This window comes from Panthera pardus, unplaced genomic scaffold (assembly GCF_024362965.1).
Source record: "Panthera pardus isolate Hobbes unplaced genomic scaffold, ASM2436296v1 HiC_scaffold_12, whole genome shotgun sequence".
In the NCBI taxonomy this organism is placed as follows: domain Eukaryota; kingdom Metazoa; phylum Chordata; class Mammalia; order Carnivora; family Felidae; genus Panthera; species Panthera pardus.
This window is the reverse complement of record NW_026526677.1, coordinates 52,849,014-52,900,886: the sequence shown is the minus strand read 5'-3', so window position 1 is coordinate 52,900,886 and position 51,873 is coordinate 52,849,014. Positions and strand designations below refer to the sequence as shown.

Here is a 51,873-nt window from a genome sequence, read left to right as displayed (position 1 = left end):
GAATCTAGCATGCTTCCACAGCCAGAGGGCACTCCCAGGCAGAGTCCCAGGTGTCTGCAGAACAGTTTTGTCATGTAATGAAAGTGCAGGGCACCGACCATATCTGCATTAGTTTACCCCTGTGCTTGTCAGATATTCCCATTCCCTATGCAAGTTAGCTCTGTCCTGCCACTGGTTCTTCTAGATAATGTCTGTTACAATTTCTAAAGAGGGATTTAAGATATTCCTGCTACTGCAGTTGGTCCAGAAACTGTAAATCATGTACTTCATCTCCCTCCTTTACCAGTCATTCTAGATATCTCTCACATACAATCAAAGTTTCTAGAAGTCATGACTTCTAGCTGCCTGGTTGTCATTGCCCCCTCTTCTCTGACACATGCTCTGAGGTGGGCATTAATGTGAACTGTGAAGATCTGAATGCTTTGTGCCAAATCCCATTAGGGTATTCATATACTTTTTGCCTCTGATTTTCAAATATTACTAATCCACTCTTTATACCAAGTCGATGACCAGACGTACTGCTCAGAGCACTGTCTCCATCTTTGCAGTTAACCCATGATTGAGGCTGCAATGAGGTAACAGTCCATTTCTACCTTGCACATCATGAGCTAACTCATTCATTCATACACCCAAGCTTCTCCCTCCCCTTTTATCTAATTAAAGGGAGCTTTCTTGAAGCCACAGGTGTTAGGAGAGGGAAGGACATTCATGTAAATTAGATAAGCCAAATAAGCCCTGAGACAGGAGCTAACGTAATTTGTGCCCTCTGTAGTTGCTCTAGGCAACTCCAAAAATACTATTCTCTTAATAGAATGGATTGCTGCTCTGCCTGTACAAGTTGATTATTTCTTGCCTCAGACAGTTGGAGCTGTGTTTTGGATTGTGACTAGCTCTCTGAAGAACTCTTTGCTGCAAACTTTATGGGTTTATCCTGGGACCCTTATATTATGACTTGTCAGAGTCCACATAGATTCTTTATCTACCATTAATACCATTGTATCTCCCAAACACAACTGTATCTCCAAAATCCTATGGTCTGAGAAGTGGGGCTGCTTGAACTTCAGCCTAAATGTGCTGCAGAGTTCTGTCTTGCTCTAGGCCGCAGTAAAAATTGTGAGCCTTCAAAAAAAAATTGTTAACCTTCAATGTCACCTGTTGAACAGATCATGGATCATATCAGAATTCTCAATGGTGTTACATGTTGTCTCCAATATCCAAAAAGGTTTCTTTCTTAGTGATAAGAGGTGAAAGATACAATAGTTTGTTCCTATAGATGACGGTGATGTCTGAGCATGCTTCTAACCAATGGAAATGTAAAAACATCCTGACTAAGGCAACCTCCTGAATCTTTTTGGCATTTCTCTTCTACCCTGTCATGTGCATGTGTCTTATCAGATAATCTAGGGTTCTTGACATTTTCTGTGTAACCAAACTGATTAATATGATGTTGTCCATATAGTGGATCAGTGAGATTGGAGTATCAAAATGCTCCAGGTTCTATAGAGCGATGGAAGGGATAAATGAACAGAAGCAAGATCCATCTATATTCTGCGTACAAGATCCATTTTAGACCTAAAGACACATGCAGACTGAAAGTAAAGGGATGGAAAACATTTATCATGCAAATGGAAGTGGAAAGAAAGCCAGGGAGCAATACTTATACCAGACAAAATACACTTTAAAACAATGATTGTAACAAAAGACAAAGAAGAACACTATATAATCATAAAGGGAACAATCCAACAATTACAACAATTACAATTACATATATTTATGGCTCCAAGATGGGGGCAATCAAATACAAAAAGCAGGTATTAACAAACATAAAGGAGGTAATCCATACTTCCATAAAGGAAGTAATCCTAATTGCATAAAGGATGCAATCCTTTGTGATGCAGCAAAAGTTGTTCTAAGAGGGAAGTTTATAGCAATACAGGCCTATCTTAGGAAGCAAGAAAAATGTCAAATGAACAACCTAACCTTACACTTAAAATTGCTTGAAAAAGAACAAACAAAATCCACAACCAGTAGAGGGAAGGAAATAATAAAGATTAGAAGAGAAACAAACAAAAGAGAAACCAAAAATAAAACAATATAATAAATCAATGAAACCAGGAGCTGGTGCTATGAAAAGATCAACAAAATTGATAAAACTTTAGTTAGATTCATCAGACAAAAGAGAGATAGGAGTAGGGAGGAATGGAAGGACGGAGAGAGAACACAAAATCAGAAATGAAAGAGGAGATATAACCAACATCACAGAAATATAAAGGATTATAAGAGAATATTATGAACAACTATATGCCAACAAATTGTACAACATGAAGAAATAGATGAATTCCTAGAAAATATCCAGAAGCTGAATTAGGAAGAAACAAAAAATTTGAATAGAACGATTCTCAGCAATGAAATTAAATCAGTAATAAAAAATTCCCAACAAACAAAAGTCCAGGATCAAATGCCTTCAGAGGTGAATTCTCCCAAACATTTAAAGAGTTACTGCCTATTCTCCTCAAATTTTTCCAAAAAAAAAGAAAAGGAAGAAAAGCTTCCAAGTGTATTCTATGAGGCCAGCATTACTCTGATACCAAAACCAGAAAAAGACACTACAAAAAGAAGAAGAAGAAGAAGAAGAAGAAGAAGAAGAACAACAACAACAACAACAACAACAACAACAACTACAGGCCAATATCTGTGATGAACATGAACACAAATATCCTCAACAAACTACTAGTAAACAGAATCCAACAATAAATTTAAAAAATCATTCACCATAATCAACTGACATTTATTACTGGGATGCAAGAGTGGTACGGTATTTGTAAGGCAATCAATGTGATGAATCACATCAATAAGAGAAAGGATAAAGAAGATATGATTATTTCAACAGATGTAGAAAAAGCATTTGACAAAGTATGACATCCATTCGTGAAAAAAACCCAACACAGTAGGTGTAGAGGGAACATACTTCTAGATGATAAAGTCCATAAATGAAAAATCCACAGTTAACATCATAAAAAAATGGTGAAAAATTAAGAACTTTTCTCCTAAGATCAGGAACAAGACAAGGGTGTTCACTCTTGCCACTTTTTGCTCAACATGATTATGCAAGTCCTAGCCACAGCAGTCAGACCAGAAAAAAAAATAAAAGGCATCCAAATTGGGAAGGAAGAAGTAAAACATTCACTGTTTGCATATGGCATGGTAATATCAAAATAACACCAGCATTCTTAACAGAACTACAACAAACAATCCTAAAATTTGTATGGAACCACAAAAGACTTCAAATAGCCAAAGTAATGTTGAAAAAGAAAACCAAAGCTGGAGGCATCACAATTCTGTACTTTAAGCTGTATAACACAGCTGTAGCAATCAAGACAGTATGGTATTGTAAAAAAAGAAAAAAACAGACACAGAGATTAATGGAATAGAGTAGAGACCCAGAAATGGACCCACAAATATAGGGTCAGCTAATCTTTGACAAAGCAGGAAAGAGTATCCAATGGAAAAGAGACAGTATCTTCAACAAATGGTGCTGGGAAAACTGGACACTGACATGCAGAAGAATGAAACTGGACCATTTTCTTACATCATACACAAAAATAAATTCACCTAAAGGTGAGACAAGAAACCACCAAAATCCCACAGGAGAAAACAGGCAGCAACCTCTTTGACTTCGGCTGTAGCAACTTCTTATTGACATGTCTCCAGAGGCAAGGGAAACAAAACCAAAATGAACTATTGGGACCTCATCAAGATAAAAAGCTTCTGCACAGTGAAGGAAACAATCAACAAAAGTAAATGACAACTGACGGAATGGGAGAAGACATTTGCAAATGGCATATCTGATAAAGAGTTAGTATCCAAAATCTGTAAAGAATTTACCAAACTCAACACCCAAGAAAGAAATAATCCAATGACAAAATGGGCAGAAGACATGAATAGACATTTTTCCAAAGAAGATATCCAGATGGCTAACAGACCCATGAAAAAATACTCAACATCACTCATCATCAAGGAACTACAAATCAAAACCACAATAAGTTACCTCACACCTGTCAGAATGGCTGAAATGAACAAAACAAGGAACAACAAGTTTAGTGGGAGTGTGAAGAAAAGAGAACCCTTTTGCACTGTTGGTGGGAATGCAAACTAGGGTAGCCACTCTGGAAATCGGCATAGAGGCTCATTAAAAATTAAAATAGTACTATCCTAAGACCCAGCAATTGCACTACTAGGTATTTATCCAAAAGATACAAAAATACTGATTCGAAGGGGCACATGCACCCCAATGTTTATAGCAGCAATATCAACTATAGCCCAAGTGTCCATTGAATGGTGAATGGATAAGGAAGATGTAACTACACACACACACACACACACACACACACACACACACACACTGGAATACTACTCAGTGATGAAAAAGAATGATATCTTGCCATTTGCAACAATGGCAATGGATGGAACTAGAGGGTATTATGCTAAGCTACATAAGTCAGTCAGAGAAAGACAGATATATGATTCACTCATATGTGGACTTTGAGAAACAAAACATATAACAGAGAGGAAGGGAAGGAAAATAAGATAAAAATAGAGAGGAAAGTAAACCATAAGAGACTCTTTTTTTGTTTGTTTTAAGTTTATTTATTTTGAGAGACAGAGAGCAAGCTGGAGAGGAGCAGAGAGTGAGAGAGAGAATCTCAAGCAGGCTCTGTGCTGTCAGCACAGAACCTGACTCGGGGCTCAATCCCACAAATCGGGAGATCATACTTGAACCAAAATCAAGAGTTGGACGCTCAACCAACTGAGCCACCCAGGCGCCCCTAGAGACTCTTAAATACTGGGAACAAACTGAGGGTTGTTGGAGGGGTGGTGGGTGGGGGATGGTCTAAATAAGTGAAGGGAATTAAGGAGGGCACTTTTTGGGATGAGCACTGGGTGTCATTTGTAAGAGATGAATCACTAGGTTCTACTCCTGAAGCCAAGACTACACTGTATGTTAACTAACTTGAATTTAAATTAAAAAAATAAAAAGAAAACCCAAAGGACTCTACCAAAAAACTACTAAAACTGATAAATGAATTCAGTAAAGTCAAAGGATAAAAATCAATTTATGTATAGAAATCATTGCATTTCTATATACTAATAATGAAGTAGCAGAAAGAGAAATTAAGAAAACAATCTAATTTATAATTGCACCCAAAATAATAATATAGCTAATAATAAACAAGGAGGTAAAAGACCTGTACTTTGAAAATGATAAAACATTTATGAAAGAAGTTAAAGATGACACAAACAAATGGAAAAATATTCCATGCTCATGGATTGGGAAAACAAATATTATTAAAATGTTCATTCTACCCAAAGTAATCTACAGATTTAAAGCAATTCCTGTCAAAATACCAGTAACATTTTTTTTTCAGAACTAGAACAAATAAATCTAAAATTTGTATGGAACCACGAAAGACCCCGAATACACAAAGCAATCTTAAAAATGAGAACAAAACTGGAAGTATCAGAATCCTAGATATACAGATATACTACAAAACTGTAATAAACAAAACAGCATGGCACTGGCACAAAAATAGACATAGATCCATAAAAGAATATAAAGATCCCAAAAATAAACCCGCAACTACATGGTCAATTAATCTATGATAAAGGAGGCAAGTATATGTAAAGGGAAAAAGACAGTCACTTTAACAAATAGTGTTGGGAAAACTGGACAACTACATCCAAAAGAGTGAGACTGGATCACTTTCTTACACCACAGACATAAATAAACTCAAAATAGATTAAAGACCTAAATGTGACACCTGAAATCATAAAAATTCTAGAAGAGAGCACAAGCAATAATTTGTCTACATCAGCAGTAGTAAAATTTTTCTATATTGTCTTCTAAAGCACAAGAAACAAAAGCAAAAATAAACTCTGGAGACTACATCAAAATAAAAAGCTTTTGCATAGCAAAGGAAATAATGAACATAACTAACAGACAACCTACTGAACGGGGGAAGATATTTGGAAATGAAACACCTGAGAAGGGGCTAATACCCAAAATATATAAAGAAATTATACAATTCAACACCACAAAAAAAAATTAATCCAATTAAAAGATGAGAAGAAGGCTTTAACAGACATTTCACCAAAAAATATATAAAAATGGCCAAGAAGAAATTGAAAAGTTGGACAACATCACTGATCATCAGGAAAATGCAAAACAAAACCACAATGAGATATCAACTAACACCTGTCACAATGGCTAAAATCCAGAACACAAGAAAGAAGTTTTGGTGAGGATATGGAGAAAAATGAATTATCTTGTATTGTTGGTAGGAATGCAAACTGTGCAGGCACTGTGAAAAAAGTATGGAGTTTTCTCAAAAAATTAAAAATAGGATTACCATATGACCAAGTAATTCCACCACTGGGTATTTACCCAAAGAATATGAAAACACTAATCTGAAAATATATGAGCGCCAGTATGTTTATGCAGCATTATTTACCATAACCAAATTATGGAACCACCCCAAGTGTCCATTGATAGAAGAATGACCAAGGAAGATGTGGTATACATATAGGATGGAATATTTTCAATCATAAAGAAGAATGAGATCTTGCCTTTTACAAAAACATGGATGGATCTACAAAGTATAATGCTAAGTGAAGTAAGTCAGTCAGAGAAAGCCAAATACCAAATGATTTTACTCAAATGTGGAGTTTAAGAAACAAAACAAATAAAGAAAAAAGGAACGGACAAAATTAGACTCTTAAATATTGAAGACAGACTGGTGGTTACCAGAGGGGAGGTGAGTGTGAAATGGGTGAAATAAGTGAAAGGAATTAAAAGTACACATAGCGTAATGATCACTGAGTAATGTATAGAATTGTTGAATCACTATATTGTACACCTGACTAATATAACTCTGCATGTTAATTAAACTGGAATTTAAAAATAAATGAATACACATAAAAACAAAAGAAATTCATTTAAAAATATTTTTTAAAAAATCATTTAAAACAATGTTCTAGGTTCTTGTGGTCTATATTGTGACAAAAAGCAAAATGGTTAATGTAGCCTAGAGAAAGTCCTTGACTGTATACTGCTGCCTACACCAGTTCAATAGAAACTGCTCTTGGCATATTTTCTGCATGGGAATTAACTGAGAAGAACACATCAGCCAGAATAATATCTGCATAGTAAATTGCTAGAGACTTTGTCAGCTTTAGTGCAGATGCCATATTTGACACAACAATTGTACTGAAACTATAACTTGGTAAAATTTACTTTTGTCCACCCTTATCCGCTGTGAACTCTGGTTTATGCAGGGACTATCCTAGTGAATTTAAATGGATATGTGTTTGTGGACCACCACTCTATACCTTTTCAAGTCTCTGTACTATTACAGCACAGGATGCAGTTTGGGTTCTGACTCACTAAATTGATCATAATAAGGGGAGTTGTTCTTTTTTGGTTCAGGGGAAATACAGGATGCACTGATGAGTAAGTTATTGCTGTGCACAACTAGGCTCAGTCCCATTGGGAATTCATGAGAGATATTAAAAAACAATATTCTATTTTTGTGTTTTAATATCTAACAAAATTCCCAGAACACAAAGTGTGCCTAGAAACTCTCCAATTAATATGATACAATGTTCAGATAATATGTTTTAAACATTTTAAATTATTATGGGATCATGTATTATAATCCTTATAATTCTTCAGTCATTAACAGAGCTATGTTTGCACACCATAAAGTATGATACCCTAGATCCAAAAGATAAATGTCCAAAGCACAAATACAACGGGGGGGAGAATTTAGAAGCCCCTTAAATCTAATCAGATTCATTGCTAATCACTGCACAATGAGAAACCCATGCAAAATCCCAATCCTCTTGCAATGCACATTTCTTTTTTTTTTTTTTCAATATATGAAATTTATTGTCAAATTGGTTTCCATACAACACCGAGTGCTCATCCCAAAAGGTGCCCTCCTCAATACCCATCACCCACCCTCCCCTCCCTCCCACCCCCCATCAACCCTCAGTTTGTTCTCAGTTTTTAACAGTCTCTTATGCTTTGGCACTCTCCCACTCTAACCTCTTTTTTTTTTTTTTCCCTTCCCCTCCTCCATGGGTTTCTGTTAAGTTTCTCAGGATCCACATAAGAGTGAAAACATATGGTATCTGTCTTTCTCTGTATGGCTTATTTCACTTAGCATCACACTCTCCAGTTCCACCCACGTTGCTACAAAGGGCCATATTTCATTCTTTCTCATTGCCATGTAGTACTCCATTGTGTATATAAACCACAATTTCTTTATCCATTCATCAGTTGATGGACATTTAGGCTCTTTCTGTAATTTGGCTATTGTTGAGAGTGCTGCTATAAACATTGGGGTACAAGTGCCCCTATGCATCAGTACTCCTGTATCCTTTGGGTAAATTCCTAGCAATGCTATTGCTGGGTGATAGGGTAGGTCTATTTTTAATTTTCTGAGGAACCTCCACACTGCTTTCCAGAGTGGCTGCACCAATTTGGCAATGCACATTTCAAAAGACCGCCCAATTTCAGACCAAATTATAGACCACAAGCAACTTTTCATCATTCAGGACTGAAATTTCACCCCTATGTCTTTGTCTCCAAAATGCTCCCTTCGATAAAAATAAGAATAAAAATATATTGCATATTACACAACTACCCCAAAATATCCAGAGTTGTATAGTCAAGAACACAAAGACATGGCATATTAATAGCTGTATATTCAAGAATAAAATTCTCACTAAGCTACCTGTCCAAGAAATCCCAGTATTTTGTCAAAATAGGATAATGTGCATGGTGGAAAGGCAAAGGGATCAAGGATATTGTTAAAGTAAAAGTGAGAGAAAGGGAAACATACAATGAAACTTCAGTTTTATTAAAGAAGACACAATATCCAATAGCTATGAATTCCAGCCCACTCACCCATTGTTGATTCAAAACTCATCCTATATTAGGAATGCAGAGATCTTGTCCTTATTAGCACACTTTCTTCAGTAATCTCTGGATGCCTTGCTTGATCTCCTGGGTTCGCACTCCATACACAACGGGGTTGAGGGCTGAGAAGATGATATGGTGGAGGACGTTGAGCAAGACTGGAACATCAGGGGAGACCTTCTTCTTCACCACATGAGTGAGCACGAAGACCAGAAGGATGGTGCTGAAGAAGAAGATAAGGATGAAGTGGGAGCCACATGTGCTCAGGGCCTTGGCCACAGCACCCTCTGCCTTCAGTCTCAGCACAGCTCGCAATATGAGGGTATAGGAGAGGAAGATGAGGATGAGGTCAGATCCTAGCAGTGTCCAGCCTACAGCAAACTGGTAGATGCGACTAATGGTGACATCATTACAAGAGAGCCTGGAGACAAACATATTGGCACAGATGCAGTTGTCAATGACATTTGTCCCACAATAATGGAGTTGGGATGATAGAATGGGGATAGGCATTGTAACAATACTATTCCTGGCCAAAATAAAAATGGAAGCCTTGGCTACAAATTGGTCAGTGATGATGGATGGGTACCTCAGTGGGTGGCAGATGGCCACATAGCGGTCATAGGCCATGACCATGAATGTGCAGGATTCCATAGCAAAGAACCAATTCATGATGTACATCTGGAGGAAGCAGGCATAGAAACTGATGGACTTGAGGTCAAACCAGAAGATGGCCAGGACCTTGGGGATGACAGTGAGGCAGACAACAATGTCCAGCAGGGAAAGGATACTGAGCAGGTAGTACATGGGCTCATGCAGAGAGACCTCTAGCCAGATGGTAATCAGGAGAACACTATTGGCCCCCATGGCCAGAAGGAAGAGAAGGCTGAGGGGCAGGGACAACCAGAACTTCCAGCTGGGGGACCTGACAAAACAATTCAGGAGGAAGTCTGAAACCTCAGAGGAGATGGTGCCATTTTGGTATATTGTCATATTTTGTCATATATATTTCTGCACCTTTCTTTCAGTGATCTGTAAAATTAGGATAAAAATTAGATACTGACTTAAGGCACATGAATTTAGAACAATTTGCTTTAGTTAGGTGAAACTCGTGAGTCCTAGCTGGTCATCCAGAGCCATGTGAATTCATCTGTTTATCCTTTGTGCCATGCTCCAGAGCCACTCCTATCACTAAACAGTATAGAAGACTGAGGTAATACGGTTTGTTTGATTTGTTCAAGGTTTATTTTTAATAGAATTGTAATATGTTTGCAGAAACCAAAGAGGAGAAAATTACTTAGAAAACTATTTTTTGAAAGTTTTTTCCCCAATTTGTCAATTCAACTGTAACCATTTACACAGATAAGGAAACAGAACCTGGCACAAATAGGGACACAGATAAATGTCCCTGAGTCTCATGTCACCCCCATTCTGAGTTTTCAGCTATAGGTTGTTTTAATTACAGATTTAAAAGATGATGCCCTGGGGTGCCTGGGTGGCTCAGTTAGTTAAGCTTCCAGCTATTAATTTCTGCTCAGGCCATGATCTCACAGTTCTGTGTTGACAGCATGGAGCTTTCTTGGGATTGTCTCCTTCCCTCTCTCTGCCTCTCTTCTGATTATATGCTTTCTCTCTCAAAATAAATAAATAAAAACTTAAAAAAAGATGATGCCTTGTAAATAAAGTTAATCTTCATTATCTCTAAACAGTCATTTAATGAGGGAGGTGTGGATCCTGCCAAAAAAATTGCTTTTCTCCTTTCTATATATCCTCATATTTGTACGATTCTTAACTTTGGGAAGAAACAATCTTAAGAGGAGAAGGAGCAATTCCACATAGCTTTGTGAGACCGATATCTGCCATCAGACAAGGTGAAAATTTGATTGTTCTGGTTGCAATAGTGTGAGGGTGATGAAGTCTTATCTTTAAAGTTTTTGCATCCCGTTTCTATTTTATTTTTCCATTATTAGTATAATGATCCAGGTACACATTCCTCTGTTTCCAAGCCCAGTTCGATGTTGCCATGTTCTCTAACATTTGACGTCCTCCCCTGGCATTCTGTTAGGTGCTAGGGTCACAATGTTGAAAAAGAAACTGTCCCTTTCTCAAGGAAGCAAACTAAGATCATTCAGGAAACAATGGGTAAAAATAAGAACAAATGACAGGTCTTGCACAAATAATTAGGAGAATGTAGAGGAGACTGAGTACCTCTGACATGGGACATAGGCTGGCGAAAATTAATTTAAATGAAGTGAGGTGGTTCTCTCCTTTACATTATAGGTGAAGGGTTCTAAGGTGCTTGTCCCCCTGAATTGTGAACAAGATTTGAAAGATGACTGAAGGCTGGTCAAAGGTGAGGATCGGGTCTTTGTGGGGTACTTCAAATCATGCAGTCCATTGTAGCTAAATCTATCTACATGCACCAAGGCCTCTGTTAAACCATTACTTTATGGGTTTAGAAACACTTTTTCATTGGGAGTTTAAATACTTCCCTACTTATTACTCTTGAGGTTCACTATAGAAGATAAATTACATATTGATTTGGAATTTCTAGAATTCCTACGGCTTCATCCCATTGAATTATTCAGCATCCAATGAGATATGTTATAATATCACATTACCAACAAGGAAAATATACCTCACAATTGTATTCACTCATTACTGAATTACACTGATCTTCTTGCTTAATACAGTGGGTTGGGTTGGAGTAATTTCTAGGATTTCTCTGCATCTCATGAATAATTATAATGATAATGTGTTTGCCCCATCAATTCTATAAAAAGAAAACACAAACTTCACCAGTGATACAATGAATAGTTTTGACAACAGAATCTGATGGAGGAGCAATAGTTTGGCATAGGGGTTAGAGTAGCAAGGAAGAGAGTTTTATTAAATCATGAACTCAGATCAGAACAATGTTTTCATACTTCTATGATGAGGAAGTATTAGGAAAGCTGAGGGCAAAGCAAAAGTTAACACCACCCTCCCCCACCCCATGGGGGGGGGCGGCGACAGTGAGATATGTGTGACATTGCTCAGGCACTCCTGGCTGCCCAAGAACAAAGGAAAGGGGAAAACAAATGGTTAACTGATAGAGACCACAGTCATGCAGAATATGAGTCTCCATCAGTTCACATAAATCATAGTAAATTATAAGAAAAAGGCAATCTTGTCAACAACCTAATCTCCAGAAACCTATAGATTTAGTTTCCCAGAGCCCCAATATCACCCTCCCTTCCACAATGATGTGGGGAACAAAAGCAAGAAGGAAATGGTAGGTATAGTTAAATTCCTTTATAACCTGCAGCCCATTGACAAATACTTGAAGCAAATACAGTGTAGCATTTCTCCATTAACTCCCTACTGACTTAATGTTAATGCCTGACTAGAGAGAAAACAACCTTAGCTTTACAATAGCAAGGCCTCAGGTATCTTTAACATATGAAAGTCCTTTTGTAGGCCTCCCTTTTGCCTTTACCTCCCCCAACTCCATGGTATATAACTGGTTACTCTCACAACCCAGTACAGCTCTTTCTGCCCATGGGTCCTGTCCCTGTGATTTAATAAAATTATGATAGGGAAATATAGAATAAAATTGGCAGACAGGGAAAGATGAGGACCTGAGGTCCCTGGATGGGGAAAAACACATATTTTGGAATGATGCTGGGAGTGTCTGACCACAGTAAACCCTCTTGGGTGTAAGGTTCCTCTTAAGAATGCAACAGATGCCGCTATTCCCCCTCAGGTTCCCCTCAGGAATTTGACAAAAGACCTGATGAAAAGTGAGTAGTAGACCATAAAACATATGACCCACAAGGAAAGGTATGGCCATAGACCACCCCTCATGTAAAAGAAATGAGCCAATCAAAAAGGAATGAGTTGACATTTAGAGTTACCCAGCCAATAAGGGTCGGACCTGAGAAGAAACAAAGGTGGGAGGGAGGTGGTGACCAAAACCTTATAAAACAAAGACCCTTGCCTACAGTCACAGGCATTCACTTTCAAATACCTCCTCTCTATAAAGAGAGCTTTCATTCTATTCCTACTTTCTTATATTACTCTAATAAAGTTTTGCCTGCTGCTCATTTTGTGTCTACCTCTTCATTCTTTGAAGCTGCGAGACAAGAAACTCTAGGTGTTGAGGTAAAAAAAAAATCATAAAACAAAATCACCTTTTTGCACCAAACACATCTCAAGAATTCTTTCTTGGCCATCAGCTCCAGACCCCCACGACTCCAAAACCCCATCACTTTAGAAACACTCGTTTTCCTGGAGCGGCTCAAATAGTATTTTTGTTTCCAGATATGATTTTCTATTCCCCAGCTGCAGGCTGCTGTTAAACTCTCCCCATCAGGAGACCCTGTTAGTGTCTGGGGCTTGCTCTCAGAGCGGGAAGGAATGGCATTCCCTTCCAGGGCTCTTCTCTTTACTCCTGATCCTCTGCTTCCCTAAGCAAGGGTTTGTGCAGCTGGCACCTGCCAGGCATGGCTCCCACATGATATGTAGAAGAGATTTAGATGGCTTCCAATTCTTGTTCTCTTTCTAGCAGAATACATTAGTAGTGACTTTGGCAATTTTGGGATGAATTTTAAACATATTTCATATGTGACTCATAACATTCTGAAGTAGGTAGGTTAAGTACACCATTTTAACAATTTATCTTTTGAAATGGACAACTGAGACTCAGTGATATTATCTGTATTTCCAGCTTAATTAGCAGTGTCTGGATGTGGAAGAAATAAAAGTTAGGTCCAAACCACTGACTATATGAATATACCTGTGTCCTGTGTCACCACAGTGATACAGAAACGCATATCGTATCTGGCATTTTGTTTTATGTTTCTAGGTTTCTCTTACCTCCACCCCCATGCACATAAAATCCTTGGGCCATTTTCCAGAAATCTGGAATGTCCCTTGTTTTTGCACTTACAACTCTGACTCCTGCTTTCACTGCTCAGATTACAATTTTCTTCTTGTTTCCTTTTACTTTGTGTCCATTATTATTATTATTATTATTATTATGTATTAATTACTAATTATAAGGACCACCTAACTCCAGAAACTCAGAAGTTGAGACATCTCTCCAAAATATTGTTTAGGACGTTACTGAGTGCAACCAGTAATAGATACCTCAATGATCTTCTGGGCATAGTTTTCTGTTTTTACAGCATAGCTTTTAGAAATTCTTTAGATGAAGCTTAATCTGAGGAACTACTTTCTTACTCCCACTGACCCCAAATTGTGGTCTCTGTCTTTAACCTCTAATGTTACTTAGATTAAATTTAATTTCTCCTCCATGATTCAAGCATTTGTGTGCTGATTCTTTGCCTTAACGCCCCTTCAGTATGTTCAGCTGAAAACTCCAAATCATCTAAATTAAGCTGCAGATGATCACTCTTCAGGCTTTCCACCCCACCCCTATTCATCTCCTATGGACAAACTCCTGCATCTCTGAATCTGGCACCACTCAGTAAAAGATCAGAAAAGGCAACAGAAGGGCAAAAAGGAAGGTCCCAGAACACAGGTTCTTACATTTGCTTCCTGACCTGAGACAGGATGAAATCTCTACAACCTGGTTTGCAGACTGCTTCAGCAGTACTGACTCAGGAATGGAATGGAGCACAAATCTGTACTGAAAAGAAAGGTGTCCCCCATGTTCTGATTAATTTTGGAATAGCTGCCTCTCAGGGGCCCTCTATCCAGACTCACTTACAGAGGATGTGAGCAAGGGTCTGGATCCACTGATATTGGAGTTCTGGTTAGTTCCTGAACTATCTGGGTGTAGTTATAACTCCAGGGCCTCAGGGACTTTTCCCTCTGGGAACTACTCCATCCCTACTTTATTGTGCCTAAAAAGCCCTCTTGGGACAAACAGGCAGGAAGGAGAAGAAAATGATTTTCTTTCTCTCTAAAAGCAAGGAGCTCTGGTAATCCAGCCCAACATTGTGTGTTCTGTGGACAGTTAATCTCCTGGGTATAGGGGTCTTACATTCATCCATCCATGTTCACAGTCATTTGCACATGCATACTCGATGCCCTCCATGGGTCCAATAAGCTCACTCATAAGTTCTCATGGGCTTCCAACAGACCGTTGTTAGATAGGTACCTCCCAAACCATGCTATTGAATGGATTGGTATTAATTTGTCATGACTTTTATGATGGCATCATGATAATGATGGTAGAGTAACTTGAAAAATATATTCCTGAGAAAATGCAACGTGCTTTTCTTAAAGAAAATCCTATCATGTTTTTTGCTGTACTGAAAGACTTTTCAAATGTGATGTATATACACCTATATACTAGAAAGAATGATTTGTTTATTTTATTTTTCATTTTGAGCCTCATGTGAAATATTCATATGCCTCAAATTATGGGAGCAAGCATCATCAGTTCCTTTTTTTTCTTTCTTTCTTTTTCATTATTTTTAAAAGTTGATTGTAGTTGACACAGAATGTTGCATTAGTCAGTTGTACAACATAGTGATTCAACAAATGTATACAGTTATGCTATGTTCACCATTGGTAGCTACCATCTGTCACCACATAACACAATTACAATACCACTGACTCTGTTCCCTGTGTTGTGGCATCAGCATCAGTTTCTTTAAAGGCCTTCTTTTGTTCTATTTTTATTTCTCTGTCTCCTGCATATCTCAACTTTGCTCCTATTCCTCTTCTCTTTAGAAAAGTGAAAGCCCCCGTGTTCTTATTGTTTTTTTTAATGTTTACTTATTTTTGAGACAGAGACAGAGACAGAGCACAAGCAAGGGAGGGGCAGAGAGAGAAGTAGACACAGAATCTGAAACAGGCTCCAGGCTCCTAGCTGTCAGCACAGAGCCCAATGTGGAGCTCGAACTCATGAACCGTGAGATCATGACCTAGGCAGAAGTCTGATGGTCAACCAACTGAGTCACCCAGGCGCCCCAAAGCTCCAGTGTTCTTAAAATGTGTCTTTTCAATTAATTTTAGATATGCTTATGTAGCTACATGTTCATGAGGATTATTTGGATATTGAATTTTATAAATAATATTGGATAATAAATCTGATGTTATTCTTTGTTTTCACTCAATACTAAATCTTAAACAACTGTCCATGTTGTTCTGCATAAGTCATTCTTTTTCATTGCTTATTCATTTCAATTCCCATTATGTGCATTTTTTATATAAGTAGTCAACACCTGAATGACCTATAATTACTGCTAACGTCAATATCTTTGCATACTTCTTTTATAGTCCTAAAATAGGTATATGTGTAGGAGTGGGTTTTTTTAGTTATAAAGTAAAAACATTTAATTCCACTAGGAATTACCAAATTTGTCTCCAAAATACTTATAAAATCTCACTAGAAATTTCTATAGTTTAATTCTTCTATAGTTTAATTCTTCACATTCCTTACACCAATTGATGGTATTTTTTTAATGCTTGGTGGATATAAAATTGTATCTCATTATTTTAATATGATTTTCTCCTGATAACTCAGCATTGTTCGTATACTGTTTAACCGTTTGTGATTTTCATGCTGTGAATTATATTTTGACATCATTTGCCTGCTTTTTCTATTAATTTTGTTTTTCTTGCATATTTTTGCAAAATCTCCATGCATAATTTAAATCTTAGAGCCCCCTTTTCACTAGATATTGCTAGTATCTCCTCTATTATGTATCTGTGAATTTTAGTGTAAACTTTCCATTATTCAATGGAAAATCTTCAATTTGAACAACTCAAACTCTGTTTTACTATGAACAGATTTTCTGTGGGGATCCTATTTAGGGAACATTTCACAAGATCACAAAGGTGCTTTTGTTTGTTTCATTTGTTTTAATTGTTTTTTTTAACTGAGTGGTTATTTTTCATAATAATTTATTCATTTATTTATTTGTTTACTGTTTCAAGTTTTTATTTAAATTCTAGTTAGTTAACATATAAATTAATATCGGCTTTAGGAGTAGATTTAGGGATTCATCACTTACATAAGAACACCCAGTGCTCATCACAAGTGCCCTCAATACCCATCACCCATTTAATCCATCTTCCCACCCACTTCCCCTCCAGCAATGTTCAGTTTGTTTTCTATAGTTAAGATACTGTATTATGATTTATCTCTCTCTCTTTTTCTTTGTCCCTATGTTCATCTGTTTCATTTATTACATCCCACATATGAGTGAAATCATATGGCATTTTTCTCCAACTGACTTATTTTGCTTAGCAATACTTTCTAGCTCCATCCTTGTTACAGAAGGAAAGATTTCATTCTTTTTGATGGCTGAATAATATTCTATTGTGTACATATACTACTTCTTCTTTATCCATTTATCAGTCAATGGATATTTGGTCTCCTTACATAATTTGGCTACTGTTGATATTGCTGTTATAAACATCAGGGTGCTGGTGTCTCTTCAAATCAGTGTTTTGAATCCTTTGGGTAAATAACTAGTAGTGTAATTGCTGTCTTGTAGGGTAGTTCTATTTTTAACCTTTTGAGGAATCTCCATACCGTTTTCTAGAATGACTTCACCAGTTTGCATTCCCACCAAGAGTGTAAGAGCATTCCCCTTTCTCCATATCCAGGTCAATATTTGTTGTTTTCTGAATTGTTAATTTTAGTCATTCTGACAAGTGCTAGGTGGTATCTCATTGTAGTTTTGATTTGTATTTCCCTGATGATGCGTGATGGTGAGCATCTTTTTATGTGTCTGTTGGCCATCTGTATGTCTTCTTTGAAAAAAAATGTCTTTTCATGTCTTCTGCTCATTTCTTAAGTGGATTATTTTGAAGGCGATGAGTTTTATAATTTCTTTATAGATTTTGGATACTAACCCTTTATCAGATATGTCTTTTGCAAATATCTTCTCCCATTCCATAGGCTGCCTTGTAGTTTTGTTGATTGTTTCCTTCACTGTGCACAGAAACACTTTTATCTTGGTGAAATTCTGAGAGTTCATTCTTGTTTTTGTTTCTCTTGCCTCCAGAGATGTATCTAGCAAGAAGTTGCTATGGCTGATGTCAAAGAGTTTGCTGTCTGTGTTCTCCTCTAGGATTTTGATGGTTTCCTTTCTCACATGTAGGTATTGCATCCATTTTGAATTTATTTTTGTTTATGGTACAAGAAAGTGGGCCAGTTTCTTTCTTTTGTATGTTTCTGTGCAATTTTCCCAATGAATTTTTTTAAAAGACTGTCTTTTTTCCAATGTATATTACTCCCTGCTTTATCAAAGATTACTTGACCATATAGTTGTGGGTCCATTTCTGGGCTTTCCATTCTGTTCCATTGATCTGTGTGTCCTTTTCTGCCAGCACCATACTGTCTTGATGCCTACAGCTTTGAAATATAGCTTAAAGTTTGGAATTGTGATGCCTCCAGCCTTGCTTTTCTTTTTCAAAATTGCTTTGGCTATTCAGAGTCTTTTCTGGTTCCATACAAATTTTAGGATTGTTTGTTCTACGTCTGTGAAAAATTGCTGGTGGCATTTTGATAAGGATTACATCAAATGTGTAGTTTGCTTCAGGTAGTGTAGACATTTTCAATAATATTTGTTCTTCCAATCCATGAGCAGGGAATGTTTTCCCATATCTTTGTGTCCTCTTTAATTTCTTTCTTTCTTTTTTAAATTTTAACTTGTTTTATTTTGTTTTATTTTTTAATTTACATCAAAATTAGTTAGCATATTGTGCAATAATGATACCAGGAGTAGATTCCTTTGTGCTTCTTACCCATTTAGCCCATCCCCCCCCACAATCCCTCCAGCAACCCTCAGTTTGTTCTCCATATTTATGAGTCTCTTCTGTTTTGTCCCCCTCCCTGTTTTTATATTATTTTTGTTTCCCTTCCCTTATGTTCATCTGTTTTTTCTCTTAAAGTCCTCATAAGAGTGAAGTCATATGATTTTTGTCTTTCTGTGACTAATTTCAATTAGCATAATACCCTCCAGTTCCACCCACGTAGTTGCACATGGCAAGATTTCATTCTTTTTGATTGCCGGGGAATACTCCATTGTGTGTGTGTGTGTGTATGTGTGTGTGTGTGTGTGTGTGTGTGTGTGTATACCACAACTGCTTTATCCATTCATCCATCAATGGACATTTTGGCTCTTTCCATACTTTGGCTATTGTTGATAGTGCTGCTATAAACATGGGGGTGCATGTGTCCCTTTGAATCAGCACACCTGTATCCCGTGGATAAATGCCTAGTAGTGCAATTGCTGGGTCGTAGTGTAGTTCTATTTTTAGTTTTTTGAGGAACCTCCATACTGTTTTCCAGAAGGGCTGCACCAGCTTGCATTCTTATTCAATTTCTTTCTTAAATGTTCTATAGTTTTCAGAGTACAGAACTTTTACCTCTTTGGCTGGGTTTATTCCTAGATATCTTATGGCTTTTGGTTCAATTGTAAATGGGGTTTGATTTCTCTTTGTGTTGCTTCATTATTGGTGTATAGAAACGCAACAGATTTCTGTACGTTGATTTTGTATCCTGGGACTTTGCTGAATTCATGTATCAATTCTAGCAATGTTTTGGTGGAGTCTTCAGGGTTTTCTACATAGAGCATCATGTCATCTGCAAAGAGTGAAATTTTGACTTATTCCTTGCTTATTTGGATGCTTTTTATTTATTTTTGTTGTCTGATTGTTGTAAGTAGGACTTCCAGTACTATGTTAGATGACAATGGTAAGAATGGACATCCCTGTCTTGTTCCTGACTATAGGTGGAAAGCTGTTTTTCCCCATTAAGTATGGTATTAGCTGTGGGTCTTTCATACATGGCCTTTATGATGATATATGTTCCTTCTATCCCTACTTTATTGAAGGTTTTTATCAAGAATTGATGTTGCACTCTGTCAAAATTTTTTTTCTGCATCTATTGACAGGACCATATGGTTCTTATCCTTTATTTTATTAATGTGGTGTATCAGACTGATTGATTGATGAATACTGAACCACCCCTGTGGTCCAAGAATAAATCTCACTTGCTCATGATTAATAATTCTTTTAATGTAATGTCGTATTTAAATTGTTAGTATCTTGTTGAGAATTTTTGAATCCATGTTCAGCAGGGATATTGGCCTGTAATTTTCCCTTATAATGGGGTCTTTGGTTCTGGAATAAAGGTAATGCTGGCCTCATAGAATGAATTTGGAAGTTTTCTTTCCATTTCTTTTTGTTTGTTTGTTTGTAGCAGTTTCAGAAGAATAGGTATTAACTCTTCTTTAATTGTTGGCAGAATTCCCTTGGGAAGCCATCTGGCCCTGGACTTTTGTTTTGGGGGAGATTTTTGATTACTCATTCAATTTCTCCACTGGTTATTAGTCTGTTCAAGTTTTCAGTTTCTTCCTGTTTCAGTTTTGGTCGTTTATATGTTTCTAAGAATTGTTTGATTTCTTCCAGATTATCCAATTTGCTGGCATATAATTTTCAATAATATTCTCTTATAATTTATTGTATTTCTGTCGTGTTGGTTGTGATCTCTCCTCTCTCATTTGTGATTTTATTTATTTGGGTAATTTCTCTTTTCTTTTTGATAAGTCTGCCTAGGGGGTTATCAATTTTACTAATTCTTTCAGAGAACCACCTCCTGGTTTAATTGATCTGTTCTACTGTTTTTTATTTGTTTGTTTCTATATCATTATGGCTGGTCTAATCTTTATTATTTCCCTTCTTTTGTTGGCTTTAGACTTAATTTGCTGTTCTTTTTCTAGCTCTAGCTCTAAGGTTAGGTTGTGTATTTGAGACTTTTCTTGCTTCTTGAGTAGTGCTATATTGCTGCCCACCTCCCACTTATGACTGCTTTTGGTGCATCTCAAAGATTTTGGATCATCATGTTTTCATTATTATTTGTTTCTATGTATTTTTTATTTCTCCTTTAAGGTCCTGGTTGTCCACACATTGTTTAATATCATGTTTAACCTCCATACTTCTGTGGTCTTTCCAAACGTTTTTTTTGTCATTGACATCAAGTTTCATAGTGCTGTGTGTGGTCTTTCAGACCACATGCTTTAATATGCATATTATTATCTCAATCTTTTTGTATTTGTTGAGGCCTGATATGTGAACTGGTATGTGATCTATTCTAGAGAATGTCCTGTGTGCACTCAAAAAGAATGAATATTCTGCTGCTTTAGGATGAAATGTTCAGAATATGTGTTAATTCCATCTGGTCTAGTGTGTCATTCAAAGCCATTGTTTCCTTGTTGTTTTCTGCTTAGATGATCTGTCCACTGATGTCAATGTTAAATCCCCCTACTATTATTGTGTTATTATCAATGAGTTCCTTTATATATGTTAATTGTTTTACATATCTGGGTGTTCCAAGTTGGGCATAATTATTTACAATTGTTAGGCCTTCCTATTGGATAGACCCTTCTATTATGATATGGTGCCTTTCTTCAACTCTTGTTACAGTCTTTGGTTTAAAAAAACTTATTTGTATGATATAAGTATTTTACTCCAGTAATGTGGTTTGTGTAAGCAAGTTAGGGAGCCAGTGTTGGTGCCTTGCTACTTCCTGTAGGTGGCTCTGTGTTTATGTTGGGAGTTAGGGGAGGAAAATAGTGCCAGCCAGCTCCTTTATCCTGGAGAGGAGACTCTGTGAATGTGCCATATCTGGGATGCCCTGAGAACAGCAAATACTCTGAATACTCTCCCTCTGTGTGTACTCCAGGCGTTCTTCAAATCATTATTTGCACGCTGTCTGCCCCTGGGTTATTTGCTTTTCTTCTCTCCAGGAGCAAGGCAATGCCTTCTGCGATCCATCCCAGCTAAGCCCACTGACCTTTAAAAACTCCATGTTTTAATCCCACCGTTTGCAAGAATTGAGCCCATCTCATTTCCTCAATCACTATATGTTAACTAACTAGAATTTAAATCAAAACTTAAAAAAAAAGAAATAAATGAAATAGAGACTAAAAAACTAATAGGTGAGATCACTGAAACCAAGAGTTCATTGTTTGATAAGAGAAACAAAATTGATAAACCTTTAGGCAGACTCACCAAGAAAAAAAGAGGAAGGACCCAAATAAGTAAAATCAGAATGAAAGAGAAGTGACAACTGATACCACAGAAATACAAAAATATATATATTACAACAAAAAATACATGTCAACAATTGGACAACCTAGAAGAAATGGATAAATTTCTAGAAAGATGCACTCTTTCAAAACTGAATCAAGTAGAAATAGAAAATAAGAAAAAGAAGAAATATAGAATCTAAATAGACCAATCGCCAGGAATGAAATTGAGTCAGTAGTCAAAAGACTACCAAAAAATAAAAGTACAGGACCAGATGGATTCACAGGTGAATTATACTAAACATTTAAAGAGTTAATACTTCTTATTCTCACATTTTTCTGAAAAATAGAAGCAGAAGGAAAGCATCCAAGTATATTCTATGAAGCCAGCATTATCCTGATACCAAAACCAGGTAAAGACACTTACAAAACAAGAGAACTAAATGACAGTATCTTTAATGAACATAGATGCAAGAATCCTGAACAAAATACTAGCAAATCAAATCCAACAATACATTAAAAAAAATCATTCCCTATAGCCAAGTAGGATTTACTTCCAGGATGCAAGGTTGGTTCAAAAATTGTAAATTAATCAACATGATATATCACATCAATAAAAGAAAGGATAAAAACCACATGATCATTTCAATAATACAGAAAAAGCATTTAACAAATTGCAACATCCATTCATGGTAAACCCCCTCACAAAGTAGGTTTGGAAGGAGCATACTTCATCATAATAAAGGCATTATATGAAAAACCCACAGTGAACATCATATTCTGTGAAGAAAAATGGAGAGCTTTTCCCCTAAGGTCAGGAACAAGACAAGATGTCCACTCTTGCCACTTTTATTCATCATAGTGCTACAAGCATTCAGACAAGGAAAAGAAATTAAAGGTATCCAAATTGTGAAGGAAGAAGTAAAACTTTCACTATCTGCAGATGACATGATATTATATATTAATAACCAGAAAGACTCCACTAAAATAGTACTAGAAGTTATAAATGAATTCAGGAAACTCATAGGATACATAATCAGTATATGGAAATCTGTCACATTTCTACACTCGAGTAATAAAGAAGCAGAAAAAGAAATTAAGAAAACAATCTCATTTACAATTGTACCCAAAATAATAAGACATGTAGGAATAAACTTAACCAAGGAGGTGAAAGACCTATTCTCTGAAAACGATAAAACATGATGAAAGAAATTGAAGATGAGGAAAAAAATGGAATGGTATTCCATGCTCATGGAATTAGAGAGCAAATATTGTTAAAATGTCCATTCTATCCAAAGCAATCTATAGATTTAATGCTATCCTTATCAAAATACCAACACCATATTTCTCAGAACTAGAACAAAGAATCCTAAAATCTCAGTAGAACTACAAAAGACCCCAAATACACAAAGCAATCTTGAAAAGAACAATACTGGAGGTATCAGAATCTCACATTCACAGATATACTACAAAGCTGTAGTAATCAAAACAGTTTGGCCCTGGCACAAAAATAGACATATTGAACAATGTGACAGAAGAGAGACCAGAAATAAACCCACACACAATTACATGGCCAATTATCTATTTAAAAAGAGGAAAGTATATGCAAAGGGGAAAATACAGTCTCTTCAACAAATGGTGTTGGGAAAACTGGACAGCTACATCCAAAAAAGGGAAACTGTACCACTTTCTTACACCATACATAAGAAACCCAAAATGAATAAAAGATCTAAATGTGAGACCTAAAACCGTAGTATTCACAAGTATAGTATTTTTCTAGATATGTTTCTAAGGCAAAGTAAACAAAAACAAAAATAAACTCTTGGGACTACATCAAAATAAAAAACTTCTTCACCAGCAAAGGAAATAATGAGCAAAACTAAAAAAACAACCTACCGAATTGGAGAAAATACTAGCAAATGATATTTCTAAGAAGGGGTTAATATCCAAATATCTAAAGAACCTATACAGCTGAACACCAAAAAACAAAAACAAAAACAAAAAAAGCCCTCAAATAATCCAATTAAAAATGGCAGAAGACATGAACAGACATTTCTCCAAAAAAGACATAAAAATGGCCAAGAGGCAATTGAAAAGATGCTCAATATTTTGAGCTCACTTATCATCAGGAAAATGCAAATCAAAACCACAATGAGATATCACCTCACAGTTGTCACAATGGCTAAAATCCAAAACGCAAGAAACAGTAACTGTTGGTAAGGATGAGGAGAAAAAGAAATCACTTGTAATGTTAGTGGGAATGCAAACTGGTGCAGGCACTGTGGGAAACAGTATAGAAGTTTCTCAAAAAATTAAAAATAGAATTACAATATGACAAAGTAATTCTATTGCTGGGTAGTTGCCCAAAGAGTATGAAGACACTAATCTGAAAAGATATGTGTACCATTCTGTTTATTGCAGCATTATTTACAATAGCCAAATCATGTAAGTAGCTCAAGTGTTCATTGCTAGAAGAATGGATTAAGATGTGTTGTACACATAGAATGGAATATTATTCAGTCATAAAAAGAATGAGATCTTGCCATTTACAACAAGATGGATGGATGTAGAGTTCATATTGCTAAGTGAAGTAAGTCAGTCAGAGACAGACAAATCCCATATATTTTCACTTATATGTAGAATTTAAGAAGCAATAACGAAGAGAGACAAAAATAAATAAATAAAACCCTCAGAACAATATGAAGAACAAACTGGTGGTTACCAGAGATGAGGTGGGTGGGTGGGGGAATGCATGAAATAGGTAAAGGGGATTAAAAGTACACTTATCATGATGATCACTGAGTAATATATAGAATTATTTAATCACGATATAGTACACCAGAAACTAACGTAACACTGTATGTTAATTAAAGTGGAATTTAAAAATAAATAAAGGATCACTCTCTTGTACTTCCATAACACCATGAGCACATCTTATTTTGGTGAGCCACACTATACTGCTATTCTTCTGTCTGACATTTTTGTGCCCTACTTTATTCAATGAGTTATCCCAAAGGCAGAGATGAATCATATTTGATATTTTCTCCCAAGGTCAAATACAGTGATTGACAATCTGACTAACCAGATTATTATGTTATTTCCCATCCTATTTTAATTTAGTTTGATACTTTCCACAAAGCTTCTTACATGGTTCTCCACAAGCTTAAATGATTTATTAACAAGTTTCTTCTTTTTTGGCTACTTGTTGTCCTCTTCAAAGATGGGATCAAATGTCATATTATCCTCCAGCAACATCTGCTCTGCTGACATATCCAAGTACTTCCAGAACTGTTTTGTCAGGTTCCCAGCTGGCAGCACTGATACCTTTCATGCCCTATTCCTCCTGGCTGTGGGGCCAGTGTCACCTTCCTGATCACTGTCTTGATTCCAAATAATCAACCAGATCCTTAGAAGTTCCTCACCTAGTCTTTCATTGATCAAGGACAGAAAGTCAAGGTCCTTCCTGTCTTTTAGGAAAACGTATACTCTTTGTAGAGCTGATGCTAGTGTTACTGCAACCACTGCTAAACTCCGGATGACATGGTTTGTATGAAGCCCTCTTTTGTGTTTATTTAAGATGGTTTTGAAATGCTCATCAGATAACTGCATGCAATGAAATCGTGATCACTGAAAACTAATAATTATTTAACATCTTAGCAGTTTAAAAAACATCTAGAATGGTGGTTGCCAGGGGCAGAAGGGAGGAGGTCATGGGAAGTTATTGTTTAATGGGTACAGAGTTTCAGCTTTGCAAGATGAAGAGAGTTCTGGAGACGGATCCTGGTGATGGTTGCGCAGCAAAATGGATGCACTTAATATCAACGAACTGTATATTAAAATGGTTAAGATAATAAATTTTGCGTCATGTGTATTCTACCACAATAAAAAGCTGGAAAAAAGAAATACAATTTTAGCAGCTAATATAAATAATTCGATAGTAATTTTAGTAGTCTTTAACAGTTTAACATCTTCAAAACCTCCATCAATTTCAATTTAAAGCATTATTAAGACATCTTCACTAGTGTCTTCATTATTTACCACACTTTACTGCTGTGGCCTATTGACACACGCATATTGAAACACACACCCATTGTTCTCATTGTAATAGTCATATTGATCTTTAAGATCATTTCTTTCTCTTTGGTACCTAAGTTAGACCATGATATCTAAGTGTATATATTTATTTTTATTTTTTAAAGTTCATTTATTTCTGACAGAGAGAGAGAGAGTGCGAGCATGAGCTAGGGAGGGGCAGACAGAGAGGGAGACACAGAATCTGAAGCAGGCTCCAGGCTCTGAGCTGTCTGCACAGAGCCAGACGCAGGGCTCAAACTCACGGACCGTGAGATCATGACCTGGGCCAAAGTTGGATGCTTAACCGACTGAACCACCCAGGAGCCCCAACTAAGTGTATATATTTAGATATATCCAGGTGTACACTTTTTTTGATTTCTCCCACCCAGGATTTATTGAAATTCTTTTTTTTAAGTTTATTTTTTATTCTGTGTGTGAGAGAAAGCACAAGTGTGGGAGGGGCAGAGAGAGAGCAACAGAGAGAATCCCAAGCATATTTTGCGATGACAGCAGACAGCTTGGTGCAGGGCTCAAACTCATGAACCTGAGATCATGACCTGAGCCAAAGTCGATGTTTAACCGACTGAGCCACACAGGTGCCTCTTATTGGAATTCTTGAATCTGATTACTGATGTAGTCTGTCCTGAAAAGTTCAGATGTTTCTGTCTCATTCTCTTTCTTCTTCAACTGGGAGCTCTTATTAAATGTATTAAACATGCTCATCCCATCTATTTCTCCTACATTTTCTTCATTTTTTCCCATATGTTTTTATTTTATTTCCATCTTCATTCTCAGTAGATTCTTCTGACCACCTCTGACACTTTACTGACTCTACCATTAGCTGGCCCTAATCTACTGTTTAATTTAGTTCTTATTGTTGATATTCTGTTTTTCAAGTATATCTGGTTCCTCTTCAAATCTGCTTTGTTACGTTTTAGAGATTCCAGTGTCCTGAGCAAAATATTAATTCTGGACATCATCTTATTAATCCCAGGAAAACAGAAAAGATAGAGGGACTCTGAGCAGTCAGAATCCCGTATTTTGCTCTTTACATGTTTGCATTTTCTGTGTATCCATTGGAGCTTCATTCTAAAGCATTTCTCAAGTTCTATCTTCTAGGTCACTATCTTTCCAAGTGTGGCTAATCTATTCTTAAATCTGTCTCTTGCAATGTTAATTATTTTATTTTTTTCATTTTTGGAGAGAGGACTGATTCTCCTTTTCTGTGTGTTTATTTTGTTGTGTATATTTTAAAGCTTTTCTTTGTTTTCTTTTTTTTTAATGTTTGTTTATTTTTGAGACAGAGACAGAGTATGAGCAGGCGAGGGGTAGAGAGAGAGAGGGAGACACAGAATCCGAAGCAGGCTTCAGGCTCTGAGCTGTTAACACAGAGCCCAACTTGGGGCTCAAACTCACAAGCCGTGAGATCATGACATGAACCGAAGTTGGATGCTTAACCAACTGAGCCACCCAGGCTCCCCTAAAGCTTTTCTTTCATTACCTAAAACCCAGTAGGGCTAGGTAATGAACAAAATAACTTTGTTCAATATCTTTTACCACACAAGTAATATCTTAAGTTTTTGTAGATTGGATTTGGCTATCATTTTTGTGGGCTTATACTCATTTTTTAAATTAAAAAAATTTTTTGATGTTCCTTTATTTTTGAGAGAGAGAGAGAACATAAGCAGGGTAGGGGCAGAGAGAGAGAGAGAGAGAGAGAGAGAGAGAGAGAGAATCCAAAGCAGGTTCCAGGCTCAGAGCTATCAACACAGAGCCTGACGCGGGGCTTGAACTCATGAACCATGAGACCATGACCTGAGCCGAATTCAGACGGTCAACTAACTGAGCTACCCAGGTGCCCCATCATTTTCTTTTTAATTAATTGTCTTTTTACCACAAGCAACTCAATTTCTTCAGAAGTTTTTGTGCTGAAATTCTTTGAGGCCTGAGATGAAGTTTCTTTCTCAAGAAAGGATTTGGGCTTGTTTCTGTTATTTTCTGAAACCACCACCAATCCAGGATAACTTTAAATTCCTTTCTGAGACAAACAGTTGGTGTGAACACAGGATGCCAAGTCAAAAGAGAACCAGCCAGTAGTTCAGGATTTACAGGGAAGATTTCTACTATAAAACAAGCTTTGAGGTTATTTGAAGTTCCAGGTATAAGTGAGGGACGAAGATGAAGGAGTGGGATTATTACTAGTGCCCACCTTTTTATTCAGGATGTAGTGTTGTAAAGCCCTATCTAAATGGGAGATCCTCTGCTACATTCTCCACCTGCTTGAGCCTAGATTTATCTTCTGTCCCTGGAGTTTAGATTCCAAGCTCCCCTAGGTAATGAAGACAGGTGCTTAAGTTTATACAAGTGCTCTCAGGTTGAAAGCCAACATCAATAGTTGATTTTGATGTCTGGATTTTATTCAATCTTTAGCCTGATAATTCTTTCTTTTTTACTTGTTCATGGGTGTATTCAAGATATTAAAATATAAATAATAGATGTAAGTATAGGCATAAGTGTAGGTATGGATATGGGTATGGGTATTGATAAAGATAGAGATTAGATATAGACATAACCATAGAAATGATTTGTATACCTTTTCATCAAGGAGATTTGCTCTAAGTACCCCAGTTCATCATGTCACTGGATATTATCATCTTTTTCTTCCTTAAAATCTTGAAAATGAATCCCATCTAACCTTTGGAGTGCATTTCTGTTCATTTTAAAATTTAAACTGAAATGTTTCATCAGCCTTTGATTTTATGTATTTAATTTAAATAACATTTGATGTTTAAATAATTTCTGATTCATTAAATATTAACCAAGCAAACAAACTGAAAATACACATTCACATAAAAGAAAGATAAAACACAGATGAAATAACAAAGATGTGGAAACATTATATTATATATTCAACAAATGTCTATTAGCCACCTCTTATAAGTCAAAAAATGTGCTAGGCACAAGGGCTGTGGGGTGGATGAAGTGGACTATGTACTTACCCTTATGGATTTTACAAGCTAAGTACATAGCCATCAGAGTATGATAGATTTACTCCTCTCTTCTGCAGCTACTCAGAGACATCTGCCTCACTAAAGTCACTGCCATTGCTGCCTTAGAACAGCAGCTCCCTCTCTATTGAAGTCTCAGACTTCATCCTGAATTGCTTTGTCAGGTCCCCCATCTGGAAGCATTGGTTGTCTCTGCCCCTCAGCCTCCTCTTCCTCCTGGCTATGGGGCCAACGTGACCCTCCTGATCACCGTCCGGATCAGGATGGAGGTCTCTTGGCATAAGCCCATGTACTACCTGCTCGGCCTCCTTTCCCTGCTGGACATCATGCTCTGCTTGACTGTCATCCCCAAGGTCTTGGCCATCTTCTGGTTTGACCACAGGTCCATCAGCTTCTCTACCTGCTTCCTCCAGATGTTCATCATGAATTCCTTCCTGCCCATGGAATCATGCACCTTCCTGGCCATGGCCTATGACCGCTATGTGTCCATCTGTAAGCCTCTCTACTACCCATCTATCATCACTGACCAGTTTGTAGGAAAGGCTGTTCTCTTCATCTTGGCCCGGAACACATTTCTTACTGCACCTATTCCCATCCTCTCTGCCCAGCATCATTACTGTGGAAAAAATATAATTGAGAACTGTATGTGTGCCAATCTCTCTGTGTCCAAGCTCTCCTGTGATAACATTGCCTTTAACAGAATTTACCATTTAGTTGTGGCTTGGACTCTTCTGGGCTCTGACCTCATCCTCATCATTTTCTCCTATACTTTCATCCTATGAGCCGTTCTTAGACTCAAGGCAAGAGGGGCAGCTGCCAAAGTTCTGAGCATTTGTGGCTCTCACTTCATCCTCATCCTCTTCTTCAGTACCATCCTGCTGGTTTTTGTTTTCACCCACATAGCCAAGAAAAAAATTTCCCCTGATATCCCTGTCTTACTTAATGTGTTATACCATGTAATTCCTGCAGCTCTCAGCCCCATTATCTATGGGGTATGAATGCAGGAGATTAAAGAGGGGATTAGGAAATTGCTGAGGAGGGCGAAAGCAGCAAGTAATTGTGTTCTAGCTTGACTTTTCTTAACTAAAATACTCAAAATCACTATTGGAATACAGGGACTTGGAGACAAAATTACAGTCCTAATCCTCTCTCTGGACATGCCTGATGATATGAATTGTATGGTTTTTCTCTTACCCACAGGTACATCACATTTCTTACATTCCATCATTTTCTGGAAGTGACTAAGGATACAGATGTATATATAATCTCTCATCATGGCACCCAGCCCAGAAGCTATGAATGTTGATGAATGAAGCATCACACCTCACTGTCTGCTCCTGATTAAATCTCTTTTAGAGTCAGTGTAATGGATGTGTGGTTGATGGGAAGTATCAGTACTTAAAGATAGTGCATTGACTTTGGAAAAGAAAGTAAAATTAAAAAGCAACGCTAAAAAATGCTGAAAATAACCATTAGGTTTTAACCTTTCCCTCAGGCATTTAAGCATATTTATTGAAAGCTATTTTATATCTAGCACAGAACTAGAAAATGGGATTCTAACACACATAAATCTTGGTCCCATTACTCAAAAAGGTCCAATGAAAATTTCAAAAGTTAGAATTAAGAGTTAGATTAAAACACATAAATAAGCCCAGAAGAGAGATAAATTTTGTTCCTGTAGGTGGGACTCCTTTACCTACCTGACCTCCTCCTTCAGACCCCCAGTCAGAAATGCCTCCCTAAGAGCTGCTTAAAAACATGAACTATAGTCCTGTCTCTGGAACTTTTTGCTTTTTGTTCCTCTGTCCACATAGCTCTGTCCCTCAGGTCCACTGGGTCTCCCTGACCACAGTATTTAAAATAGTATCCAACAATATTCCCCCCAAGCACAAACAATGTCCTTATACCTTCTCTGTTTTCCTGTTCTGCACAGAATTTGTCACTGTTTAATGAACCTACATTTACTCATTTATTTGTTTAGTCAGCCTACATTCACTAAAATTTAAGCAGTAGAAGGGCAAGAATTTTTGTCTTTTATGTTCACTGTTGTATTTCGAGTGTGCAAACAGTGCTCAGTGTATGGCATAGACCAATAAATGTTTATGAAATTAATGACTGAATACATGTTGAATAAATGATTGAATGTATGCTGGTTATCCAAAAATGAGACAAAACAATTGTAAATATTTATGTACCCAAAATGAGAACACCCAAAAATATAAAAGAGTTAATTATAATATACAGGAACTAATTGATAATAATACAAAAATAGGGTACTTTAACTCTCCACCTCCAGCAATGGATATATCATCTAAGTAGAAAATCAACAAAGAAACAATGGCTTTGATTGACACACTGGACCTGATGGACCTAATAGGTATATTCAGAACATTCCATCCGAAAACAGCAGAATACACATCCTTTTAAAGTCTACATGGAACATTTTCCAGAACAGACAACGTATTAGATCACAAAACAGGCCCCAACAAATACAAAAAAGACTGAAATCATACCATGCACCTTTTAGGACACAACACTATAAAACTAGAAGTCAACCACAAGAAAAAATTTGGAAAGAACAAATACATAGAAGTTAAGCAACACAAAATCCTACTAAACAATTAATGGGTCAACCAGGAAATCAAAGAAGAAATAAAAAATACATTGAAACAAATGAAAATGAAAACACAACAGTCCAATACCTTAGGGATGCAGCAAAAGTGGTCCTAAGAGGGAAATAGCAATACAGGCTTCCTCAAGAGTTGGAAGAAAACTAAAAAAAATTAGAACAGATCAATGAAACCAGGAGATGGTTCATTGAAAAAAATTAATAAAATAGATAAGCCTCTAGCTGGACATATCAAAAAGAGAAAAGATCCAAATAAAAAAAATCACAAATGAGAGAGGAGAAATAACAGTCAACACCGTAGAAATACAAAAAATTATGAGAGAATATTATTAAAAACTATATGCCAAGAAATCGGACAACCTGGTACAAATAGACAAATTCCTACAAACATATAAACTTCCAAAAATTAACAGAAAAAATAAAAAACTTGAACAGACTGATAACCAACAAAGAAATTAAATCGATAATCAAAACAATCCCAACAAACAAAAGTCTGGGGCCAGATGGCTTCACAGGTGAATTTTATAAAACATTTAAAGAAGAGTTAATATGGGGCACCTGGGGGGCTCAGTCAGTTGAGTGTCAACTCTTGCTTTCAGTTCAGGTCATGATCCCAGGGTGGTGGGATCAAGCCCCACATTGAGCTCTGCACTGAATGTATAGCCTGCTTATGATTCACTCTCTCTCTCTCTCTCTCTCTCTCTCTCTCTCTCTCTCTCTCTGCCCCTCTCCCTTAGGCTTTCTCTATATATAAAATAAAAAAGAAGAGTTAATATTTATTTTTCTCAAACTATTCCAAAATATGGAAAGGAAAAAAAACACACACAAATTTATTCTATGAGCCAACATTACCCCGATACCAAAACCAGATAAAGCCTCCACTAAAAAAGAAACCTATAAGCCAATATCCCTGAAGAACATGTATGCAAAATTTCTCAACAAAATACTAGGAAATCAAATCTAACAATATCTTTAAAAAATCATTCCCCACTATCAAGAGTGATTTATTCCTGGTGTGGTGGTTTAATATTGGCAAATCAATCAATGTGATAGAGCACATGAATAAAAAAAAAAAAAAAGAAGAACCATATGATCATTTAAACAGAAGCAGAAAAAGCATTTGACAAAGTACAACATTAACTGATGGTAAAACAAACAAACAAACAAAAACCTCACAACAGTAGTTTTAGAGAGAAAATACTGAAACATAATAAAGGCCATCTATAAAAAACCCACAACTAATATCATCCTCAGTGAGGAAAACCTGAGAGCTTTTCCTCTATGGTCAGGAATAAGACAGGTATATCCACTCTCACCACCATTATTTAACATAGTACTGGAAGTCATAGCTAGAGCAATCAGACAACAAAAATAAGTAAAAGGCATCCAAATCAGCAAGGAAGAAATAAAAGTATTTGCAGATGACACGACACTACACATAGAAAACCTAAAGGACTCCACCAAAAAAAAAAAATGGCTAGAACTGATAAATGGAATCGTTAAAGTCACAGAATGCAAAATCAACATACATAACTATAATAAAGCAACAGAAAGAGAAATTAAGAAAACAATCCCATTTACAACTGCACCAAAAACAATAAGATAGGAATAAGCCTCCCCATGAGAGATGAAAGAACTATATTCTGAAAACTATAAAATACTCATGAAAGAAATAAAAGAGGACACAAAGAAATGGAAAAACATTCCTTGCTCATGGATTGGAAGAATAAATATTGTTAAAATGTCTATGCTTCTCAAACAACCTATACAGTTAACACAATCCTTACCAACATGCAAATATCATTGTTTATAGAGCTAGAATAAACAATCCTAAAATTTCTATGAAACCACAAAAGACCCCAAATAGCCAACGCAGACTTGAAAAAGAAAATCAAAGCTGGAGGAATCACAATTTCTAGCTTCAATTTATGTTACAATGCAGTAGTGATCAAAACAGTATGGTACTGACACAAAAACGGACTCATAGAGAAGGCACCTGGGTGGCTCATTCAGTTAAGTGTCTAACTTCAGCTTAGGTCATCATCTCACAGTCTGTGGGTTCGAGCCCCGCATGGAGCACTGTGCTGACAGCTCAGAGCCTGTAGCCTGCTTCAGATTCTGTGCCTGCCTCTCTCTCTGCCCCTCCCCTGCTTGCACTCTGTCTCTCTCTCTCTCTCTCTCTCTCTCAAAAATAACAAACATTAAAAAAATGGATAGGTCACTAGAAGAGAATAGAAAACCCAGAAAAGAACCCACAAATATATAGTCAATTAAATGTAAACAAAAGAATTTCTAAAGGGAAAAAGACAGTCTCTGTAACCAATGGTGCTGGGAAAACTGGACAGCAACATGCAAAAGGATGAAACTGGACCACTTTCTTTTATTTATTTTTATTTTTTTAATGTTTACTTTTGAGAGAGAGGTGGGGAGAGGCAGAGAGAGAGAGAGAGAGGAAGACACAGAATCTGAGGCAGACTCCAGGCTCCAAGCTGTCAGCACAGAGCCCAATGCTGAGCTTGAACTCATGAACTGTGAGATCATGACCTGAGCCAAAGTTGGATGCTTAACCAACTGAGTCCCTGGACCACTTTCTTATACCTCACACAAAAATGAATTCAAAATGGATGAAAGACTTAAATGTGAGACATGAAACCTTAAAAGCCCTAGAGGAGAATACAGGCAGTATCCTCTTTGACATTAGCCATACCAACTTCTTACTAAATGTGTCTCCTGAGAGAAGGGAAACTAAAGCAGAAACAAACTATTGGGGCTACATCAAAATAAAAAGCTTCTGGATGGTGAAGGAAATAATCAATAAAACTAATAGGCAGCCTATGGAATGGGAACAAATATTCACAAATGACATATATGATAAAGGGTTAGTATCCAAAATATATGAAGAACCTATAAAACTCAACACCCTCCAAAATAAAAAATGAATTTAAAAATGGGCAGAATACATGAATAGATATTTTTCCAAAGAAGACCCCAGATGGCTAGCAGACACATGAAAAGGTCCTCAATATCACTCATCATCAGGGAAATACAAATCAAAACTACAATGAGATATTACTTCACAGCAGTCAGAATGGCTAAAATCAACAGCACAAAAAACAACAGGAGCTGGTGAGGATGTGGAGAAAGGAAAATCCTCTTGCGCTGTTGGTGGGAATGCAAACTGGTGCAGCCACTCTGGAAAAGAGTATGGAAGTTCTTCAAAAAGTTAAAAATAGAACTACCCTACAAGTTAGCAATTACACTACTAGGTATGTATCAAAGAATACAAAAAATACTAGTTAAAAGGGATATTCTACCCCAATATTTATAGCAGCATTATCTACAATAGCCAAATTATGGAAAGATCCCAAGTGTCCAATTACTAATAAATGGATAAAGAAAATGTGCTATGTATACACAATGGAATATTACTTAGCCATACAAAATAATGAAATCTTGCTATTTGCAATCACATGATGGAGCAGAGTATCATGATAAGTGAAACAAGTCAGTCAGAGAAAGACAAATACCATATTTCACTCACATGTGGAATTTAAGAAACAAAAAAAATTAGGAAAGGGAAAAATAAAAGAGAGAGAGGCAACCAAGAAACAGACTCCGAACTATAGAAAACAAATTGATGGTTACCAGAGAGGAGGGGGTTAGGGGCATGAGTTAAATAGTTTGTGGGGATTAAAGAGTGCACTTGTTCTGATGAGCATGGGTGATGTATGGAACTGTTGAGTTACTATATTGTACATCTGGAAGTAATATTATACTGCATGTTTACTAATTAGAATTTACATTTTAAAAAGTAAACTAAACAAAACAATACAAAAAACACACCCAGGACAGTTTACATAGAACACATAGGTCAACAAGATAGGTGGATAGGTTAAAACACTAAAGCATAATTAAAACGGCTTAGATAATTTTGTTTAAACTGGGGGGAAAAATGCTTAGTAACTGGTACAGCACCTCCATCAACAAAACAGAAGCTATTCAGACCGTGCCCTGTCGCTGCCACTGATGGACCCTATTCTGCTGCCAATAACGCACACTTTGTGGATCATGGGGAAGTCCAGGAGACACCATGAGAGTGCCCAGGGTAGTGTTGAGGGGCTAGGGGACTCAAAGTAGAAGATATTTACAATAGCAACACAGTATTTGATAGCTGCACAGTTGTGAATATAGCAGTTTGTACTAACTTAATACCACTCCTTACTCTTGGCATTATAAACCACAAACAGATTTAAATACATTGGTATGAAACATAATGCATGTTTTAAAAACAATTAAAGTAAACAAGAGCATCTTTGCGATCTTCTGGAATGTTCGCTAAATAGGATCCACAGAGAAAATCTATTTATAGAAAAAATAGAGTTTGACTTGGTGAAATTGAAAGATGTCCATTGAATATTGGGCAGCAGACAATAATAAAATTGAGAGCTTTATAGCAAACTAGAGGAGATACTAGTAATATCTAGCCAACAAAGGGTTCTAATATTTAAAATATGCACAGAGATTTTGTAAATATGCAATAAAAACAAATATTAATAGAAAAATCAGGCAAAGGATATGAACACATAATTTACAGCCTGAAAACCACAAATGGCCAAACACTATATGAACGATGCTTACTTATCAGGAGAAAATCAAATTAAAAACAATAAAATAGTATGTTACATCTTTATAGGTTTTTTTTTTAACAAGATAGCATCAAATGCTATAAGGATTACGAAAAATAAAGGAACTTTAGGAATTTCTAGTAAGATTTTGTAAATATTTTGGAGAGAAATTTGGTAATTCCTAGTGAAATTAAATAATTTATATGCTATGACCGAATCAAAAATCCTCCACATATATCTACTTTAGGTCTATAAAGAGAAGTGTACAGGATATTGACAGCAACAATATTTTTAGTAACAATTACAGGTCACTTGGGTGTTGACTACTTACATAGAGGGAAAATGCATATAATGGGAATAGAACAGCCACCAAAAAAGATCAAGTGGACTTAAAGCAACATGGACAGATTTTTAGAAATTACTTTTGGGTGTAAACAAAGAATAACATCAGATTTATAACACAATGACATTCTTAGAAAGCCAATTTCCAAAGTATTCTCCCATAAACAAACAGATAACTAATGAGTGTACTTAAGATTAATTAGAAGGACATATTGTAAGGACACTAGAGTTTTCATTCTCCTGAAGGAAAGAGAAATATGAGCAATGTTGAGATATACAGAAGAGAGAGAAGTAAAAACAGAGTAAAAGAAGACCTTTAAAGAGACTGAAGCACAGGATAAGGTATATAATGAATGGTATTCTAATAGCTCTGTATGGTGACAGATGGTAGCTACACTTGTGGTGACCATAGCATAATGGATAGACTTGTTGAAACGCTAGGTTACACGCCTGAAACCTATGAAACATTTTGTGTCAACTACACTCAAATAAAAAAGATTCATGAAAATAAATAAATAAATAAATAAATAAATAGTAAAGAAAGTGTTCATGTTTGCTCCATATTGGAGGGGTATGAGTAATTCACATGAGGTTCAAAATGAAAGTAAGAAATGAAGGAACAGATCATGTTTCCTAATATATAGCTCTATATACATCCCAGCTGAAAAATCTTTCACTACAGCAAAAATTTCTATGGGATTTTTTTCTCTGAAAAACATAATGCATTTTCTCAGGAATATTCTTTTTAAGTTTCTCATGGATTTTTGCCATTATAATGCAGTGATAAAAGTCATGATAAGTTAACATCAATCCATTCAATAACATGGTGAGGGGGGTACTTATCTAACAATTACGTGCAGGAAGCCCATGAGAACTTCTGAGCGAACTTATTGGACCCATGGAGGGCACTAGGTGTGCATCTGCAAATAACTGTGAAAATGGATGTATGGATGTAAAACCCCTACACCCAGGAGACTAACTGCCTACAGAACACACAGTCAATGTTCGGCTGAATTACAAGAGCTCCTTGCTTTTAGAGAGGAAAAAAATCATTTTCTTCTACCTGCCTGCTTGTCTGTCCCAGGAGAACATTTTAGGTACAAGGAATTAGGGATGGAAAGTTCCCAGAGGGCAAAGTCCCCAAGGTTCTGGAGTTATAACTCCACCCAGATACTTCAGGAACTAACTGGAACAGCAGTATCAGTGGAGCCAGACCCCTACTCCATCCTATGTAAGTTTGTGTAGAGGATGCCTGAAAGGTAGCTATAGCATGATTAAGGAGAACATGGGGTGAAGGTGGGGGGATCTCTCTCTTCAATGCAGATCTGTGCTGCATTCCATTCCTGAATCACTACTGCTGAAGTAGTCTGAAAATGGGGTAGTAGAGACTGCATCCTGTCTCAGGTCAGGAGGCACCTGTGAGAACCTATGCTCTGAGACCTTCCCTTTTGCTCTTCTCTTGCCTTTTTGGATCTTTTGCTGGGTGCTGCCAGAGATGCAGAGGGGCAGGAATTTGTCTCTAGTAGATTAATGAACAGAGGGAGTCAGGTAACTATATCATCTGGGACTCAGATTTGCAAACATGGGGGTTTCATATGTGAATATGAAAATTTAGTTTAGGGCAAAGAATCTTCTGCCCACAAATGTTTGAATCATGGCATAGGAATGAAATTTAATCTCGGGGCACCTGGGTGGCTCAGTCAGTTAAGTGTCTGAGTCTATGATCTCATGGTTCAGTTCATGAGTTCAAGCTCAGGTCATGAGTTCAAGCCCTGCACCCAGGCACCGCACTGACAGTACAGAGCCTGCTTGGGATTTTCTCTCTCCCTGTCCCTCTGCCCCTCCCTGACTTGTGTGCTTTCTCTCTCAAAATAAACAAATAAACTTTATATTTTAGGTTTAGGACAGAGATCACAGTTGGAGGGTCAGTGAGAGTCAGAAGGTTGTTCCTCCTATGTCAGCTCAATATAAAGAATTTCTAAAAGCTATTGCTGCCACAAACAGAAAGTTATGCACAGATCATAGAGGTATCTGTCACACTGGTTGGTTTAGATCAATGATGTCTGAAATGATACTTGGGAGACAGGTCTCACAATTCTGAGTTTTGGAGTTAGGTGGTCCCTAACAACCCTTCCCCTTTTTCAAACAGGGCTTCCATAGTGCTATCCTGCAGTCTGATAAAAGTTAACCCTGCAGGGTCTCTGATTTTATCATTGCTCTTCAACCTCACTGGCTTCTTCATCCTGTCCCTACCCACAACCTGTAGTCATTAGCTCTAGGTCCTCAGCCCTAGTGCTCCACTGGCTAGCTCTGATTGCAATCCAAGATTTTAAGAGGAGAGTAGAACAGCATGGTCTCAGATACTTTACTTCTATGGCTGAGTAGGTAGTTCAATATTTTTTGGATAAATTATGGATTGAACTCAGAGGAACATCCAGAGAAAAGAGAAGAAGGAAGAGTCAGTGAGTGGAAAGAACAGATAAAAAACACTCCTATGTTGTCCTCAGAAATTTCATCCTAGGGCTATAATTATCCTAAAGTTCTTCAGGAGACAAAGAGAATATGCTTCTTCTTCTGTACCTCTCCATGGATACTCATGCCTGAATTGCCATTTTTTTCCATTTGGCTATACCCTCTAATGGTCATTTCAAGATATTCCTTCCTTTCATGTAATTAATTCCCAATTCCTGCCAAGAATACTCTGAATGATTGAAAATTAAAAGATTCTTGAGTATGGTGAATTTGGGGGCTCTGACCTATAAGAATAAGTGTAAAAATTTTGCAAACAGTTAGATCAGAGGGTGCAATCAAAGAGTTTTGCAAAGACTTAGATCAGAGGGTGGGAAAGATCAAAGACAAACCTAAATGATGAAAGTGGTGTTTGGAGGGAGTATTTCAAATTTGGTGGCATGAGGTTGTGCATCCTGTAGGTCATTGTGGCAAGGTCTGGGCTGTTCAAGTGCAATTAGTTATGTCTCAAACTTACAAGTGAATGTATCCAATAAGAAAAATTTAAGGAAAAACAAAGTTCAATGAACACAGTGGCCAAGACCGGAGAAGGTCCTTTGTTAACTAACTCAAGACTGGATGTTTTTTTCTATGGGTGTTTATCTTCATGAACACCTGTATGTGCAGCATCTGCCAATCCTTGTGAGTACTCCACCAAGGCACAGCATAACCACTAGACAAGAGGACCTGGATTGTTACAGTAAAGACCGAAAGGGATATAGAAAGGAAACGAAAGGACTTGAGGTAGACTTCATCACCCTCACATTACTGCAATCAGAACAATCAACTTTCATCTTGTTTAAAGACACATATCATTCTCACATTTCTATGTGCACATTCTACTTTTAAGGTTGTTTCTTCACCAAAGTTAAGAATCCTACATATATTAATATGTACTGGCAATTATTTGGCCACTGTCACACACACTTATGTGGAATTGCACATTCTACTGTTAAAACTGTTCCCTGAAGCTAATAATCCTACATATATGAATACCTATTGGCAATTCTTTGGTGGGATCAACACCAATGAACTAAAATAACATTTTAGACAAGGTGAAAATTAACTAACATTAATTCCAGGGTATCATTTTTTCAAACTGTGATTAAAGCCAACTATAGCTGAAAATACAGAATGGGGGGTGGCATAGAGAACTAAGGCCATGCGCCTGAGTCCTTACTTTGTGCCAGACTCTGCTACTCATTTGTGCGTATTGCTAAATTGTCATGTGGTAGTCTAGGTGGTAATTAAATAATAAAACACAAAAGGGAAGAAATTTAAGAGTACAAATTTAGAGACTCACCTTTCACAAAGTAGTTTCCAAGTAATTTCTCCTTCTCTTTAGTGGCTGCAAAGATATAAAACTTCCTTAAACTTAACTGTTGAATAATTCAAACATATCTAAACAAAGCACATATCCTCAGTCCTCTATACTGCTTAAATTGATAAGATTATCCCAGTAGCATGGCACAAAGGACAAACAGATGAATTCACATGACTCTGGATGACTTGCTAGGACTCAAGCATGTCACCTAGGTGAAGCAAATTGTTCTAAATCCATGTGTCATGTGTCACTAGCTAATTTTTATCCTAATTTTACAGACCACTACAAGAAAGCTGTAGAAATATATGACAAAATATGACAGCACACCAAAATGGCACCATCTCCTCTGAGGTTTCAGATTTCCTCCTGAATTGTTTTGTCAGGTCCCACACCTGGCAACTTTCTTTTTCCCTCCCCCTAAGCCTTCTCTTCTTCCTGGCCATGGGGGCCAATGGTGTTCTCCTGATCACTATATGGCTGGAAGCCTCTCTGCATGAGCCCATGTACTATCTACTCAGCATCCTCTCCCTATTGGACATTGTGCTCTGCCTCACTGTCATTCCCAAGGTCCTGGCCATCTTTTGGTTTGAACTCAAGTCCATCAGCTTCTATGCCTGCTTCCTCCAGATGTACATTATGAACTGTTTCCTTGCCATGGAGTCCTGCACATTCATGGTCATGGCCTATGACCGTTATGTGGCCATCTGCCATCCACTGAGGTACCCATCCATCATCACTGACCAATTTGTAGCCAAGGCTGCCATTTTTATTTTGGCCAGGAATGTTATTTCTACAGTGCCTATTCCCATTCTCTCATCCAGACTCCATTATTGTGGGAGAAAGGTCATTGAAAACTGTATCTGTGCCAATATGTCTGTCTCCAGGCTCTCCTGTGATGATGTCACCATCAATCGCCTCCTCCAGTTTGCTGGAGGCTGGACACTGCTAGGATCTGACCTCATCCTCATCTTCCTCTCCTACACACTCATACTGCGAGCGGTGCTGAGACTCAAGGCAGAGGGTGCTGTGGCCAAGGCCCTGAGCACATGTGGCTCCCACTTCATCCTTATCCTCTTCTTCAGCACCATCCTTCTGGTCTTTGTGCTCACTCATGTGGTGAAGAAGAAGGTCTCCTCTGATGTTCCAGTCTTGCTCAACGTCCTCCACCATGTCATCCCCGCAGCCCTCAACCCCATAGTTTATGGAGTGCGGACCCAGGAGATCAAGCAAGGAATCCAGAGATTACTGAAGAAAGGGTGGTAATAAGGACAACTGGATCTCTTCATTCCTAATATAGTTTAAGTTTGAATCAAATAATGGGTAATTCAGCTGAAATTTTATCTATGAGTTACAATTTCAAACTGGTTATTGGATATTGTGTCTTATTTAATAAAATTTAAGTTTCATTGTAAGTTTCCTTTTGTCTCACTTTTACTTTAACAATATCCTTGACCACTTTACTTTTTTTCTCCACACATATTATCCTATACTAACAACATACAGAGATTTCATGGGTAGGTTCTGAAGTGACAAATTTATGTTCCTGAATATACAGCTGTTAATATTTCATGCCTTTGCATTCTTGAATATACAACTGTGGATATTTGGGGGTACAGTTATGTAATGTGTAATGCATTCTTATTCTTATTTCCACAGAAGGAAGCATATTGGATACAAAGACATAGGAGTTGAATTTCAGTCCTGAATGATGGAAGATTGCTATTCATGTGTAACTGGGTCTGTAATTGGGTTGTCTTTTGAAATGTGCATTGCAAGAGAACTGGGATTTTTCTTGGATTTCTCATTTGTGAAACAATTAGCAATGAGTTTGATCAGATTTAAGAGATTCCTAAATTCTCCTCCCCAAAGGGGAGGACATTTATCTTTTGGATCCAGAGTGTCATATTTTATGATATGCACAGACAGCTCTGCTAAAGAGTTAAAGATTGCAAGGATTATAATATATGATGCAGTAATAATAATTTAAATATCAAAAATGTAATATCTGAACATTATTTTCATGTTAATTGTATAGTATCTAAAGATACTTTGTGTCCTGGTAATTCTTCAGATATGAATACACAAAAATAGAATGTTGTTGCTGTCAGGAGTTAAAACTATAGTTAGTGGTAATACAATATGAGTTCCAAGAACATATTTTTCTCAATGGGAGAGAATGAGGAATGGAATAAGGCATATCTATATGTAGCAAGTTACCTGACAACATAAGAAAGCACTAGATAGAGAGTTAAAGGTCTGAAAGGTAAGGTTTACACAACTACACAAAAAGTTGGGTTCTGGGGAACAAATTAGGTGGTCTCATTGTGTTTCATGTTACTCATCTGTTACCCTTGTGAATAGTGAAAAATTTATTTTAAAAGATTCTTTCTAAATATAAGATTTTGAGGGGCGCCTGGGTGGCTCAGTTGGTTAAGTGGCCGACTTCAGCTCAGGTCACGATCTCGCGGTCCGTGAGTTAGAGCCCCGCGTCGGGCTCTGGGCTGATGGCTCAGAGCCTGGGGCCTGCTTCCGATTCTGTGTCTCCCTCTCTCTCTGCCCCTCCCCCGTTCATGCTCTGTCTCTCTCTGCCTCAAAAATAAATAAAACGTTAAAAAATAATAATAATAAATAAATAAATAAATATAAGCTTTTGCACCTTAATAACAACTCATAAGTGTGTTTCCTTGTTTCATCATGGAAGGAAAATCTCTCAACAGTCTAATGCCAATACTGTCCCCAAAATCTAGGCCTCTTAGCCTTCATTGATTCATCCTGGGCCTACTTAAGTTTTCATTCTGCAAAACTGTCCATTTCTTGTTCTTCTCTGTATCACAATAAAGAACAATGAATTGGTATCTCACTCCTCTTCTTCTAGATACCATTATGAGCTACTATTGGAAAAAAGAACAAACACCAAAAACAGGTACTGACATAATTAAGAATCAATAGTTAAAAGAACATAATCAACATTTTATTGGGAATAATATAACTATCAAAAGTACAAAAAAAAAACAGAAAGAAAAAACAATGTCAAGATACAATTAGGTTCATGCCATAGATAACCTTTTTCTCTGTTACTTGAAAAAGACCTCTCCAAAATCTCATTCTCTCACACATTTCAACCATAAAAAATTATTTGGTTTAAAATACGACTTACGGGCTCTGTGCTGACAGCTCAGAGCCTGTAGCCTGCTTCAGGTTCTGTGTCTCCCTCTCTTTCTGGCCCTCCCCCGTTCATGCTTTGTCTCTGTCTCTGTCTCAAAAATAAATAAACGTTAAAAAAAAATTTAAAAAAAGGGGGGCGCCTGGGTGGCTCAGTCGATTAAGCGTCCGACTTCGGCTCATGTCATGATCTCCCACTCTGTGAGTTCCAGCCCCGCATCGGGCTCTGTGCTGACAGCTCAGAGCCTGGAGCCCGCTTCAGATTCTGTGTCTCCCTCTCTCTCTGGCCCTCCCCTGTTCATGCTCTGTCTCTCTCTGCCTCAAAAAATAAATAAACATTTAAAAAAATTTTTTTAAATACGACTTAAAAAGTGGAAAAACATTCCATGCTTATGTATTGGAAGAACAAATATTGTTAAAATGTTGATACGACCCAAAGCAATCTACATATTTAGTGCAATTCCTATGAAAATAACACCAGCATTCTTCACTGAGCTAGAACAAACAATCCTAAAATTTGTATGGATCCAGACAGGACCCCAAACAGCCAAAGCAATCCTGAAAAGGAAAACCAAAGCTGGGGCATTGCAACTCTGGACTTCAAGCCATATTAAAAAGCAGTAATCATCAACACAGTATGTTACTGGCAGAAGAACAGACACATCAATCAATAGAACAGAGTAGAGAACCCAGAAACAAACCCACAAAGGTATAGCCAACTAATCTTTGATAAAGCAGGAAAGAATATCCAATGGAAAAAATACAGTCTCTTCAGCAAATGGTGTTGGGAAAACTGGACAGTGACATGTAGAAGAATAAACTTGGACCACATTTTTACACTATACACAAAAATGAACTCAAAATGAATGAAAGACCTAAATATAACACAGGAAGCCATCAAAATCCTAGAAGAGAAAACAGATAACAACCTCTTTGACTTCTGTCACATCAACTTCTTACTCAACATGTCTCCAGAGGCAAGGGAAACAAAGCAAAAATGAACTATTAGGACCTCATCAAGATAAAAACCTTCTGCACAGCTAAGGAAACAATCAGCAAAACTAAAAGGCAACTGAAACAATGGGGGAATATATTTGCAAATGACAAAACAGATAAAGAGATTGTATCCAAAATCTATAAGTAATTTATCAAACTCAACACCCAAAAACCAAATAATCCAGTGAATAAATGGGCAAAAGACATGAACAGACACTTCTCCAAAGAAGACATCCAGATTGCTAAGACACACATGAAAAAATGCTCAATGTCACTCATCATCAGGGAAATACAAATTAAAACCACAATAAGATACCACCTCACACCTGTCAGAATATGAACAATTCAGGCAACATCAGAAGTTGCTGAGGATATGGAGAAAGAGCAACCCTTTTGTAGTGCGGTGGGAATGGAACCTGGTGCAGCCACTCTGGAAAACAATATGGAAATTCCTCAAAAAAATTAAAATAGAACTACCCTATGACCTAGCAATTGCACTACTAGGTATTTATCCAAAGGATTCAGTTATGCTGTTTTGAAGGGGCCCATGCACCCCAATGTTCATAGTAACACAATCAACAATAGTCAAAGTATGAAAAGAGCCCAAATGTCCCATTGACTGATGAATGGATAAAGAAGATGTAGTATGTATACACATGTGTATATATTCCATATATATATGTGTGTGTGTGTATGTGTATATATATATACACATACACACACACACATATATATGATGAAACATTAGTCAGTGATCAAAAAGAATGATATCTTGCCATTTGAAACAACATGGATGGACCTAAAGTGTGTTACGCTAAGCAAAATAAGCCAGTGAGAGAAAGACAAATATCATATGGTTTCACTCATTTGTGGAATTTAAGAAATAAGACAGATGAACATAAGGGAAGGAAAGCAAAAATAATATAAAAACAGAGAGGGAGACAAACCATAAGAAACTCTTAAATACAGATTACAAATTGAGGGTTGCTGGTGGAGTTTTGGATGGGGGGATGGATTAAGCAGGACACTTGCTGGGATGAGCACTGGGTGTTATATGTAAAGTGATGAATCACTAAATTCTATTCCTGAAATCATTATTACACTACATGTTAACTAACTTGGATGAAAATAAATTTAAGATTAAAATTAAAAATAATAAAAAAATAAAGTGCATGTAACTGGATACCAACAGAAAAGTCTTACAAATATGATATAATGTGCTAATGTGAAGTTATCTGTTCATCAAGGGACCAAAAACTTTCAGGACTAATCTCCACCAGGGTCATATTGCATAGCAAACCAAGATCTCTCCAATTAGCTGTTAGAAAACTTGAACATTGAATGCATGAAAAGGGCTACATCAGGGGATTTAAAGCATATACCACCCAAGACTGAGAAAATTTGACACGTGTTGTCTTCCAAACTAGACAGTAAAATCTTTACGTTTAAAACTTATATTTTTGAAAGTTTTATATTGTGTTTATATGCAACTTTTACACATTTATGGCTCACATCAAAGCAGTATTGACAGATCCATTTGAGAAGTTCAAAAGATTAATGACGGCTTTATCCCACTAAAATAATTGATACTAAAACAGTGCTGTCCAATGTGAGCCACATCCTTAATTTTAAATGTTTTAGTCACCACCATAAACTATAAAAAGAAATTAAATTGAACTTAATTATGTGTTTTGTTGAATCCAATATCTAAAACATAATTTCAACATAATACATACAAAAGAATTTAATACTAACATATTTTACATTCTTTTTAAGTATGCTAGGTCTTTGAAATCCAGTGTGTATTTTACATTTATGTTGACAAAGTACAGCATCCATTCATGATAAAAATGCCCAGAAAAGTATATTTATAGGGAAATATCCTCAACATAATGAAGGCTATCTGTGAAACACCCAGAGCTAACGTCATCCTCAACAGGGAAAAACTGAGAGCTTTTCCCCTATGGTCAGGAACAAGACAGAGATGTCCACTCACCACTGTTATTTAACTTAGTACTGGATGCCCTAGCCTCAGAAATCTGACAACAAAAAGAAATAAAAGGCATCCAAATCACCAAGGACTGATGTCAGAAACAAAGGCAAAAGAAAAAGTTAAATTTTTCTTTCAACTTACAGGCCACTGATAAGTCCTTTAGACATGCAGAGTCACCTTCCTCTAGAAATTCAGCTGCCTCAATGTTGACACTTTGCTAAGAGCAAAAGGCAATCTTAGCTTAACATTATCCCAACCCCCACGATCTTGTGAGTCTACTTTAAACATATAGAAATGCCTTTGGAAACTTGCTTTACCTCTACACCCCAAGATGTATGTTGGCAAACATCCTCCAAGCAAAGGCCCACTGATACTTATCTGAAGGGTCTCTGTCTGAGGGTTTATTAAACAGCAATAAATGACCTTTTTCCAACAATACCTAGACCCCTCAGTGTCCTGGAAACCTTGTTTCCAAAATAGAGACCTGTGCTCTCCCTATTTGAAGTTATACAATCAGTCACCCATCACGACCCCAGTGCAGCTCTTTCTGCCCATGGGTACTATCCCCGTGCTTTAATTAAACCACCTTTTTGCACCAAAGACATCTCAAGAATTCTTTCTTGGCCACTGGCTTTGAACCCCAACATTTCCACATCAAGAAGAAGTAAAACTTTCACTATTTGCAGATGACATAATTCTCTATATAGAAAACCCAAAAGACTCCACCAAAATATTGCGAGAACTGAAAATCAAATTGAGTAAAATTGTAGGACACAATTCAATGTACAGTGTTATATTTCTGTACACTAATATAGAAGCAGCAGAAAGAGAAATTAAGGAATCAATCTCATTTACAATTGCACCAAAAATAATGAGATATCTAGGAATATACCTAAGCAAAGAGGTGAAAGACCTGTACTCTGAAAATCATAAAATATTGATGAAAGAAACTGAAAAAGACACAAGGAAATGGAAGTGGAAATGAGCATTCGATGCTCATGGATTGGAAGAAAAAATATTTTTGAAATGTCTATATTACTCAAAGCAACATACAAATTTAATGCAATTCCTATCAAAACACTAACAGCATTTTTTATAGAGCTACAGCAAATAATCCTAAAATGTGTATGGAACCACAAAGTACCCTGAATAGCTAAAGCAATCTTAAAAAGAAAACCAAACCTGAAGGCATCACAATTCCAGATTTCAAATTACATTACAAAGTTGTGGTGATCAAAGCACAAAACTGGCACATAGATCACTAGAACAGAACAGAAAACCCACAACTATAGGGGCAATTAATTGTCAACAAAGCAAGAAAGAATATCCAATGGTAAAATGACAGACTTTTCAACAAATGGTGCTGGAAAATGGACGGCAAAATGCAAAAGAATGAAACTGGACTACTTTGTTGCATCATGCACACAAATAAATTCAAAATGGATAAAAGACCTAAATGTGAGACAGGAAACCATAAAAATACTGAAGGAGGAAACAAGCAGTAACCTCTTTGATGTCGACTGGAACAATTTCTTACTAGATAGGTCTTCTGAGGCAATGGAAACTAAAGCAAAAATAAAACTACGGGGACTTATCAAAGTAAAAAGTTTCTGCATAGCAAAGGAAACTATCAACAAAAGTAAAAGGCAACAGATGGATGGGAGAAGTTATTTGTAAATGATATATCTGATAAAGGGTTTATATCCAAAATCTATAAAGTTTCAAACTCGGGGCACCAGGGTGGCTCAGATGGTTAAGTGTCTGACTCTTGATTTCAGCTCAGGTCATGATCTCATGGTTCATTGAGCCCCACATCCACACTGTCGGCAAGAAGTCTGCTTGGGATTTTGTCTCCCTCTTTCTATGCCCCTCCTCTGCTTTCTCTCTCTCTCTCTCTCTCTCTTTCAAAATAAATAAATAAACTTTATAAAAACTCAACACCCAAAAAACAAATAATCCAGTGAAGAAATGAGCAGAAGACATGAAGAGACATTTTTCTAAAGACATCCAGATGGCTAATAGACACATGAAAAGATGCTCAACATCACTAATCATCAGAGAAGCACAAATCAAAACCATAGTAAGACACCACCTCACAGCTGTCAGACTGGCTAAAATTGGGACATCTGTGTGGCTCAGTCAGTTAAGCTTCTGACTCTTGGTTTTGCCTCAGGCTATGACCCCAAGATCCCTTAGACTGAACCCTGCATCGGGCTCTGCACTGATTTTGGAGCCTACTTGAGATTCTCTCTCTCACCATCTGCCACTCTCCCTGACTGAAGCTCTCTCTCTAAGTAAAATTTTTAAAAATTTTAAGGGGTACCTAGGTGGCTCAGTTGGTTAAGCATCCAACTCTTGATTTGGGCTTAGGTCATGATCTTGAGGATCCTGAGATCTAGCCCTGTGTTGGACTCTGCACTGGCAGCATGATTTCTGCTTAGGATTCTCTCTCTATCCCTCTCTCCCTGCCCTTCCCTCACTCTATTCCTCTCAAAATGAGGTAGATAAACTTAAAAATTTTTAAATATAAAAATAATAAAGTAGTAACATATTCACCTAGGTTATTTTTTAAAGGTCACATCAAATGGTATAAGGAATGTGAAAATACACTTCAGAAATTTCTAGTGAGATTTTTAAATATTTTGGAGAGATATTTGGTAATTCCTAGTAAAATTAAATATTTTTGTATGCCATAAGTGAAAACACAAACCATTCCTACACACACTCTAAGGACTCTAAGAGAAGCATACAAATATATTAACAGTAACAATATTGTTAAGAGTTGATTGTAAGTCATTTTGGTATTGATTACTTACATAAAAAGAGAAAATACATATCATGGGAATTGAACAGCAATCAAAAAGAATGACTTACACAGAACAACATGGACAGTTGTTAAGATTTAGTGATGAGTGAACACAAAGAATAAGATCAGATTTATGATCCCATATCATTTATAAAATCTAATATCCAAATAATCCTCCAATAGATGAACATGTAGTTGCATAAGCATACATGAGATTAATTAGAAAGACATATTTTAAGAACACTGGAGCTCTCACTTTCCTAAACAGAAGAGAAATAGGAGTGAAGTTGAGATATGCAGTTGACAGAGAAATTAAAATAAAGCAAAATAAAGCCTTTAAAAAGACTGATGCTGATGGCACACCATCACCCTTGGTCAGGGGTACTGTAATTGTGTTCTACGGTGGTAGAACACAGGTGGTAGGTGGTAGCTGCACCTGTGGTGAGAACAGCATAACTGTATACACTCGTCGAATCACTATGTTGTACAGCTGACAGTAATGCAACATGGTGTGTCGGCTGTAATCAATTTTTTAAAATGAAAAATAAGAAAGAAAAAGAAACTAATGATGCTTGCTCCCATAATTTGAGGATGTGAATAATTCACATAAATCTCAAAATGAAAATGAAAAATAAATTGTGTTCCCTAGCATACAGTTGTAGATACATCCTATTTGAAAAGTCTTTCAATACAGCAAAAATCACTGTAGGATTTTGACTTTGAAAGACACATTGCATTTTCGCAGTATTATTTTTTAAATTATTTTTGTTAATTTAAATCTTAGTTAACATACAATGCAATATTGGTTTCAGGAGCAGAATTCAGTGATTCATCACTTACATACCAAACCCTGTGCTCATCACAAGTGCTCATTTTAATACCCATCACCTATCTAGCCCCTCTTCCACCCACCAGCAACCCTTAGTTTGTTGTCTATCACTAAGAATCTCTTGTGGTTTGTTTCCCCTCTTCTCTTTTTCCTCTACTTTCCATGTGCTCTACTGTTTTATTTCTTCAATTCCATAAAAGCGTGAAGTCATATGGTATTTGTCTTTATCTGGTTGGCTTATTTTCTTAACATGATACATTCTAGCTCCATCCACATCATTGCAAATGGCAAGATTTCACTCTTTTTAATGGCTGGGTAATATTCCATTATACACACACACACACACACACACACACACACACACATATATATGCGCCACATCTTGTTTATCCATTCATCAGTCAATGGACATTTGAGCTCTCTCCATAGTTTAGCTATTGTTGACAACGCTGCTATAAGTATTGGAGTGCATATACCCCTTTGAATCAGCATTTTTGTATCCTTTAGGGAAATACCTAATAGTACAAATGTAGGCTCATAGGGTAGTGCTCTTCTTAGTTTTTTGTGGACCCTACATACTGTCCTGCAGAGTACCTGCAACAGTTTGCATTCCCACTAACAGGGTAAGGGAGTTCCCCTTTCTCTGCATCCTTAAAAACACCTGTTGTTTCTTGTGTCGTTAATTTTAGCCATTCTGATAGGTGTGAAATGGTGTCCCATTGTGTTTTTGATTTGTATTTCCCTGATGATGAGTGAAATTGAGACTGTTTTTATGTGTCTGTTAGCTGTCTGGATGTCTTCTTTGGAAAAGTGTCTATTCATGTCTTCCTTCCATTTCTTAACTGGGTTGTTGTTTGGGGGGGTGTTAGGCTTGATAAGTTCTTTATAGATTTTGGATACTAACCTTTGTGCTCTCCATGGGTCCAATAAGCTCACTCAGAAGTTATTATTGGCTTCGTCCACATGATTGTTAGATAGATACCTCCCAAACCATACTATCAAATGGATTGATGTTAACTTATCATGACTTGTATGATGGCATCATAATGATAATAATGCTACAGTAACTTGAAAAAAGAATCTCCTTGATTTTACAGAGAAAGAAAATAATTTTTTTCTCCAACCTGCCTGCTTATCTGTCCTAAGAGGATCTTTTAAGAACAAGGAAGAAGGGATTGGAGAAGTTCCCAGAAGGTAAAATCCCTTAGGCTCTGGAGTTATAACTACACCCAGATATTTCAGGAACTAACCAGAACTCCGATATCAGTGGACCCCAGCTTCACATCCTCTGTAAGTGAGTCTGGGTATAGAGGGTGCCTGAGAAGCAGCTATACCAAGATTAGCCAGAGCACTGGGGATGGGGAGAGGAGACACCTTTCTCTTCCATAACATCAGTGCTCCTTTCCATTCCGGAGTCAGTAGTGCTGAAGTAATCTGAAAACAGAGTAGTAGAGACTGAACCCTGTCTTAGATCAGGAAGCACAAATGAGAACCTGTACGAAGGGACTTTGCCTTCTGCCGCCTCTTGCCTTTTTGGGTCTTTTGCTGGGTGGTACCAGCGAGGCAAATACGCAGTACTTTGTCCACAGGAGATGAATGGGA

At 37.0% G+C, this 51,873-nt stretch overlaps 2 protein-coding genes and 1 pseudogene across 2 annotated transcripts; 2 read left to right on the top strand and 1 right to left on the bottom strand.

The window, feature by feature from the left end:
- Positions 1 to 8,966: 8,966 nt before the first annotated feature.
- On the bottom strand, positions 8,967 to 9,970 carry LOC109261519 (olfactory receptor 56A3-like). Its single transcript, XM_019440048.2, has one exon. The coding sequence runs from the start codon at positions 9,968 to 9,970 to the stop codon at positions 9,023 to 9,025; it is 948 nt and encodes a 315-aa protein (XP_019295593.2). The 3' UTR covers positions 8,967 to 9,022.
- A 1,339-nt stretch (positions 9,971 to 11,309) lies between these two features.
- On the top strand, positions 11,310 to 30,130 carry LOC128776247 (olfactory receptor 56A3-like; annotated as a pseudogene).
- A 10,670-nt stretch (positions 30,131 to 40,800) lies between these two features.
- Positions 40,801 to 41,748, top strand: LOC109261329 (olfactory receptor 56A3-like). Its single transcript, XM_019439883.2, has one exon. It carries the CDS (start codon positions 40,801 to 40,803, stop codon positions 41,746 to 41,748), a length of 948 nt encoding a protein of 315 aa, XP_019295428.2.
- The last annotated feature ends 10,125 nt before the right edge of the window (positions 41,749 to 51,873 follow it).

Excerpts from the sequence above, each read along its gene's own strand:
- LOC109261519 (XM_019440048.2), bottom strand. The coding sequence starts at position 9,970 with ATGACAATATACCAAAATGGCACCATCTCCTCTGAGGTTTCAGACTTC.
- LOC109261329 (XM_019439883.2), top strand. The coding sequence starts at position 40,801 with ATGACAGCACACCAAAATGGCACCATCTCCTCTGAGGTTTCAGATTTC.